The sequence below is a fragment of the Cololabis saira genome, chromosome 7, assembly GCF_033807715.1.
Source record: "Cololabis saira isolate AMF1-May2022 chromosome 7, fColSai1.1, whole genome shotgun sequence".
In the NCBI taxonomy this organism is placed as follows: Eukaryota; Metazoa; Chordata; class Actinopteri; order Beloniformes; family Belonidae; genus Cololabis; species Cololabis saira.
Genome location: NC_084593.1, coordinates 2827504 through 2899592, shown reverse-complemented (window position 1 = coordinate 2899592; position 72089 = coordinate 2827504). Strand labels below are relative to the sequence as shown.

At 37.4% G+C, this 72089-nt stretch overlaps 2 protein-coding genes across 2 annotated transcripts in view; one reads left to right on the top strand and one right to left on the bottom strand.

The window, feature by feature from the left end:
* slc49a3 (solute carrier family 49 member 3) overlaps window positions 1–21415 on the top strand; it is a 382878-nt gene extending 361463 nt beyond the window's left edge. Inside the window, exons 4-10 of the mRNA XM_061726482.1 lie at window positions 1–54; window positions 1812–1949; window positions 11501–11617; window positions 12351–12503; window positions 16895–17052; window positions 18204–18307; window positions 21183–21415. The exon at window positions 1–54 is cut by the window's left edge and continues 23 nt beyond it. Of these exons, the coding sequence (XP_061582466.1) occupies window positions 1–54; window positions 1812–1949; window positions 11501–11617; window positions 12351–12503; window positions 16895–17052; window positions 18204–18307; window positions 21183–21415 (957 nt within the window). The remainder of the gene's footprint in view (window positions 55–1811; window positions 1950–11500; window positions 11618–12350; window positions 12504–16894; window positions 17053–18203; window positions 18308–21182) is intronic.
* A 3461-nt stretch (window positions 21416–24876) lies between these two features.
* Window positions 24877–70741, bottom strand: LOC133446728 (nuclear cap-binding protein subunit 1). The gene is made up of 23 exons (XM_061724743.1): window positions 70556–70741; window positions 66264–66352; window positions 64353–64453; window positions 64105–64261; window positions 63915–64022; window positions 59905–60026; window positions 58883–58952; window positions 56698–56913; window positions 56452–56549; window positions 53624–53687; window positions 53430–53540; window positions 51208–51272; window positions 50006–50068; window positions 49845–49919; window positions 49034–49137; window positions 47107–47229; window positions 45975–46077; window positions 43007–43100; window positions 40474–40577; window positions 39457–39574; window positions 39219–39362; window positions 36523–36636; window positions 24877–25473 (listed from the first exon to the last, which is right to left on the bottom strand). Exons 1-23 carry the CDS (start codon window positions 70587–70589, stop codon window positions 25360–25362), a joined length of 2391 nt encoding a protein of 796 aa, XP_061580727.1. The 5' UTR covers window positions 70590–70741; the 3' UTR covers window positions 24877–25359.
* Between the last annotated feature and the right edge of the window lie 1348 nt (window positions 70742–72089).

Genomic DNA, 72089 nt, shown 5'->3' with positions numbered 1-72089 from the left:
GCCAACATCGTCTCTCCGGTGATCGCCCGATCCTCCGCCCAGATCCCAAACCTGGTGAGTCGACGGCGTTCCCGGTGTCAGGAGCTGGAACTTTACAGTTAAACTGGGATAAAAGTGAAGAAAAGATGAAATGTGGCTCAGTTTGCCGTTTTCTGATAATCTGGTGATGCAGCGGTCGCCACCAGTACTGGAGTTGTAAAAAAGAATCAGGGGGGATGGTGGATTTTATTATATGGGGACAGATAATTTGTGCTGATTAAAAATAATATAATATATTGCAAATAATAGCAATAATAGCACATGGATGTGTTATTTGTGTATACACATAGAGGATTTTGTTGTACGCGGATGATATTGCTCTCCTAGCTGAATCGGAGGATGACTTACAGAAAATGTTGAATTTACTTATGATATGGTGTCACAAATGGAGATTATTAACAAATCAAAGTAAAACACAGATTATCCATTTCAGGAAAAAAGTACTCCAAGAAGTAATAAGAATATTAGGTTTGGGGAGGTAAGATTGGAATACACATCTACATATAAATATTTAGGATTTACTTTTGATGAATTTATGACGATGGAAGCTGGAATTAAGTTGTTGGCAGATTCAGCTGGGAGGGCGTTAGGGTCTGTGGTCAGCAAGATTAAGATTTGTAAAACTCTTGGATACTCTACCTACTCACAACTGTATGATGCCTGTGTCTCCCCCGTATTAAATTATGCTTCAGGGGTCTGGGGATATAAGGAGTCCAAGATTACAGATTCTATACAGAACAGAGCTGCTCGCTGTTTCTTGGGCGTTCATAAATTTGCTCCGATTCTGGCCGTTCAAGGCGACATGGGTTCCTGGTTCCATAAGACGTAAATGTGAGATGATTAGATTGTGGAATCGTTTACTTAATATGCCGGAAGACAGGGTCAATAAGAAAAGTTTTTATTTGGAGTACCGTAAATTAAATGGCTCGCCATGGGCTAAAGAAATATGTGCATTATTTGAAGAGGTTGGATTACAGTATATGTATAGGAATAACTTAACCTGTTCAATAACTTCAATTAGTGATACGTTATTTGCGTTATTTGGGACAAAATGGTTAAATTATATTTTGTTTAAGCCCAAATTATGAACATACATCCAAATCAAGCACAATTATGGCCCTGAAACTTCTGTTAAATCAAACCTAACAAGAAATCAAAGGTCTTTAATGGCTCAGCTGAGAACAGGAATCCTTCCCTTGAATCTATAGTCCAGAAAATACGGTAATTGAGTTCTTCCTGGGTGATCAGCTGCCAAATAACTGAGTCTGGAAAAATGTCAAAGTTTGTGGGTAGCAGTGTGTGTTTGTAGGAAGGTCCTTTCATCATCACCCAAAATGTCAGGGGATCCCTGGAGTCGTGAAGATGATCTCGCTGCTCCTGCACACAAAATACGTTAATCAAATACAGTAATACACGTCTGTGGACACAAGCAGACATTTTATTAAATCAGGTGTCTTTGGTAAACTACAGACACCTAAATGATCCCCGGATGCTGCTGAGAGTCTTCCTGTAAACGCTCTCATCCTCCTCCCCCGTCTGCTGGATTAACTAAGAAATTAAAACATTCAAAAGAGAAAGAAAAACCGGGTTTACAATCGAGAGGATTCTCACTGGGAATTGTAGCAAACGCAGCTGGAAATGTCAAACTTTGGCTCCGATCAACTCGGCTGCTAATGATGATGCATTTCCTTGGTTTTTAAAGGCGCTAACATCCATCCATCACTTTATTCTGTGTGTTTCTCCTCCTCCTTCTCCTCCTTCTCCTCCTGTAGCTGCTGGCCTATGCAGTCCCGACGTGTGTCATCTGTTGCCTAGCAACCGTGGGGATACGGAGCAGCAAACCCCCCACGCCGCCGTCGGCCAGCGCCGAGGCCTCCGGATCAGAGCCGTTCCTGCAGGGAATCAAACTGGCAAGAACCACATTACACCCACTCCCCCTCTATTACACCCACACCCCCTCTATTACACCCTCACCCCCTCTATTACACCTCTATTACACCCTCACCCCCCTCTATTACACCCTCACCCCCTCTATTACACCTCTATTACACCCTCACCCCCTCTATTACACCCACACCCCCCCTCTATTACACCCACACCCTCCTCTATTACACCCACTCCCCCTCTATTACACCCACACCCCCTCTATTACACCCACACCCCCTCTATTACACCCACACCCCCTCTATTACACCCACACCCCCTCTATTACACCCACACCCCCTCTATTACACCCACTCCCCCTCTATTACACCCACACCCCCTCTATTACACCCACACCCCCTCTATTACACCCACACCCCCTCTATTACACCCACACCCCCTCTATTACACCCACACCCCCCTCTATTACACCCACTCCCCCTCTATTACACCCACACCCCCTCTATTACACCCACACCCCCCTCTATTACACCCACACCCCCTCTATTACACCCACACCCCCTCTATTACACCCACTCCCCCTCTATTACACCCACACCCCCTCTATTACACCCACACCCCCTCTATTACACCCCCCTCTATTACACCCACACCCCCCTCTATTACACCCACACCCCCCTCTATTACACCCACACCCCCCTCTATTACACCCACACCCCCTCTATTACACCCCCCCCTCTATTACACCCACACCCCCCTCTATTACACCCACACCCCCTCTATTACACCCCCTCTATTACACCCACACCCCCCTCTATTACACCCACACCCCCTCTATTACACCCACACCCCCCTCTATTACACCCACACCCCCTCTATTACACCCACACCCCCTCTATTACACCCACACCCCCTCTATTACACCCCCCTCTATTACACCCACACCCCCTCTATTACACCCCCCTCTATTACACCCACACCCCCTCTATTACACCCACACTCCCTCTATTACACCCACACCCCCCTCTATTACACCCACACCCCCTCTATTACACCCACACCCCCTCTATTACACCCACACCCCCCTCTATTACACCCACACCCCCCTCTATTACACCCACACCCCCTCTATTACACCCACACTCCCTCTATTACACCCACACCCCCTCTATTACACCCACACCCCCTCTATTACACCCACACCCCCTCTATTACACCCACACCCCCCTCTATTACACCCACACCCCCTCTATTACACCCCCCCCTCTATTACACCCACACCCCCCTCTATTACACCCCCCTCTATTACACCCCCCTCTATTACACCCACACCCCCTCTATTACACCCACACCCCCTCTATTACACCCACACCCCCCTCTATTACACCCACACCCCCCTCTATTACACCCACACCCCCTCTATTACACCCACACCCCCTCTATTACACCCACACCCCCCTCTATTACACCCACACCCCCCTCTATTACACCCACACCCCCTCTATTACACCCACACCCCCCACTATTACACCCACACCCCCCTCTATTACACCCACACCCCCTCTATTACACCCACACCCCCCCCTCTATTACACCCACACCCCCTCTATTACACCCACCCCCTCTATTACACCCCCCTCTATTACACCCACACCCCCTCTATTACACCCCCCTCTATTACACCCACACCCCCCTCTATTACACCCACACCCCCCTCTATTACACCCACACCCCCTCTATTACACCCACACCCCCTCTATTACACCACACCCCCCTCTATTACACCCACACCCCCCTCTATTACACCACACCCCCTCTATTACACCCCCTCTATTACACCCACACCCTCCTCTATTACACCCACACCCCCTCTATTACACCCACACCCCCTCTATTACACCCACACCCCCTCTATTACACCCACAGCCCCCCACTATTACACCCACGACCCCTCTATTACAACCCCCCTCTATTACACCCACACCCCCTCTATTACACCCCCCTCAATTACACCCACACCCCCTCTATTACACCCACACCCCCTCTATTACACCCACACCCCCCTCTATTACACCCACACCCCCCTCTATTACACCCAGCACCCCCCTCTATTACACCCACACCCCCTCTATTACACCCTCACCCCCTCTATTACACCCTCACCCCCTCTATTACACCCACACCCCCTCTATTACACCCCCCTCTATTACACCCCCCTCTATTACACCCCCCTCTATTACACCCCCCTCTATTACACCCACACCCCCCTCTATTACACCCACACCCCCCTCTATTACACCCTCACCCCCTCTATTACACCCTCACCCCCTCTATTACACCCACACCCCCTCTATTACACCCACACCCCCCTCTATTACACCCACACCCCCCTCTATTACACCCACACCCCCTCTATCACACCCACACCCCCTCTATTACACCCACACCCCCTCTATTACACCCACACCCCCTCTATTACATCCACACCCCCTCTATTACACCCACACCCCCTCTATTACACCCCCCCTCTATTACACCACACCCCCTCTATTACACCCACACCCCCCTCTATTACACCCCCTCTATTACACCCCCCTCTATTACACCCACACCCCCTCTATTACACCCACACCCCCTCTATACACCCACACCCCCTCTATTACACCCACTCCCCCTCTATTACACCCACACCACCCTCTATTACACCCACACCCCCTCTATTACACCCCACACCCCCTGTATTACACCCACACCCCCTCTATTACACCCACACCCCCTCTATTACACCACACCCCCCTCTATTACACCCACACCCCCTCTATTACACCACACCCCCCTCTATTACACCCAACCCCCCTCTATTACACCCACACCCCCTCTATTACACCCACACCCCCTCTATTACACCCACACCCCCTCTATTACATCCACACCCCCTCTATTACACCCACACCCCCCTCTATTACACCCAAACCCCCCTCTATTACACCCACACCCCCTCTATTACACCCACACCCCCCTCTATTACACCCACACCCCCTCTATTACACCCACACCCCCTCTATTACATCCACACCCCCTCTATTACACCCACACCCCCCTCTATTACACCCACACCCCCCTCTATTACACCCACACCCCCCTCTATTACACCCACACCCCTCTATTACACCCCCCCTCTATTACACCACACCCCCCTCTATTACACCCCCTCTATTACACCCACACCCCTCTATTACACCCACACCCCCTCTATTACACCCACACCCCCTCTATTACACCCACACCCCCTCTATTACACCCACACCCCCCTCTATTACACCCCACACCCCCCTCTATTACACCCACACCCCCCTCTATTACACCCACACCCCCTCTATTACACCCCCTCTATTACACCACACCCCCCTCTATTACACCCACACCCCCTCTATTACACCCACACCCCCTCTATTACACCCACACCCCCTCTATTACACCCACTCCCCCTCTATTACACCCACACCCCCTCTATTACACCCACACCCCCTCTATTACACCCACACCCCCTCTATTACACCCCCCTCTATTACACCCACACCCCCTCTATTACACCCACACCCCCTCTATTACACCCACACCCCCCTCTATTACACCCACACCCCCCTCTATTACACCCACACCCCCTCTATTACACCCCCCTCTATTACACCACACCCCCCTCTATTACACCCCCCTCTATTACACCCACACCCCCCTCTATTACACCCACACCCCCTCTATTACACCCCCTCTATTACACCCACACCCCCTCTATTACACCCCCCTCTATTACACCCACACCCCCCTCTAAGACAACCCACACCCCCTCAATACACCCCCTCTATTACACCCACAACCCCCTCTATTACACCACACCCCCTCTATTACACCCACTCCCCCCTCTATTACACCCACACCCCCTCTATTACACCCCCTCTATTACACCCACACCCCCTCTATTACACCCACACCCCCTCTATTACACCCACACCCCCCTCTATTACACCCCCCTCTATTACACCCACCACCCCCCTCTATTACACCCCACACCCCCTCTATTACACCCACACCCCCTCTATTACACCCCACACCCCCCCTCTATTACACCCACACCCCCCCTCTATTACACCCACCCCCCCTCTATTACACCCCCACAACCCCCTCTATTACACCCACACCCCCCTCTATTACACCCACACCCCCCTCTATTACACCCACACCCCCCTCTATTACACCCACAGCCCCCTCTATTACACCCACACCCCCTCTATTACACCCACACCCCCCTCTATTACACCCACACCCCCCTCTATTACACCCCACACCCCCTCTATTACACCCACACCCCCCTCTATTACACCCACACCCCCTCTATTACACCCACACCCCCCTCTATTACACCCACACCCCCCTCTATTACACCCACACCCCCCTCTATTACACCCACACCCCCCTCTATTACACCCCCCCTCTATTACACCCACACCCCCCTCTATTACACCCACACCCCTCTATTACACCCACACCCCCTCTATTACACCCACACCCCCCTCTATTACACCCACACCCCCCTCTATTACACCCACAACCCCCTCTATTACACCCACACCCCCTCCTATTACACCCCACACCCCCTCTATTACACCCACACCCCCCTCTATTACACCCACACCCCCCTCTATTACACCCACACCCCCTCTATTACACCCACACCCCCCTCTATTACACCCCCTCTATTACACCCACACCCCCTCTATTACACCCACACCCCCCTCTATTACACCCCCTCTATTACACCCACACCCCCTCTATTACACCCACACCCCCCTCTATTACACCCACACCCCCCTCTATTACACCCACACCCCCTCTATTACACCCACACCCCCCCCTCTATTACACCCACACCCCCCTCTATTACACCCACACCCCCCTCTATTACACCCACACCCCCCTCTATTACACCCACAGCCCCCTCTATTACACCCACACCCCCTCTATTACACCCACACCCCCTCTATTACACCCACACCCCCTCTATTACACCCACACCCCTCTCTATTACACCCACACCCCCTCTATTACACCCACACCCCCTCTATTACACCCACACCCCTCTCTATTACACCCACACCCCCCTCTATTACACCCACACCCCCTCTATTACACCCACACCCCCTCTATTACACCCACACCCCCTCTATTACACCCACACCCCCCTCTATTACACCCACACCCCCCTCTATTACACCCCCCTCTATTACACCCACACCCCCCTCTATTACACCCCCCTCTATTACACCCACTCCCCTCTATTACACCCACACCCCCCTCTATTACACCACAGCCCCCTCTATTACACCCACACCCCCTCTATTACACCCACACCCCCTCTATTACACCCACACCCCCTCTATTACACCCACACCCCCTCTCTATTACACCCACACCCCCTCTATTACACCCACACCCCCCTCTATTACACCCACACCCCCCTCTATTACACCCCCCTCTATTACACCCACTCCCCCTCTATTACACCCACAGCCCCCTCTATTACACCCACACCCCCTCTATTACACCCACACCCCCTCTATTACACCCACACCCCTCTAATACACCCACACCCCTCTCTATTACACCCACACCCCCTCTATTACACCCACACCCCCCTCTATTACACCCACACCCCCCTCTATTACACCCCCCTCTATTACACCCACACCCCCCTCTATTACACCCCCCCTCTATTACACCCACACCCCCTCTATTACACCCACACCCCCTCTATTACACCCCCCTCTATTACACCCACACCCCCTCTATTACACCCACACCCCCTCTATTACACCCCCCTCTATTACACCCACACCCCCTCTATTACACCCACACCCCCTCTATTACACCCACACCCCCCTCTATTACACCCCCTCTATTACACCCACACCCCCTCTATTACACCCACACCCCCTCTATTACACCCCCTCTATTACACCCACACCCCCTCTATTACACCCACACCCCCTCTATTACACCCACACCCCCCTCTATTACACCCACACCCCCTCTATTACACCCACACCCCCTCTATTACACCCACACCCCCTCTATTACACCCACACCCCCTCTATTACACCCACACCCCCTCTATTACACCCACACCCCCCTCTATTACACCCACACCCCCCTCTATTACACCCACACCCCCCTCTATTACACCCACACCCCCTCTATTACACCCACCCCACCCCCCCTCTATTACACCCACACCCCCCTCTATTACACCCACACCCCCTCTATTACACCCACACCCCCCTCTATTACACCCACACCCCCCTCTATTACACCCACAGCCCCCTCTATTACACCCCCCTCTATTACACCCACACCCCCTCTATTACACCCACACCCCCTCTATTACACCCACACCCCCTCTATTACACCCCCCTCTATTACACCCACACCCCCTCTATTACACCCACACCCCCCTCTATTACACCCACACCCCCTCTATTACACCCTAACCCCCCTCTATTACACCCACACCCCCCTCTATTACACCCACACCCCCTCTATTACACCCACACCCCCCTCTATTACACCCACACCCCCCTCTATTACACCCACACCCCCTCTATTACACCCACACCCCCTCTATCACACCCACACCCCCCTCTATTACACCCACACCCCCTCTATTACACCCACACCCCCTCTATTACACCCACACCCCCTCTATTACACCCCCCTCTATTACACCCACACCCCCTCTATTACACCCACACCCCCCTCTATTACACCCACACCCCCTCTATTACACCCACACCCCCTCTATTACACCCCCCTCTATTACACCCACACCCCCCTCTATTACACCCACACCCCCTCTATTACACCCCCCTCTATTACACCCACACCCCCTCTATTACACCCACACCCCCCTCTATTACACCCACACCCCCTCTATTACACCCACACCCCCCTCTATTACACCCACACCCCCTCTATTACACCCACACCCCCTCTATTACACCCACTCCCCCCTCTATTACACCCCCCTCTATTACACCCACACCCCCTCTATTACACCCACACCCCCTCTATTACACCCACTCCCCCTCTATTACACCCACACCCCCTCTATTACACCCTAACCCCCTCTATTACACCCACACCCCCTCTATTACACCCACACCCCCTCTATTACACCCACACCCCCTCTATTACACCCACACCCCCTCTATTACACCCACACCCCCTCTATTACACCCCCCCTCTATTACACCCACACCCCCCTCTATTACACCCACACCCCCTCTATTACACCCCCCTCTATTACACCCACACCCCCTCTATTACACCCACACCCCCCTCTATTACACCCACACCCCCTCTATTACACCCACACCCCCCTCTATTACACCCACACCCCCTCTATTACACCCACACCCCCTCTATTACACCCACTCCCCCCTCTATTACACCCCCCTCTATTACACCCACACCCCCTCTATTACACCCACACCCCCTCTATTACACCCACTCCCCCTCTATTACACCCACACCCCCTCTATTACACCCTAACCCCCTCTATTACACCCACACCCCCTCTATTACACCCACACCCCCTCTATTACACCCACACCCCCTCTATTACACCCCCCTCTATCACACAGCTTACAATCAGTATTTACTCAATATTATGGATTTGTCAAACCACGGCTCCATATTCATTTAATCCGTTTTTAAGTTTAGGTCTTTTATTTTATTTTTATTTTATTAGTTTGCACACAATAAAATTAACACTTGCAATCAAAATAGTAAAACAAATGTGACAGGAGAGGTCAAAAAGCCAACAGGCTTATGCAACGGACCTCCCCTCAATTTAGGAAGTAAAACAGTAATTACAAAAAATCAAAAAACAAAAACAACAAGACGAAGACTATAAACAAAAACAAAGAAGGTTTGACTACATAGTTACAGATCATCAACACACACAAAAAAAAAAAACAAACAAACAAAAAAAAAAACAAAAAAAAAACAAAGAAAACTTGACATTTTTTAAATGTGAATTAAAGGAGATAATACATTTCTTTTAAAAATCTCTAGAGAAGCAGAGCTTTTGATAATGTGAGATTTGGAGTTCCATATCTGTTACCACGATATCTGAGGGGAAACTGGCCGTGTTTAGTTTTATAAAAAGGAAAATGAAAATGATTGACCTGTCTATTATTCTATGAATGTATTTGAGAATTATAAGTTACTTGAAACAGGTTAAAATTGTCAAATAAGTTATTTATCTGACTCCCTGAAATAAAAACGGTCCAAATCATCCCCCCCTGAAATAAAAACGGTCCAAATCATCCCCCCTGAAATAAAAACGGTCCAAATCATCCCCCCCTGAAATAAAAATGGTCCAAATCATCCCCCCCTGAAATAAAAATGGTCCAAATCATCCCCCCCTGAAATAAAAACGGTCCAAATCATCCCCCCCTGAAATAAAAACGGTCCAAACCATCCCCCCCTGAAATAAAAACGGTCCAAATCATCCCCCCCTGAAATAAAAACGGTCCAAATCATCCCCCCTGTAAAACTGCCATCCCTCCTTTCCATCCCTTATGTCATTTCATCAATGAATGTGGTTTTACTGCTATTTCAACATTTAGAGTCATCACCAGAAAAATAACACCAGAAAAATAACTTATTTGACAATTTTCACCTGTTTCAAGTAAATTTTCACTTGAAATAAGTAGAAAAATCTGCCAGTGGGACAAGATTTATCTTCTTATTATAAGCAAAAAAATCTTGTTCCACTGGCAGATTTTTCTACTTATTTCAAGTGAAAATCTACTTGAAACAGGTGAAAATTGTTGTTTTTTCCAGTGATGAGTCTTGTTTTAAGTGTAATGAGATTTTTTTACTAAAATGAGACATTTTAACTAGAAATAAGACAAATATTCCTGGTAAGATTTTGAGTTTTTGCAGTGTACTATTACTACTACTGCTACTGCTACTGTCATCTAGCAGACGACTTTATCCAAAGCAACTTACATCTGAGAGAACACAAGCAAGAAATCACATAGGAGGTCCAGCTGGATCGGTGCAACCGTCCCTTTATACAAGAAAGCTACGTCTTAAAAAGACACCATCATGCGATCATCTTGTCATAAATGCAGCTTACTCAGTGCTGAGTCCTGCAAAGAGCTGGATCTTCTAACTCAGGGGTCGGCAACCCAAAATGTTTTAGAGCCATATTGGACCAAAAACACTTTTTCTTTTTCCTTTCCTTTTTAATCTCAACATTTCAACTTTTTTCTCGAAATTTTGATTTTTTTCTCAACATTTCGACTTTTTTCTCAACATTTCGACTTTTTTCTCGAAGTGCGTAATGTAAATAAAAATCTTCCCCACTTCTAACTAATATAGAAACATGCAGCATGTGTTTCTTCATTCTAAGGCTGATACAAGACATTTCATTGATACAATATGGATCTTTAACGTGTTGTGTTTCCGCCCCCTGGTGTGAGTTGAAGGTGACAGTTCTGTGTTTCTGCAGCTGCTGAGGAACAAGGCCTACCTGGTGCTGCTGCTTTGCTTCGGCTCCGGCATCGCCGTCTTCACCTGCTTCTCCTCTCTGCTGGAGCAGGTCCTGTGCGTGCAGGGATACACCGACGTAAGTCCTGCAGGGGCAGCGCTCCAGACTCCAGTCTGGATCAGGGGACGGCGGGACAGTGTTAGAAAATAAGAAGAGAAAATGGGGAATCATGCACTGCAAAAACTAGAAATCTTAACAAGAATATTTGTCTTATTTCTAGTTAAAATGTCTCATTTTTAGTCAAAAAATCTCATTACACTTAAAACAAGAGTCATTACCAGAAAAATATTTTATTTGACAATTTTCACCTGTTTCAAGTAAATTTTCACTTGAAATAAGTAGAAAAATCTGCCAGTGGGACAAGATTTATCTTCTTATTACAAGCAAAAAAATCTTGTTCCACTGGCAGATTTTTCTACTTATTTCAAGTGAAAATTTACTTGAAACAGGTGAAAATTGTTGGTGAAAATCTCATTACACTTAAAACAAGAATCAAAAACAACAATTTTCACCTGTTTCAAGTAGATTTTTACTTGAAATAAGTAGAAAAATCTGCCAGTGGAACAAGATTTTTTTTGCTTGTAATAAGAAGATAAATCTTGTTCCACTGGCAGATTTTTCTACTTATTTCAAGTGAAAATTTACTTGAAACAGATGAAAATTGACAAAAAAGTTATTGAGAGTGTAATGAGATTTTTTGACTAAAAATGAGACATTTTAACTAGAAAATAAGACAAATATTCCTGGTAAGATTGTGAGTTTTTGCAGAGTGGTCTCAGATCATTCTGGTAACACTTTCTCTCCACTGCAGGACTTCGCCGGCCTGTGCGGCGCGCTCTTCATCGTGTTCGGCATCATCGGCGCCGCCGCTCTGGGTCTCTACGTGGACAAGACGAAGAAGTTCACCGAGGCCACGAAGATCAACATGAGCTTCACTGCTCTGGCGTGCATCGCCTTCTCCGTGGTGAGAACCAGTACCCTGAAATAAAAACGGTCCAAATCATCCCCCCTGAAATAAAAACGGTCCAAATCATCCCCCCTGAAATAAAAACGGTCCAAATCATCCCCCCCTGAAATAAAAACGGTCCAAATCATCCCCCCCTGAAATAAAAACGGTCCAAATCATCCCCCCCTGATATAAAAACGGTCCAAATCATCCCCCCTGATATCAAAACGGTCCAAATCATCCCCCCCTGAAATAAAAATGGTCCAAATCATCCCCCCTGTAAAACTGCCATCCCTCCTTTCCATCCCTTATGTCATTTCATCAATGAATGTGGTTTTACTGCTATTTCAACATTTAGAGTCATCACCAGAAAAATAACACCAGAAAAATAACTTATTTGACAATTTTCACCTGTTTCAAGTAAATTTTCACTTGAAATAAGTAGAAAAATCTGACAGTGGAACAAGATTTATCTTCTCATTACAAGCAAAAAAATCTTGTTCCACTGGCAGATTTTTCTACTTATTTCAAGTGAAAATCTACTTGAAACAGGTGAAAATTGTTGTTTTTTCCAGTGATGAGTCTTGTTTTAAGTGTAATAAGATTTTTTTTACTAAAATGAGACATTTTAACTAGAAATAAGACAAATATTCTTGTTAAGATTGTGAGTTTTTGCAGTGATCCATTTCACTTATCCTGTGAAGGACAGAGTCATATTGATAAGTTCAGAAAACTTATTTTATTGTTGTGTTTTGATGTATTAGATTTAAGCCCAGATGCACATTAATCCTGCAAAGGAATCCCACAGTGTCATCTCATAAGTATCAGACTCAAGGAGGATATTTCAGCTCAAACCTCCCTCAACATGCATGACTCTGAAAGTGCAACATTTGAGTCGATTTTATGCCTCAAACCGATTAAACAGTAGTTTGATTGAAAAACATAAATCAGAGCTGTCTAATCAGAGTGTAGCGGCAATCTTTCTTCTCTGGCTACTCCACTTTACCTCTACTATTAAGCAGTCTTCTTGGCAATGAGCTTGACACTAGAAAAAGAATCTTCCAAGGCATTAACTCTGTTCAAAAATAATTTTACTTAAAGCAAAAAACGAAGTTACAAGATTCGCCCTGAGGTCAAAAAACTGTCTTGCTCAGAGCTGGTAGAGGAGCCAAAAACTGTACTCAAGTAAAAGTACTGTTACTTCAAGTAAAAAGTAGTCATTCAAATAATTACTTGAGTAAAAGTAAAAAAGTACTTGGTGAAAAAACTACTCAAGTACTGAGTAACTGTTGAGTAACGTCTGATTTATTTTTTTAACACAACCATTCAAACAGACAAAAGTACAAAATAATCATCTTCAGGTGAATTAAATCAATAAAATACATTTTAATAAAAAATAAAAAAATTGCTTAAATTAAAATAATCTTAAAGTAAATTCAAGTACTTTAATAAATAATAAAATAAATAAAATAATAACAGAATAAAAAAATAAATTAAGCACAAGTAGCACAAAATTTCCACCCTTTGTACTTTTCTTTTTTAACCAGCAGAACTAGAACAAACATGAACTCATAGAAACTCTGTGTGTGTTTGAGTCTGTGTAAATGTGACAAAACATGCAAAAACTAACATTTTTCCCAAAGAATCACCCAGTGATGTCATGAGATTGACGCGTACGCGGATAAAAGGGATAAAAGAAAAGTAACAGCTCAACGTAGCCTAATGTAGCGGAGTAAGAGGAACAGTTTCTTCTTCACAAATCTACTCAAGTAAAAGTAAAAAGTATAGTGATTCAAAACCACTCCTAAAAGTACAACATTTCCCAAAACTTACTCAAGTAAATGGAACGGAGTAAATGGAACCGAGTAAATGTAACTCATTACTACCCAACTCTGCTTAGGCTGCTTAACCTGGTCTGAGCTAAGCTGCTGTGATGTCATCAGCAGCATAATTAAAGGAGCAATTCCACGTTCTAAAGGAAAAATATGAACTATTATAAGCAATACAAATGTGGCTCTTACAGAGAGCAGATGGTTTTACTTCCTTCAGCCTCCACCAGGTCCTGAAGGAGACGTAGCTTCTGACGGACATGGAAGGGGAACATTTACCTCCTTTTTTCTTTTTACATACAGGACTGTCTCAGAAAATTAGAATATTGTGATAAAGTTCTTTATTTTCTGTAATGCAATTAAAAAAACAAAAATGTCATACATTCTGGATTCATTACAAATCAACTGAAATATTACAAGCCTTTTATTATTTTAATATTGCTGATTATGGTTTACAGTTTAAGATTAAGATTCCCAGAATATTCTAATTTTTTGAGATAGGATATTTGAGTTTTCTTAAGCTGTAAACCATGATCATCAATATTAAAATAATAAAAGGCTTGCAATATTTCAGTTGATTTGTAATGAATCCAGAATGTATGACATTTTTGCATTACAGAAAATAAAGAACTTTACCACAATATTCTAATTTTCTGAGACAGTCCTGTACACAAACTGGGCTTTCTCAGGTTAATATCATAGGGTGACAACGTTTCATCTCCAACTAGAAACTCTGGAGTCCTTTAGGAAACATTCACCTTCAAAAAGTCAAATCTTTAGTTCTCATAGGGACAAAATCGTTTAAGAAGAAAAAAGAAAGAAAACGCAGACTCGGAGGAGAAACAAAGATTAGGAGGCTGGAAGAGTCTGTCCTGATGTGTCTGTGATGTCACAGCAACCCTAAAAGATTTCAGCAGCTCATTAAACCACATTTTTTAAGATGTAGTTCGACCCAAAAGCAAAGTGACAGGGTGGTATTTAGTTTTACAGGCCGTGGTCTCCGCAGATACCCAGATATTTGCTTCACAAAACATCATCATTAATGCTCAGTGGTACGACTTTGTCTGCAGAAAAGCAACAACAAAATATATGTATATATATTTTTGTAACATGCAAACATTGTAAAATATCTGCAGTGTTCTGAAAAAGGTTTACAACTACACCGGTTAATTCTAGTTTAAGATGTTTCATGTAAAAATGTTCATATAACTGAAAATGTACTGGAACCAAAATGATGAAGATGTTCAGACTGCTCAGAAATAAATTATTGGACTTATTAAACCGAAAGTCACACTTACCATTGAGTGTGTCTGGATATAGTTTATATGAGGGAAGCAAAGTATTAAACACAGCTTTTATGCATACTTTTACTTTGGAAAGATGATTCCCCTCCAACTTTCAAGTTTTTTTTTTGATCAAATTTCAGTTTTTTTACCATTGGAAAAATTAACTTTGGAAAAATACAACCGTGGTCGTATCTTTCAAGAATTTTGGTCTCCATTATTTTCAAAACTGGAGAACTTTTCCAAGGGGGACCAATGAGTGTCTCTATTTTCAAACTTGTGCCTTATATGTATGTATGTTTGTATGTATGTATAGATATATATAGCTTGATATCGTTGTTGCTGCCATTTTTTATTTTTTTTTAATATTTATTTAATTTTGTTTCCCTTAATATATGATTTTTTTTTCCCCCCAGGGCAATTATAGGGAGGGTAGGAATGTGGGTAAAATAGAAATTGTGAATGTGAAAATGTGAATTTTCACATGAATTTTTTTTTACTGTTTTTTACCGTGCAATACTACGACGGAGTATTAGGGCCAAACTAAAACAAAAGAAAATTGGAAATTACGAGAATAAAGTCATAATAATATGAGAATAAAGTTGTAATATTACGAGAATAAAGTCGTAACATTGCAAGAATAAAGTGTTAATTTATGAGAATAAAGTCGTAATATTACGAGAATAAAGTGTTAATTTATGAGAACTCTAACAGGAAAAGCATCTTCTCCCTGTGTTAAAATGAGGAATATTGAGCATCTTGTGACATTATATTTATATATTTATAATATATTTAATATTACGACTTTATTCTCGTAATATTACGTCTTTATTCTGGTAATTTTACGACTTTATTCTCGTAATTTCCATTTTTTTTTTTGTCTTAGTTTGGCCCTAATACTACGTCGTACAATACTTCTCCCGGACTATCTGTGCAATATTCCACTACATGTGTATATACTATCATCTGTAAATAGAATCTCAGGTCTTCACCATTCAAATGCACCTTAACATTTTTTTTTTTTAATATTATTTATATTCTTATATTCCTTATTGTTTGCACTATTGTTCTTATTTGTCTTGCGCTGGAGAGGTGATGCTGCTTTCAATCTCACTGTACCCAGGTACACTGACAATAAAGTATTCTATTCTATTCTAAAAAGATATTTAAAAAAAAACCCCCACAGATTTTAGTGTTGAAGGCGTGAACGTCAGGGTTTTTATGGTTTTATGTTTTTCTGGTTTTCTGGTTTTGTTTGTTGGCTCACTTGTTCTTCTCCCTGCTCCTCGTCTCTCAGGTGTCTCTGCTGCCGCAGCAGAAAGCTGCCGTGGCCGCCGTCTGCTCTCTCTTCGGCTTCTTCGGCTTCTCCATCTACCCGGTGGCCATGGAGCTGTCGGTGGAGAGCTCGTACCCGGTGGGGGAGGCCACGTCGGCCGGACTCGTCTTCGTATCGGGGTATTTCTCCCTCAGTACACTGAGAAGTCTGAATAAAGCCTGAGAAATGTCTGGTGCAGGAGCTTTTAATGCTTTTAATGCAGAAAGTCAGTCCCAGGTACTGAGTACGCACTAGAGTGTGTTGTGGGTTCCGGCCGCAGAGATCTCTCTCTCAGATTTGAGTCTTGACTAGAAACCGTGATACAGAAACATCCAGGCTTATCTGAGACAGATAAGAGTTTTCACTAAGTTTTATTTATTACTATCTTCTTTTCTCCCAACATAATCGTACAGTTTCTCTGTAGATCCTTAAAGGTCCCTTGTGGAAAATATGCCCTAATCTTTCTTTAATTCACATAAATCCTACAATATTTGTGGACAAACCTAAAAACCTTTTTGAGGAGTCGCAGTTTTCATGAATCATTTTTGAGTTAATTAATCTGGTCAGCGATCTTGAAGGAGATTCATTTTTATAATTACCGTATTTTCTGGACTATAAGCTGCTACTTTTTTCATAGGTTTTCAACCGTGCAGCTTATACAAAGGTGCAGCTATTCTGTGGATTTTTCTTCCACCGCTCGGGGCGCTCTAACCGGAATTATAATCAAAACTAAGACAAAATAAATGCAAAGAAGAATACGCTACTTCTTCTTTAGCAGATAGAAGTAGAAGCAGATTTCAAACAGATAAATAGATAAATAAATAGTGGTTATTTTCTCTTGGTTCTGTCCCGTTTTAATCAGCAAAGTTGCTGCCGTGTTAAAAGACACTGTTAGGAAAGATCTATTTAGGTACAAACATGTACATCATTTACAGTTCAAAATCCTTCTGTACATGTAGTAAATATCTAATCTAACAACAGAAATATCTGCGGCTAAATATCTTTTTTTTTTTAACTAGAGCGGATGCGGCTTATAGTCCAGAAAATACGGGTAAAACAAATTATCTGTCCCCATATGATAAAATCCACCACCCCCGCTGATTTTTTTTTTAGAGTACTGGCTGTGCATCTGAAACCATCACCATCATCTGTCGTCTGTTGTTTCTTCAGATATCAAACTGAAGATTTTGAATAAAGGTGTTTGTTATTTAAAAAAAAAAAGAAAAAAGAATGAACCTCTGATGACGCGAGTCCCGTTACCTGATACCTGTCTCCCGTTTCCTGGTTCCAGGCAGGTGCAGTCCGTCCTCTACATCGTGGTCCTGCAGGCTCTGACGGAGCCACTGGCCGACTCCTCTCTGTCCACGTGTGGAGAGGCCGCCTGGAGCTGGAGAGGTGCGTCGCATTTTAGTTCAGTTTAGTTCGGTCATGACATCACAAAAAAAGAATAAAAATAAGAAAAACATCAAAATAGCTTTTGCAAAATTAAAAATAAAATAAAAATGACAACAAGGAAACGAATACACTGTTCAAAGAAAACATTACAAAAAAGTTTCCAATATACAAATAACATCTAGACCGAAAAAGGTGTAGCTGAAGCAAAACATATTCTACCCTCAAAAGAATTATTTAAATTAATGAAATAAAAGCAAGAAGTAAGAGAGAAGACTGCCAGTAAAACAAATTGCCTCCATGGGAATAACAAAGATTCCTCAAGAAATAAGAAAGAAAATAAAAGGTGCAGTCTACATGTTTCCTTCATCCTTGAATAATCAAATCAAATCAATTAAATCAATACCTAAATCAACATAGCAAGAATCACCGCTCATTACTTTGGTTTAGATCAGGAGTCACCAACCGAAAATGTTTTAGATCCATATTGGACCAAAACACAAAAAACAAATATGTCTGGAGCCACAAAAAATGAAAAGTCTTGTATCAGAATTAGAATAAAGAAACACATGCTGCATGTTTCTATATTAGTTAGAACTGGGGGAGATTTTTTTTTCATTATGCACTTCGAGAAAAAAGTCGAACTTGCTGAGATTAAAAAGGAAAGGAAAAAGGAAGAAAAAAAGAGAAAAAAAGGAAAAAAGAAGAAAAAAAGAAAAAAAGGAAAAAAAAGGTCAAACATTTTTAAAAAAGCTCCAGGAGCCACTAGGGCGGCGCTAAAGAGCCCCATGCAGGTTGAAGACCCCTGTTCTAGCGTTATAGCTACTAGAGTAATATTTTAATAAATTGGATATGTACAGCGGTAGTTTACCCAGTAATGCTTTTGCAATAAATATTAACATATGTGATTTTCTCCTTAGACTCAGTGAAGTCCATTCAACCATTTGATACAAACTACAATGACGTGTACGTGAAACTTGAACCAGTTACAGAACCAAGATGCATGTAAATGACATCACCATAGTTTAATACTGACAAAAAGGTACTTTGTACCAATCTCTTTCTAGCAGCAAAAGGAAAACATTTTTTTGCACGAAAATAAAAAAAAAAAGAAAACTAAATTTAAATACTTAAATGAACTGTTGAGTAAACACAGAGCAGAACTAGTGCACATGCAGGATCAGTTCCTCCTGCAGACTGAAGGTAGGTAGGGAGTCCTGCTCTCTGACCCACGACCAAATATAAAGAAATATACGACTGGTACGCGCCAAAAATATAATATCTATTCACCAGTGAGTGAAGCTGCAGAGGAGATGGAGAGCTGGTGGAGGTCGTTAGGAAAGGAGATGCAGGAGTGAAGCGTCAGTGGAGACCTCTGCTGGAGGGAAAAGGGGAAACAGACAAAATAAAACCAACTGGAAACTGATTATTTGATCATTTTTAAGGCCCGAGCACGAAGGCCCTGTTGTATCTGTAGGAATTCTTTTTCTCGTTTTTTTTTTTCCTCGTTTTTTTTTTTCATTGTTATTTTTTTCCTTCTTCCGACGAAATGAGGGCCTTTTTTCCCCCTAAACGTGCCCCAAAAGTCACCAAATTTTGCACCAAGCCAGGCCTGGTGATAAATTTGATATTTCATGGTTTGCATTAATGGGCGTGGCCTAACGACTCAACAGCGCCCCCTAGAAAACTTTGTGCCTCAAGCCCCACGATATGGTTTGACGTACATGCACGAAAATCTGTACACACCTGTATCATGTCACAACTTAAAGAAAAGTCTCTTGGCGCCATGACCCAAACCCAACAGGAAGTCTGCTATTTTGAATTAATTGGCACAATTTATGCCATTCCTTCGGCAGTTAATTCAGCCCGAACCGTAACGTGCACCCAGGTGTGTTATACATCAAAATGTGCGTCTACATCCTGCGATGACGCGAATTACTTTTCTCATTCAAAAGCGTTACTGTGGCGACGCTAGACGCCAAAAAGCGCGCCCACCCTTCATCTGATTGGTCCATATTTGATAGTTCCTACTTTCTGCCATAACTTTTGAATGGTTTGGTAAAGAACAGCGGTCGGCAACCCAAAATGTTTTAGATCCATATTGGATCAAAAACACAAAAAACAAATATTTCTGGAGCTGCAAAAAAATGAAGTCTTGTATCAGAAGTAGAATGAAGAAACACATGCTGCATGTTTCTATATTAGTTACTACTGGGGGAAGATTGTTTTTTTTCATTATGCACTTTGAGCAAAAAAGTGGAAATGTTGAGAAAAAAGTCGAAATGTCGAGATTAAAAAGGAAAGGAAAAAGGAAGAGAAAAAAAAAGAAAAAAATTTAAAAAAAAAGGAAAAAGAAAAAAAAGGAAAAATTGAAGGAAAAAAGGAGAAAAAAAGAAGAAAAAAAGAGAAAGAAAAGAAGAAAAAAGAGAAAGAAAAGAAGAAAAAAAGAGAAAAGGAAGAAGAAAAAAAGAGAAAAAAGAAGAGAAAAAAAGAAGAGAAAAAAAGAAGAAAAAAAGAGAAAAAGAAAGGAAAAAAGAGAAAAGACAAAAGAGAGAAAAAAAAGAAGAGAAAAAAGAAAAAGAGAAGAGAAAAAAAGAGGAAAAAAAGGTCAAACATTTTTGAAAAAGCTCCAGGAGCCACTAGGGCGACGCTAAAGGCTCTAGAGCCGCGGGTTGCCGACCCCTGGTATAGAGAGTCGTGGGTGTTTCATCCACTAAATGTCCAGCCTGAACGTGCACAAGGGTGGAGGGACTTTCATCTGTTCATCGCTGCTTGCAGCTTTGATTTTCTTCTAATTTTTGTATGAATGTGGATTTTTTTCTCCTCTAATATGAAGTGAAAACTGAATCCTCCTCCTCTGGTGTCTTGTCGTCTACAGTTCCCATGTTGGTGATGGCAGGACTGTGCACCTTCTTCACCTGCAGCTTCGTCATCTTCTTCCACACCCGGTACCGACGGCTGGAGGCCGAGGAGAAGGCCGGGGACCGGGCCGAGGATCGGGCCGAGGATCGGGCCGAGGAGAAGGCCGGGGATCGGGCCGTGTTGGGGACGGATGGAAGCGGCGACGCGGCCGGCAGCAGCAGCGAGCGAACTCCCATCCTGGAGACGTGAGGAAGCCGGACACCAGAACTGTTCTGGGTCTGAACCAGACATTGGTTTCCCACTAACAAGCCCATGAGACGGGTTTATGAAGACGTTTATGACGACGTCCTGAGCAGAAACGTCCCCCGAGGCCTCACAACTTTCACACCAACTAAACTTCAAAAGTTCCTGTTGAAAAGTTCACTTTTTTTCAATATTCTGCCACTTTTGTTTGCAATTGTTGCTCTCAAGTGGTGAGTTCTGGAACCGTGAGGGGGTTTGGCCAGTACTGGAGATGAGGAGGATGAGGGGGGATGAAATAAAAACGGTCCAAATCATCCCCCCTGAAATAAAAACGGTCCAAATCATCCCCCCCTGAAATAAAAACGGTCCAAATCATCCCCCCCTGAAATAAAAACGGTCCAAATCATCCCCCCCTGAAATAAAAACGGTCCAAATCATCCCCCCTGTAAAACTGCCATCCCTCCTTTCCATCCCTTATGTCATTTCATCAATGAATGTGGTTTTACTGCTATTTCAACATTTAGAGTCATCACCAGAAAAATAACACCAGAAAAATAACTTATTTGACAATTTTCACCTGTTTCAGGTAAATTTTCACTTGAAATAAGTAGAAAAATCTGCCAGTGGGACAAGATTTATCTTCTTATTACAAGCAATAAAATCTTGTTCCACTGGCAGATTTTTCTACTTATTTCAAGTGAAAATTTACTTGAAACAGGTGAAAATTGTTGTTTTTTCCAGTGATGAGTCTTGATTTAAGTGTAATGAGATTTTTTTTACTAAAATGAGACATTTTAACTAGAAATAAGACAAATATTCTTGTTAAGATTGTGAGTTTTTGCAGTGATCCATGTTACTTATCCTGTGAAGGACAGAGTCATATTGATAAGTTCAGAAAAGTGTTTTTTATTGTTGTGTTTTGAGGGGGGTTTGGTACATCAGTGGACGGGGTCTTATTTTAGTAAAAATTACACATTTCTCTGAATGAGGTAAACGCGTACGAATTTTACCAAAGGATTTTTTGTAATTCTTGAGTTTTTAGGAGCCAACTAACGGCTTTAAATCAAGACACTTCTGTGCACGTTGATTCTTTTACACGGTGCTTTGCCCCAATACTGTCGGTGCTGCTTTAACGAGGAGAATAATCACATTACAGTCATTTGTAGGAACTTCTGTTGGTGATTACTTTTGTAGGGACTTTGGCAAGTAACCACTTCATAATCCACTACGACTGTTTTCTGGTTCACGCTGTCAAGTGTCGTTCCCGCAGAGAAAAATAACTAACAATAAGGTCAAAAGGGCTGTTATCTTGATGACATTAAGATAATTATCAGAGGAAGTTAAGGAGCACCAGAGTCGATCCCGGACCAAGTCTCTTCTGTGTCTACACATCTACAGATTTCCTTTATTTCTGTTCGTTAGAATAGAAAGATAGGAAATCTTAAACATATTCCTTAGAGATAATTATTTCACTTCCAAGGTAAAATACCTGCGATTGTAAACACAGTTGTAAAAGCCAGATTAAGAAAGTTATCATGTTCTAATAAAACTACAAGATGCTGCTGATTTCCACATTTTTATAGAAGCATATGAGGGCCTATATTCAAATTAAAATGCATTTGCGGAAATGCTTTTTCATTTTAAGAATGTGGCTGCATTATTTGAGTCAAAAATATAATTATATAATCCGATTTGCATTTTAATTTCCTTTTTCAAGACTGCTCATTCTTGTACTTAATTCAAAATAAAAAGAAAGACGTTTAAGATTTAATTTTCAAATCATGCCTCAGCAAATAGTTCCCAATATTCAATTTTAAATCTAAAATTTGAAAATTTAAATGCATTTGCAGAAATGCTTTCATTTTAAGAATGTAGCTGCATTATTCTAGTCAAAAATCACATTAATAATATATAATCCGATTTGCATTTTAATTTTATTCTTTACGCTGCACACTTTATATCATAATCAGCAGCAGTCTTGAAAAAGGACATTTTGCGTGCGTTCGTGCGTTTTCGACATTTCCACTTTTTTCTCAAAATTTCACCTTTTTTCTCAAAATTTCGACTTTTTTCCTCATGTCCTCATGTCATACTGTTTGTTTAAAAGCAGTGATTCAGGTACGAAGTTGACGCAGGTATGAAACACTTGCAGATACAGGAACTATGTGGCGGTTGAGAGGAGAGAACACGTCACAGTAGAACTTATTTGTGACGACTTATGTCCAATTACAAATTCCTACCGTCGTGTTTTGTCCGACACCCTAAGCCCGGATACCTAAACCGGTTCCAGAGAGGAATAAAATCAGATTTAAATACATCCACATGTTGCTCTGTTGCACAAAAACTTTAGTTTATGGAAACGGAGATAAAACTAAATCCACCTTAAAAAAAAACACTTTTACATTAATAAATGTAATATTTAAAGACAAAGAATTAGGTAATTAATGCAAATTGTAAAACATATCTTACATTTGGGAATAAACTCAAACGTACTGTTCTCTAGTTTTACTTCTAAAAGTCATTTATGTCATTGTTTTACTCGTATAAACGCACTGTATTTGTAATAGTGAAGAGGAACAATGTAACAGGATTTATTCAACTGAAAGATGCTTTAAGCTCAAAAAGACATCTTTAAATATTTAATATTCTATTTTACACCTGAAATTAAAGATGTCAGCTTTAAAGATTTAAGTTTGATTTCATGCCTGAAGACATGGTTTATTTTTGTCTTTCTGTATCGTGTTATCGACTAAACTGAACTGGAGAATTAATTAAAAAGTGATAAAATACCAATAAAAATAACATTTCTATGTTTTTTTTCTTAATATCTGGTGTTGAATATCCTTCATATCAAAGCAGCTGTGATTAACGGTGACTTAATTAATAATTACTCTTCATTCTATTAACTAGTAACATCTGCTGATTAAAGCCTAAAAACCTGAGTAAAGAAAGAAATTTAAAGCAAAAAATGAAAGAAACTCCAGATTATTAATGTCCTCTTTCGTCCGGAGGAGCATTTACAGGAAATTAGAATATTGTGATAAAGTTTCTTATTTTCTGTAATGCAATTAAAAAAAACTAAAATGTCCTACATTCTGGATTCATTACAAATCAACTGAAATATTGAACGCCTTTTATTTTAATGTTGCTGATCATGGTTTACAGTTTAAGATTAAGATTCCCAGAATATTCTAACTTTTGAGATATTTTAGGATATTTGAGTTTTCTTAATCTTAAAGCCATAATCAGCAATATTAAAATAATAAAAGGCTTGCAATATTTCAGTTGATTTGTAATGAATCCAGAATGTATGACATTTTCATTTTCATTTTTTTTTTTTTTTTTTTTAAATTGCATTACAGAAAATAAAGAACTTTATCACAATATTCTGATTTTCTGAGAGAGTCCTGTATTTGTTGAACAGTTTACGGTGTCAAGAATAAAAAAACACAAACAAGCAAAAAGGATAAAGACTCTGAAGTTTTAATTACTTCCCAATTCCACATAAAACAAATATAAAAGTATGTGGGTGCTCTCTGGATGCGGGACCGGTCGGAGCTTCCTGAAGTTTCCAGCTCCGTGTCGACTCAGACAGTTCATACGTCCTTAAAAAGATCCATTCAGAACACGAGCTGGATGTAAAAATCAACTAAACTCAAAGCATTAAAATAAAAAACACAACGAAGAAAATAAAACAGAGCACTACAGTAAACTAACGAGGGATTCTCATTTGTATTCCTACTCTGAACGACGTCCTCAGTCACGGTGGCCCAAAGCATTACTGGCACCGACACAAAAAGGGTAAAAAAAAAAAAAAAGAAAAGTAATATTTATATATGTAAAGAGGAGATTCTTGATGCAAGAGCTGGTATTTTCTGATGTGTGGTGAATCACATGGGGCGCTGTAGCGTAAATGCTCCTCTAGGTGGCGCCGGCGCTGGCGCGGCGTCTCAGAGCTGCAGAGCGCAGAACTGCTGGTACACGGCCAGGATGTGCGGGTCCAGCTCGGCCGTGAACAGCAGGTTCTCCAGGGTCCCCATGTACTGCTGGATGGTCACGTGGTGCTGCAGAGAGGAGAGGAGACGTGAGACCAGAACAAGGATACAAGCACCAACCAACCTGTTATTTATACAGACAAATGAGCTTAAATTCAATGTACTGCTGGATGGTCACGTGGTGCTGGGGGGAGACGGGAGGAGACATGAGACACGGGACCGGAACAAGACTAGGGTTGCCACCCGTCCCGTAAAATACGGAATTGTCCTTTATTTGAGGAAAAAATGTTGCGTCCCGTATTGAACTAATACGGGACGCGATTTGTCCCGTATTTTCCATTAACTTTTACACCATATTCTAGTTGAATTATTGAAATAAATTAACTTTTACACCATATTCTAGTTGAATTATTGAAATAAATTAACTTTTACACCATATTCTAGTTGAATTATTGAAATAAATTAACTTTTACACCATATTCTAGTTGAATTATTGAAATAAGTAACTTGTACACCATATTCTAGTTGAATTATTGAAATAAATTAACTTTTACACCATATTCTAGTTGAATTATTGAAATAAATTAACTTTTACACCATATTCTAGTTGAATTATTGAAAATAAATTAACTTTTACACCATATTCTAGTTGAATTATTGAAATAAATTAACTTTTACACCATATTCTAGTTGAATTATTGAAAATAAATTAACTTTTACACCATATTCTAGTTGAATTATTGAAATAAATGAACTTTTACACCATATTCTAGTTGAATTATTGAAATAAATTAACTTTTATACCATATTCTAGTTGAATTATTGAAATAAATTAACTTTTACACCATATTCAAGTTGAATTATTGAAATAAATTAACTTTTACACCATATTCTAGTTGAATTATTGAAATAAGTTAACTTTTACACCATATTCTAGTTGAATTATTGAAATAAATTAACTTTTACACCATATTCTAGTTGAATTATTGAAATAAATTAACTTTTACACCATATTCTAGTTGAATTATTGAAATAAATTAACTTTTACACCATATTCTAGTTGAATTATTGAAATAAATTAACTTTTACACCATATTCTAGTTGAATTATTGAAATAAATTAACTTTTACACCATATTCTAGTTGAATTATTGAAATAAATGAACTTTTACACCATATTCTAGTTGAATTATTGAAATAAATTAACTTTTACACCATATTCTAGTTGAATTATTGAAATAAATTAACCTTTACACCATATTCTAGTTGAATTATTGAAATAAGTAACTTTTACACCATATTCTAGTTGAATTATTGAAATAAATTAACCTTTACACCATATTCTAGTTGAATTATTGAAATAAATTAACCTTTACACCATATTCTAGTTGAATTATTGAAATAAATTAACTTTTACACCATATTCTAGTTGAATTATTGAAATAAATTAATTTTTACACCATATTCTAGTTGAATTATTGAAATAAATTAACTTTTACACCATATTCTAGTTGAATTATTGAAATAAATTAACTTTTACACCATATTCTAGTGGAATTATTGAAATAAATTAACTTTTACACCATATTCTAGTTGAATTATTGAAATAAATGAACTTTTACACCATATTCTAGTTGAATTATTGAAATAAATTAACTTTTACACCATATTCTAGTTGAATTATTGAAATAAATTAACTTTTACACCATATTCTAGTTGAATTATTGAAATAAGTAACTTGTACACCATATTCTAGTTGAATTATTGAAATAAATTAACTTTTACACCATATTCTAGTTGAATTATTGAAATAAATTAACTTTTACACCATATTCTAGTTGAATTATTGAAATAAATTAACTTTTACACCATATTCTAGTTGAATTATTGAAATAAATTAACCTTTACACCATATTCTGGTTGAATTATTGAAATAAATTAACTTTTATACCATATTCTAGTTGAATTATTGAAATAAATTAACTTTTACACCATATTCTAGTTGAATTATTGAAATAAATTAACCTTTACACCATATTCTGGTTGAATTATTGAAATAAATTAACTTTTACACCATATTCTAGTTGAATTATTGAAATAAATTAACTTTTACACCATATTCTAGTGGAATTATTGAAATAAATTAACTTTTAAACCATATTCTAGTTGAATTATTGAAATAAATTAACCTTTACACCATATTCTAGTTGAAGTATTGAAATAAATTAACTTTTATACCATATTCTAGTTGAATTATTGAAATAAATTAACTTTTACACCATATTCTAGTGGAATTATTGAAATAAATTAACTTTTAAACCATATTCTAGTTGAATTATTGAAATAAATTAACCTTTACACCATATTCTAGTTGAATTATTGAAATAAATTAACTTTTACACCATATTCTAGTTTAATTATTGAAATAAATTAACTTTTATACCATATTCTAGTTGAATTATTGAAATAAATTAACTTTTAAACCATATTCTAGTTGAATTATTGAAATAAATTAACTTTTACACCATATTCTAGTTGAATTATTGAAATAAATTAACTTTTACACCATATTCTAGTTGAATTATTGAAATAAATTAACTTTTACACCATATTCTAGTTGAATTATTGAAATAAATTAACTTTTACACCATATTCTAGTTGAATTATTGAAATAAATTAACTTTTACACCATATTCTAGTTGAATTATTGAAATAAATTAACTTTTACACAATATTCTAGTTGAATTATTGAAATAAATTAACTTTTATACCATATTCTAGTTGAATTATTGAAATAAATTAACTTTTACACCATATTCTAGTTGAATTATTGAAATAAATTAACTTTTACACCATATTCTAGTTGAATTATTGAAATAAATTAACTTTTACACCATATTCTAGTTGAATTATTGAAATAAATTAGATTTTACACCATATTCTAGTTGAATTATTGAAATAAATTAACTTTTATACCATATTCTAGTTGAATTATTTAAATAAATTAACTTTTACACCATATTCTAGTTGAATTATTGAAATAAATTAACTTTTACACCATATTCTAGTTGAATTATTTAAATAAATTAACTTTTACACCATATTCTAGTTGAATTATTGAAATAAATTAACCTTTACACCATATTCTAGTTGAAATATTGAAATAAGTAACTTTTACACCATATTCTGGTTGAATTATTGAAATAAATTAACCTTTATACCATATTCTAGTTGAATTATTGAAATAAATTAACTTTTACACCATTTTCTAGTTGAATTATTGAAATAAATTAACCTTTATACCATATTCTAGTTGAATTATTGAAATAAATTAACCTTTACACCATATTCTAGTTGAATTATTGAAATAAATTAACTTTTACACCATATTCTAGTTGAATTATTGAAATAAATTAGATTTTACACCATATTCTAGTTGAATTATTGAAATAAATTAACTTTTATACCATATTCTAGTTGAATTATTTAAATAAATTAACTTTTACACCATATTCTAGTTGAATTATTGAAATAAATTAACTTTTACACCATATTCTAGTTGAATTATTTAAATAAATTAACTTTTACACCATATTCTAGTTGAATTATTGAAATAAATTAACCTTTACACCATATTCTAGTTGAAATATTGAAATAAGTAACTTTTACACCATATTCTGGTTGAATTATTGAAATAAATTAACCTTTATACCATATTCTAGTTGAATTATTGAAATAAATTAACTTTTACACCATTTTCTAGTTGAATTATTGAAATAAATTAACCTTTATACCATATTCTAGTTGAATTATTGAAATAAATTAACCTTTACACCATATTCTAGTTGAATTATTGAAATAAATTAACTTTTACACCATATTCTAGTTGAATTATTGAAATAAATTAGATTTTACACCATATTCTAGTTGAATTATTGAAATAAATTAACTTTTATACCATATTCTAGTTGAATTATTTAAATAAATTAACTTTTACACCATATTCTAGTTGAATTATTGAAATAAATTAACTTTTACACCATATTCTAGTTGAATTATTGAAATAAATTAACTTTTACACCATATTCTAGTTGAATTATTGAAATAAATTAACCTTTACACCATATTCTAGTTGAAATATTGAAATAAGTAACTTTTACACCATATTCTGGTTGAATTATTGAAATAAATTAACCTTTATACCATATTCTAGTTGAATTATTGAAATAAATTAACTTTTACACCATTTTCTAGTTGAATTATTGAAATAAATTAACCTTTATACCATATTCTAGTTGAATTATTGAAATAAATTAACCTTTACACCATATTCTAGTTGAATTATTGAAATAAATTAACTTTTACACCATATTCTAGTTGAATTATTGAAATAAATTAGATTTTACACCATATTCTAGTTGAATTATTGAAATAAATTAACTTTTATACCATATTCTAGTTGAATTATTTAAATAAATTAACTTTTACACCATATTCTAGTTGAATTATTGAAATAAATTAACTTTTACACCATATTCTAGTTGAATTCTTGAAATAAATTAACTTTTAAACCATATTCTAGTTGAATTATTGAAATAAATTAACTTTTACACCATATTCTAGTTGAATTATTGAAATAAATTAACTTTTACACCATATTCTAGTTGAATTGTTGAAATAAATTAACTTTTACACCATATTCTGGTTGAATTATTGAAATAAATTAACTTTTACACCATATTCTAGTTGAATTATTGAAATAAGTAACTTTTACACCATATTCTAGTTGAATTATTGAAATAAATGAACTTTTACACCATATTCTAGTTGAATTATTGAAATAAATGAACTTTTACACCATATTCTAGTTGAATTATTGAAATAAATTAACTTTTACACCATATTCTAGTTGAATTATTGAAATAAATTAACTTTTACACCATATTCTAGTTGAATTATTGAAATAAATTAACTTTTACACCATATTCTAGTTGAATTATTGAAATAAATTAACTTTTACACCATATTCTGGATGAATTATTGAAATAAATTAACTTTTACACCATATTCTAGTTGAATTATTGAAATAAATTAACCTTTACACCATATTCTAGTTGAATTATTGAAATAAATTAACTTTTATACCATATTCTAGTTGAATTATTGAAATAAATTAACTTTTACACCATATTCTAGTTGAATTATTGAAATAAATTAACTTTTATACCATATTCTAGTTGAATTATTGAAATAAATTAACTTTTACACCATTTTCTAGTTGAATTATTGAAATAAATTAACCTTTACACCATATTCTAGTTGAATTATTGAAATAAATTAACTTTTATACCATATTCTAGTTGAATTATTGAAATAAATTAACTTTTACACCATATTCTAGTTGAATTATTGAAATAAATTAACTTTTACACCATATTCTAGTTGAATTATTGAAATAAATTAACTTTTACACCATATTCTAGTTGAAATAAGTTAACTTTTACACCATATTCTAGTTGAATTATTGAAATAAATTAACTTTTATACCATATTCTACTTGAATTATTGAAATAAGTTAACTTTTACACCATATTCTAGTTGAATTATTGAAATAAATTAACTTTTATACCATATTCTAGTTGAATTATTGAAATAAATTAACTTTTACACCATTTTCTAGTTGAATTATTGAAATAAGTAACTTTTACACCATATTCTGGTTTAATTATTGAAATAAATTAACCTTTACACCATATTCTGGTTTAATTATTGAAATAAATTAACTTTTACACCATATTCTAGTTGAATTATTGAAATAAGTAACTTTTACACCATATTCTAGTTGAATTATTGAAATAAGTAACTTTTACACCATATTCTAGTTGAATTATTGAAATAAATTAACCTTTACACCATATTCTGGTTGAATTATTGAAATAAATTAACCTTTACACCATATTCTAGTTGAATTATTGAAATAAGTTAACTTTTACACCATATTCTAGTTGAATTATTGAAATAAATTAACTTTTACACCATATTCTAGTTGAATTATTGAAATAAATTAACCTTTACACCATATTCTGGTTGAATTATTGAAATAAATTAACTTTTACACCATATTCTAGTTGAATTATTGAAATAAATTAACTTTTACACCATATTCTAGTTGAATTATTGAAATAAATTAACCTTTACACCATATTCTGGTTGAATTATTGAAATAAATTAACCTTTATACCATATTCTAGTTGAATTATTGAAATAAGTAACTTTTACACCATATTCTAGTTGAATTATTGAAATAAGTTAACTTTTACACCATATTCTAGTTGAATTATTGAAATAAATTAACTTTTACACCATATTCTAGTTGAATTATTGAAATAAATTAACCTTTACACCATATTCTGGTTGAATTATTGAAATAAATTAACTTTTACACCATATTCTAGTTGAATTATTGAAATAAATTAACTTTTACACCATGTTCTAGTTGAATTATTGAAATAAATTAACTTTTACACCATGTTCTAGTTGAATTATTGAAATAAATTAACTTTTACACCATATTCTAGTTGAATTATTGAAATAAATTAACTTTTACACCATGTTCTAGTTGAATTATTGAAATAAATTAACTTTTACACCATATTCTAGTTGAATTATTGAAATAAATTAACTTTTACACCATATTCTAGTTGAATTATCGAAATAAATTAACTTTTACACCATATTCTAGTTGAATTATCGAAATAAATTAACTTTTACACCATATTCTAGTTGAATTATTGAAATAAATTAACTTTTACACCATTTTCTAGTTGAATTATTGAAATAAATTAACTTTTACACCATATTCTAGTTGAATTATCGAAATAAATTAACTTTTACACCATATTCTAGTTGAATTATTGAAATAAATTAACTTTTATACCATATTCTTCACCTGTAGGTTATTCTACATCTGGGCTGATGTGGACGTACATACATAGGAGGCTATTTCAGCCTCCTATGTATGTCCTATCCTATATGGTTGTCTGTCTGTACAGTCATGCAAGTTCAATGCTATTAAAGCACTTTAAACTTTTAATCAAAGCATTTAGTTTTTTCATATAAAATAAACACATTTTTATTCAGTTTAGAAGTTTTGGGGCTTTTTTTTTGCTCCTGCGCTGCTGAAATCAGGGCGTCCCTTATTTCTATTTCTGAAAGGTGGAAACCCTAAACAAGACTGATCCAAGACCCCAATCTTCTGCTTTTGTACGTTTTGGGATTTTTGTGATACATTTTAGAGCAAGAATTTGATCAAAACACAGAAAACTAAATTCTTACATTTAACCCTTGTACTGTCTTTGGGTCAAAATGAACCAATTCTTCTTTCCTTCTTTCCTCCTGCTCTCTCCTTCCTTCTTCCTTTCCTCTTTTCCTCCTTTTTTACCCTCCTTTACTCCTTTTTCTTCCTACCTCCCTTCCGTCATTCGTTCCTTTATTACCTTCTTTGCTTTTCCTTCCTTCTTTACTTACAGGACTGTCTCAGAAAATAAGAATATTGTGATAAAGTTCTTTATTTTCTGTAATGCAATTAAAAAAACAAAAATGTCATACATTCTGGATTCATTACAAATCAACTGAAATATTGCAAGCCTTTTATTATTTTAATATTGCTGATTATGGTTTACAGTTTAAGATTAAGATTCCCAGAATATTCTAATTTTTTGAGATAGGATATTTGAGTTTTCTTAAGCTGTAAACCATGATCAGCAATATTAAAATAATAAAAGGCTTGCAATATTTCAGTTGATTTGTAATGAATCCAGAATGTATGACATTTTTTTTTTTTTTTTTTTTTTTAATAATTGCATTGCAGAAAATAAAGGACTTTATCACAATGTTCTAATTTTCTGAGACAGTCCTGTATTTTATCCATTCCTTCCTTCTTTTCTCCCTTCACCCTCCCTTGACCCAAAAACAGCACAAGGATTAAACCAAACCGCATCAATCTAACTGCAGTTTTTGAAGTACGGCGACTTCTTTAATGACTGTGTTCAGATTCCAATCTGGTTTTCAGGCAAATCGGATCTTCAACGATCAGATCCAATCCACACGGTTGCTATGGCAACCCTTAGAACTGTTGTACAACCAAAATGTGGTTTCTACCGTCACAGACGGTTGTAAGGAGTTGTGGTGCAAATTTTCTTCAAGTTACAACATCAAAAGAAATGACGCGAACTAGGAATGGGTGATATTTTACCGTTCATGATTTACCGTCAAAAAAATTCCCCACGGTAAGAATTTGTATCTCACGGTAAAAATGATAAATTCCCGTTGATGTGTTTTTGTGTAAAGCCTGATTTATGGTTCTGCGTTAAATCGACGCGTAACCTACGCCGTAGGCTCTGCGTAGATTTAACGCAGAACCATAAATCAGCGTTAACAAACATGGCGAAGGAGGATCTGAGAGCGAGGAGCTCGTTGTTAAACGAGGCTCCAGCTCCGTTATCTGGAACTGGTTTGGATTTAAAAAGAGAGACGAGGAGCAAACGTCATCTATTATGTGCAGAGTCTGCAAAAAAACAGTGAGTGCAAAGGATGGAAATACAAGTAATTTATTATTATTTTACATTATATATAACATATTATTATTATTATAACAGCTGCTGCTGAGGTCTCCACCAGAGTGGTGTAATATTTGGTGTAGTTTAGTATTTAGTATCTTTTACAGCAGTGATTTGGCTCCAAAGACTGAATGTGGTGATAGATTTATAGTTACAAATATGGAGTTGAATTGTTTTTTTTTTTGTTTTGTTTTTTTAAATCGTCATCTTTATCGTTATAAGGATAAATGCCAGAAATTATCGTGATACATTTTTTAGTCCATACTAGGAATGGGTGATATTTTACCGTTCACGATAAACCGTCAAAAAAATTCCCCACGATAAGAATTTGTATCTCACGGTAAAAATGATAAATTCCTGTTGATGATGTTTTTGTGTAAAACTGATTTATGGTTCTGCGTTAAATCCACGCACAACGTACAGGAAGGAAGGAAGGAAGGAAATGAGCAAGAAAGAAGGAAGGAAGGAAGGAAGGAAGGAAGGAAAGAAATGAGCAAGAAAGAGGGAAGGAAGGAAGGAAGGAAGGAAATGAGCAAGAAAGAAGGAAGGAAGGAAGGAAGGAAATGAGCAAGAAAGAAGGAAGGAAGGAAGGAAGGAAGGAAGGAAGGAAGGAAATGAGCAAGAAAGAAGGAAGGAAGGAAGGAAATGAGCAAGAAAGAAGGAAGGAAGGAAGGAAGGAAGGAAGGAAGGAAATGAGCAAGAAAGAAGGAAGGAAGGAAATGAGCAAGATAGATAGATAAATAGATAAATTCCCGTTGATGAGGTTTTTGTGTAACAAACATGGTGGATCTGAGAGCGAGATAGATTTATAGTTACAAAGGTGGAGTTGAATTGGTATTTTTTTTTATCGTCATTTTTATTGTTATCGCGATAAATGCCAGAAATTATCGTGATACATTTTTTAGTCCATACCGCCCATCCCTAACGCGAACAGCGTCCGACCACAGGTGGTTGCTGTTGTCACGACAACCATCCACCCTGAGAACAGCACGGGTCAAAACGGAGCCACCAAAGTTGTTTTCGTACTCTGAGCACATCACTTACATCACTTACATCACTACGGCAGCTCCTTTTACGCTGCAAATCCTACTTGAGTGACAGACGGTCCACACAGATGGAGTGACAGCTGTAAAAGTAGCTGTAACATCTGTATGTAGTCTGAAACATCTGTATTAGTCAGGGGGCAAACCCTAAGATTGGTAACTCTGCTCACGCTTCTGGGTAAAGTTTGACAACCTTATTTTTTTGTTAGAAGGAACCCCTAGGAGGAATAATAGGCTGTTTCATCTTGGATTGTTTTGCTGGTGACCACTGGAGGCGCTGTAACATTCAAATACTCAATTCATGCATATGGTAACAATAATGGTCCAAATGTACAGTTTATATGCAAAATCTTCAATGTTCAAGATTTTATATTTAGGGAAATGGATAAAACATCAATTGAAAAACTTTTTTTTTTTTTTTTTTTTTTTTTTTTTAAATTGTATTTCTATATTTTGTCAAATATTGGTTAAAAAATATGACTTTTTTTATAGACGTTTTTAACACACATTATAAGCATCTTTTTTTTGCAGTGAAACACATTTTCTATTAAAGGTCAAAAACATCTATAAAAAATGATATTTTGTATCAAATATTGGCTAAAATATTACAATATGATTCATAAAGGCTTTTTTTTACTATTGTTTTATCTATTTCCTTAGATATACAATGTTTTAATTTGACAATTATGCATACAAATTGTACACGTTGACCAAAACTGACCATATGCCTGAATTGAGAACTTGAATATTCTAGCGCCTCTAGTGGTCACCAGCTAAAACATTCAAGATGACAACAGCCCTAAAATTCCTTCTATAGATTTGTTCCAACAAAATAAAATAGGTTGTCAAACTTTACCCAGACATGTGAGAAAAAGTCTTAACGGAGGCTTTTTATAAAGTTGCCCCTTGACTTTATTCTGGGTCTGAAACATCTGTCCTTCTCTCAAGCATCGTCGCCTCCAGGGTTAAATATATACAATAAAATACAGGGAAAACTTTTTTATGAGGGCATTTATACACTTTAGTGCATAAAACCCCCTAAAAACAGCCACGTTTAGAAAAACCATCATGTTTACCATGAGGAAGACCTGCTGCAGCCGCTCGATGCAGACTTTTTTCTCGACAATTCGACTTTTTTCTCAAAATTGTACTTTAAGATAATCTTAACATTTTGCCTTTTTTCGATATTTCGACATTAATCTCGACAATTCGACTTTTTTCCTCGAAATTTTGACTTTTTTCCTCGACATTTCAACTTTTTTTCGACATTTCGACTTTTTTCAACATTTTTCTTGAAATTTCGACTTTTTTCTCGACATTTCGACTTTTTTCTCGAAGTGCATAATGAAAAAAAAAATCTTCCCCCAGTTATAACTAATATAGAAACATGCATTAATACACTTTAGTGCATAAAACCCCCTAAAAACAACCACGTTTATAAAAACCATGCATGTTTACCATGAGGAAGACCTGCTGCAGCCGCTCGATACAGTTCTTGTACCAGGGAGTGCTGATGTCCACGCTGCCCGTCTCACAGCGGACCAGGTGCTCCGTCAGCAGCATGATGAACCGCTGGGGAATTAAAACACCACTTAGACCCTCACAAACACACGCCTCTCACAAACACACGCCTCTCACAAACACACGCCTCTCACAAACACACGCCTCTTACAAACACACGCCTCTTACAAACACACGCCTCTCACAAACACACGCCTCTCACAAACACACGCCTCTCACAAACACACGCCTCTCACAAACACACGCCTCTTACAAACACACGCCTCTTACAAACACACGCCTCTTACAAACACACGCCTCTTACATTCAGGCAGAACAGTCGTCCCATCTTTTATTAAAGAAGAAAAAAACAAAAAAACACTGATAACTGCAGCAGAGGCTGCTGGGACATTTTAATTACTTTTATTTTACTTTTTAATTAATTAATAACTAGGGAAATCAACCAGCTTTCTGAGTCGTATTTGTCTAATGGGGCTCGGCAACCCGCGGTTCTAGCTCTTTAGCGCCGCCCTAGTGGCTCCTGGAGCTTTTTCAAAAATGTATGACCTTTTTTTTTCCTTTTTAATCTCGACATTGACTTTTTTCTCGACATTTTGACTTTTTTCTCGACATTTCGACATTAATCTCGACAATTCGACTTTTTTCCACGAAATTCTTACTTTTTTCCTGGACATTTCGACTTTTTTTCAACATTTTTCTTGACATTTCGACTTTTTTCCTCGAAATTTTGACTTTTTTCCTCGACATTTCGACTTTTTTCTCAACATTTCGACTTTTTTCTCAAGATTGTACTTCAAGATTAATCTTGACATTTCGACTTTTTCCTCGACATTTCGACATTCACTTTTTTCTCAAGATTGTACTTCAAGATAATCTTAACATTTTGACTTTTTTCTCGACATTTCGACATTAATCTCGACAATTCGACTTTTTTCCTCGAAATTCTGACTTTTTTCCTCGACATTTCGACTTTTTTTCGACATTTCGACTTTTTTTCAACATTTTTCTTGACATTTTGAATTTTTTTCCTCGAAATTTTGACTTTTTTCCTCGACATTTTGACTTTTTTCTCAACATTTCGACTTTTTTCTCGAAGTGCATAATAAAAAAAAAATCTTCCCCCAGTTATAACTAATATAGAAACATGCAGCATGTGCTGCATTCATGCTTCAGGCTTATACAAAACTTTTTTTTGTGTTTTTGGTCCAATACGGCTCTAAAACATTTTGGGTTGCCGACCCCTGGACTAATGTAACTAATAACTGTTACTGGACACGTGACCCAAGCATCTCCGCGTAAAGACCACGGCCATCTGAGAGTTTCATGGCGTCAGTGCAGACGGGTGTTTGGGTCAGTTTTGCTCCAGTCCGGAAAAGATACATCCCATCTAAATGTGGGGGATCTACTTCGCCACCAGGGCGGCTGCTAATCAGCTTAAGATGAGGAGCTTCACTCCTAGGGGTCTAACGATGCACTAATCTCACAATACGATACACGATATTGAGGTCACGATAACGATACGATATTATAGCAGTATTTTTTTAACAACCTTGCATGAGAAACATATGACTGGAAAAAAATTATTTTATTTGAAAGACACTAAATACAAAACAATACTGTGCGTTTGCTCTATTGTTACAGCTTGTAATGCTTTATAAGTGTTTAAGTTTTAAAGAGAAAGCCAGGCCAACCATTTTCCACAAACTGAACTAAAAGTAAATGCCAGGTTTGCATTATGATCTTCAGTTTCATACAAGTACAAATATTTAGACACAAACTGAATCGTTTCTCTCATGTATGATTTAACTTTTTCTTTTCCAGAAATGTAACAACTAAAATTAAATAAATAAATAAAAGTAAATAAATACATACAATTTTACATCATGAAAAGATTGATTCATGCTCACCTTATAAGTGTAAGAGGAGATTTATTTTTGTTAAGGTTATTTTATTATTTTATAACTATATTCTTTATATTCTGATGTAAATCAGGGACTAGTTTATCTGTAGTGATTAGTCTGTTTTAGATTGGGCGGAGTGATACGCCACAGTACGGCACTAGGTGTTGTGTTGATGTTCTAAAATCCTACACTGTTGAGGGACATTAAAGTAACTGGAACTCAGCAGAAGTTTCCCTGTGTTTATCCTACTCACCACCCCAAAAAGGTTTAATTTAATAAGGTAAGGCTTAACTCTACACCAGCCTTACATCAGTAAAAGGTTTAATTTAATAAGGTAAGGCTTAACTCTACACCAGCCTTACATCAGTAAAAGGTTTAATTTAATAAGGTAAGGCTTAACTCTACACCAGCCTTACATCAGTAAAAGGTTTAATTTAATAAGGTAAGGCTTAACTCTACACCAGCCTTACATCAGTAAAAGTTCAGAGATCAAAACGGGACTAGTTTCTTCTGAGCGGAGGAAGATTTTGGTCCGCGGGTCGAGGTGCGGTCGTTACTAGAACACAATATATTAATATTAATAACCCATTATCAGATACACTTTGTCACCTCCACGACACGTATCGTGGTGTTTTTGTATCGTGAAATTTCGTAGCATGATATATTGTTACACCCGTATTCCTTCCTGCACGTGCAGGTTCCAGGTTCCTGCTTCCCCTCAGTCCCACGTACCTGGAAGATGACGAGGAAGAGGTTCTTCTGTTCGCTCTGAGCCGACTCCACCTTCTCCTGCAGCCTCTCGATCTGTTCCTCCAGCTGCCCGTCCTCGTCCTCGCTGTTCTTCTCCATGTCCTCGTCGTCGCCGCTGTCCTTCTGCTGGTTCACGCGCAGCGACAGTTATAAGTTATACCCGAGAGCCACGTGTCCTACCGTTCCATCGTGATGTGATAACGCGGCGCGGCGTCGTTACCCTCTTGTGCTGCTGTTTCTCCAGCTTCTCCTTGGCCTCCTCCAGCTCCTTCTGGATCTTCTGCACGTGTTTGTTCATCTTCCGGATGGTCGAGTGCAGGATCTCCCAGATGAAAAGTCTAAGGAGGTAAAGACTCTTGAGTTCTGCAGGTTCTGGCAGAAATAATGCTGTTTATTTCCAGAGGTGGGTAGTAACGAGTTACATTTACTCTGTTACATTTACTTGAGTAAGTTTTGGGAAATGTTGTACTTTTAGGAGTAGTTTTGAATCACTATACTTTTTACTTTTACTTGAGTAGATTTGTGAAGAAGAAACTGTTCCTCTTACTCCGCTACATTAGGCTACGTTGAGCTGTTACTTTTCTTTTATCCCTTTTATCCGCGTACGTGTCAATCTCATGACATCACTGGGTGATTCTTTGGGAAAAATGTTAGTTTTTGCATGTTTTGTCACATTTACACAGACTCAAACACACACAGAGTTTCTATGAGTTCATGTTTGTTCTAGTTCTGCCTGGTTAAAAAAGAAAAGTACAAAGGCTGGAAATTTTGTGCTACTTGTGCTTCATTTATTTTTCTATTCTATTATTATTTTATTATGTATTAAAGTACTTGAATTTACTTTAAGATTATCTTAATTTAAGCTATTTTTTTTAATTAATCTTAATTTATTTTATTATTTTATTGATTTAATTTACCTGAAGATGATTATTTTGTACTTTTGTCTGTTTGAATGGTTGTGTTAAAAAAATAAATCAGACGTTACTCAACAGTTACTCAGTACTTGAGTAGTTTTTTCACCAAGTACTTTTTTACTTTCACTCAAGTAATTATTTGGATGAGTACTTTTTACTTCTACTTGAGTCATATTATTCTGAAGTAACAGTACTTCTACTTGAGTAAATTTTTTGGCTCCTCTACCAGCTCTGTTTATTTCAGACAACATGCATCGTGTCATGGAGAATAATATCGTCTGTAAAAGCTTTATCTCTGTGAAGTGGAGCAGCTCTCTCCTCACCTGGTGAACTCGTGAGCCATGTCCTGAGAGAAGAGCCAGTTAGCCACCGCCGCGCAGTCCACGATCTGAGTCCGGACCAACTTATCCACCAGAACCGCAATCATCTGGAAGGAAGGAGTTAAATCCACTGAATATTCAAGTCTTCAACATCCAAGTAGAACATTGACTACATTTACATGCAGTCACAATTCAGGTTATTGCTAATATTCCGGTTACTGAAACATTAATATTCCGTTTACATGGTAATTAATCATTCAGGATATCTGGATCAAACCAGCGACGCACGGAGAACGTCATGACGCAATTCCCGTCATTTCTGCTTCTTCTTCCTGTATCCAAATTCAAAACAAATGCTGCTTCAGCAACTTTTCCCTCACCTTCTTGTAAATCTTCTATCCCGGTACTTTCTACCGTCTACAAATGCAGAAATGTTCATATCCTAGGGTAGGGCTGGGCGATATGGCAAAAAAAGTGATCACGATTTTTTTTCCCATATTGAACGATCTCGATTTTTAATCACGATTTTTTAAATCAGAAGATCCCCCCTCCCTTCTGGAATAAAATAGAAAGAAACCAGAGATTAGTTTTTTTTTTATTAACAAATAAAGCAAATAGCATGTTTTAACAAGAATCCAGAATGCTACCAGTGGTACCCACCGAAAAAACTAGGGATGCACCAAAATGAAAATTTGAGGCCGAAACTGAAGCGGAATAAAATTTAAAGACTTGGCTGAATACTGAGTACTGAATAGCCTACGGAATGCGGTTGTTCAGTTTTTCATTTATTTTGCCATTTTTTTCACAATTGCATAGATAAAATTGCAATGACATTATTAACAACAAAAACAGTAAACTAGTTGAGCCACTGTCAGGCAGCTGGCGATGCGGTTGCTTAAATTGACCAACAGGTGGCGCTCTAACATCACAGTTTGTGTACTGTGCGTGACTCTGACGCTGGTTGGTAATTAAGGAGTTAAAACTCACTCGCCACTTACAGGACTCAGTAGCCAGCAGAAACAGCATTTTTATTACATTTATTAACTGTAGTACCGCTATTATGAGAGGTTATTTCTCACAGTATTAACCTAAAGGGACTTAAGGCTGATTTATGGTCCCGCGTTACACCAACGCAGAGCCTACGGCGTCATCATGCTGAGCTCTGCTTGTTGCCTCCGCGCTCCGACACATTCACTCCGCTGAGCGCGCACACACGCACGCACGCACACACACACCCATGTCGGGGCCGCGGAGTTTCTGAAGTCGGCGGTGATCAGAGTAATTTGTGGTACAAGCAGAGCGAATCACAACTTTAATGAGTGCGGTTCGAATACACAATACATCCATCACGAAGGGCATTTTGTGAATCCATCACACCCTCCTCCTGTACGCTCGGAAGAAGTTGTCCGGCGAAATAAATAAATAAATAAATAACTGCTAACCGTGAGTCCCGGTCGGCTCGAAGCTAAGCTAACGCTAGCCTGCGGTTGTTGTCTTGTAGTTTTATTCTCTCTGGTCACGCTTGCTCCCACCAGTGCAGGGGAGGCAGATGTGACTAGTTTACTGCCTATGGTCATGCAACTTGCCGCGACATGTCATGCATGATCAATTAATGCAGACAGCGCGGTGCCAGGAAAGCGGGTTGTGATTGGTTGTCGTGCACTTTGCTGCAGCATGTTTTGCACGTGATCGAGAAAGTAGACCCACAGCTGATCACCGTGATCGAACTTAATTTGATCGCGATCACAAATCGAGATCGTATAATCGCCCAGCCCTATCCTAGGGCTGTGCGATTAATCGATTTTAAATCTAAATCGGATTTATTAATCAAGACGATGTTAAAAAAAGGAAAATCGTAAAATCGATTTTCCTCTCGCATCTAGTCTAGTCATCTTTTTTTGGTCAAGAAAATTTTAAATGTTGTCCCGTTACTAAACTCAAGGAGGATTTACAGTATCTTTCAGTTGCACTTCATTCCCAATAGGGAAATTCGTTTGCTATTTTGCTTTAAAAATAAATATAAAATATTTGAAACAATTTATTCCATTGTCTTTTGTAGTTTTACCAAAAAAAAAATCTAAAATCGGGTTTTCAGAGAAGAAGAAGAAAAAAAAAAAAATTATATATATTATTATTATTTTTGCTCAAAATCGCCCAGCCCTATCATATCCTTTATAAAAATGTATGAAGTGATTAGTCTCCTCCTGGTCTTGGTTTCTCCGTGTTTATAAGAACTTCCTGGACTCAAAAGACCAGGATTCCTTGTGAACAGAACATGAGCAGAAAACTAATTCCTGTTCCGTTTGATGGGGATATTCTGTTTGGTGTTTACATGACCCAATATTCAGGTTTAAAAGGAGTAACCCAGGGGTCATATTCAGGTTTTTAAAAACCAGAATATGAGCAAATTCTGGTTATTCAAAGGGGTTATTGGTGTTTACATGGCCGTGCAAATTCAGGTTATTGCTAATATTCGGGTTTTAAAAGGGTTATTGATGCTGGAAACACAGTCATTCTCCTGCGCTGCCGTCCGTACCTGCGGGTGGTTCCTCCACACGTCGTACACCACCTTCAGGATGTGCAGCTTCCCCTCGTCACTTTCTGTCAGAGCTTTCAGGATCTCGTGGAACCTGGAAACATCAGATGTAGGTGAGCTCGGCCAGACTGGAATCATTCACTCACGATAACCTGTAGAAGCCCTGTATACGTGTGTGACGTCCACATACGTGGACGCCAAGTCTTAGGAGGTTAGGAGTTCTCTAGTGGCACTTTTCCACTAGTACCTGCTCAGCCCGGCTCGCCTCCACTCGGTTTGGTTCTTTCCTTTCTGTAGTGTGATGTCATCACACTACAGGCCACCGATTGGTCGGGGGGTTGGAGTCAGACGTTTGAATTAGTGATGCAACGATTGTTCGGTAACCGAAATTGTTCGGCTGAAAATGGCAAAAAAATACTTTCAGTGTTCGGTGGAATTAGTGGGAAAAAAAACGAACAATTAATGACGGCGTTGTAATATAAGGAAATAGACTGGCCGCTACACATTCACCAGGAGGTGGAGCCAAAACAACATAATGTTGGGAAATTAAAATTTTTTCAGTTTTTTATGTTCAATAAATATTTTCTACCTTGTAATTTTGTAAAATATGTTTTTCTTTGAAAAGCATGCCTAAATCAAATTTATTTGATTTATGCAGTGGTGAAAAAATTGGCAAAATAAATGAAATACTGAAGAACCATGTTCGGTATTGGGCCAAGTGTTTATTATTATTTTCGGTTTCGGCTAGGGCTGCAACGATTCGTCGACGTTGTCGTCAAAAATCGATAATCAAAATTGTCGACAATGATTTCCATTGTCGACAATTGTCGCCAGACGTGTTTTTCCAACGGAGTGAGGCGTCTCACTTCAATACGTTCTCTGCAGAGAGTCGCGCATGCGCGATAGCGTCTCTGCCGAGCGGTAGCGGGTAAACAAATGACGGCGTCCCGTCCTGTAGAGCCGCTGCATGTAACAAAACTTCTAAAGTTTTGGAGCCTTTTAGCCTCGATACGGTAAATAAAAAGATGACTTGCAAGGTTTGCAAAGCCGACCTTGCTTATCACGGGAGCACGTTGGTAATGCACGAGCACTTGAAGAGAAAGCACGTCGGGTCTGGGTGACGAGTTTCAACAATACACCAGTTTTAAATAGGACATTTTATTAACTTTTTGTATGAACAGCGGCAAAGTTGAATAAAATATCTACAGGACTGTCTCAGAAAATTAGTTAAAAAAATAAGAATATTGTGTTCTTTATTTCTTTATTTTCTGTAATGCAATTAAAACAACAAAAATGTCACACATTCTGGATTCATTACAAATCAACTGAAATATTGCAAGCCTTTTATTATTTTCATATTGCTGATTATGGCTTACAGCTTAAGATTCCCAGAATATTTTAATTTTTTGAGATAGGATATTTGAGTTTTTGATTTGTAATGAATCCAGAATGTATGACATTTTTGCATTACAGAAAATAAAAGGACTTTATCACAATATTCTAATTTTCTGACAGTCCTGTATTTTTCATTGAAGTTCCATCTTTCTCGTGTTTATTATCATTTGCCACATAATTAAAGCGACATACTAAATTTAAGAAAAAATTACTAATTATCCGATTAGTCGACTAATCGTTTCAATAGTCGGTGACTAATCGACTATTAAAATAGTCGTTAGTTGCAGCCCTAGTTTCGGCCACAAATTTTAATTTCGCTAGTTTGAGTCAGGATGTGACGTCAGCGACTCTGACGGCTTCTTGTTGATTTTATTCCACCAGCAACGGCAGCAGAAGTCTGTTTCATGATCCAACTCTGAGGGTCAGACGTTCATAAACCTGGTGCTGAGGAGAGAATTAAAAAGATCTAGACGGAGATAAGGAACGACCAGATCTACCAGGAGCTCTGTCACTTCATAGCTGCTGCTACCAACTGACTTTTCAGCAGCGCAGAGACAAACTAACAACATTAAAAAGCGTTGCCGCTTGAAGCTTCTCTCACTCTCATTTTTTAACTTGGTATCCAACACAAGCCACAGATCCAGCAGCACATCTATCATCTCCTCCAGGTTCTACATCTTTAGTGGTTTTGTCTTCTTCCTTTAGAGACACAATCAAATACGTCACAGCAGCTTCACTACTTCTGCTCCAGGTGTTGAATTGTTCTGGAAAAGAAACCAGGCCGAGTTGAGTCGAGCCGAGCAGGTACTAGTGGAAAAGTGCCATTAGTGAGGATATTTAGAATTAACTACGCATAAAGTTTAGAATTAGTTGCATAAAGTTCATCCTCAAATCATTAAAACTCTTGTCAGCCGGATGTAAGTGAGTGTAGTAAGAGAGAAATACAGGACTGTCTCAGAAAATTAGAATATTGTGATAAAGTCCTTTATTTTCTGTAATGCAATTAATAAAAACATGTGTCATCCATTCTGGATTCATTACAAATCAACTGAAATATTGCAAGCCTTTTATTATTTTAATATTTCTGATCATGGCTTACAGCTTAAGAAAACTCAAATATCCTATCTCAAAAAATTAGAATATTCTGAGAATCTTAATCTTAAACTGTAAGCCGTAATCAGCAATATTAAAATAATAAAAGGCTTGTAATATTTCAGTGGATTTGTAATGAATCCAGAATGTATGATTTTTTTTTTTTTTTTTTTTTTTTTAAATTGGATTACAGAAAATAAAGAACTTTATCACAATATTCTAATTTTCTGAGACAGTCCTGTATGAGGAACCAGAATGAGGATGTGAGGACTTGAAGTTGCTCTAAAGTCCAGAATATTTCTTCTACTTAGGGTTGTTTAATAAACTACAAGAAGTCTTTTTGTCACGGGAAAGCTGCTGAAACTCGTCCGGTTCCTAGTGAACATTTTGGGGAATTATTATCTTGAGGAAGGACTTCATAAATATGGTGTTAACTAAGAATAAAAAGGAGCAGCAGAGCGTATATATCGCTGGGACTTACTTGCCGAGGGCGCTGAAGGAGTGGCTGAAGGACTTGGCTGCCAGATGCAGCAGCGTCTGCAGGAACACGTCGATCTTCAGGGGGTTGAACGTCTCGCCCTCGTCTGCAGGGACGGAAAAAACGAGCAAAAATCAGGAGACGGAAACGGACACCGATGCTCTTTTTGGACGGTTTCCTCCAAGTGCTGTTGCCAGAGGTGTCAAGTAGCAAAGTACAAATACTTTGTTACCTTACTTAAGTAGAAATTTTGGTTATCTATACTTCACTGGAGTAATTATTTTTCAGACGACTTTTTACTTTTACTCCTTACATTTTCACGCAATTATCTGTACTTTTTACTCCTTACATTTTAAAAACAGCCTCGTTACTCTATTTCATTTCGGCCTTTAATAAAAACTATCCAGTTAAATTGCTCCATCCGGATAGAGTGAATTTGGTTGTGGTTGTTTCAGATGTTCTTGTCCAGTTTTGTTCTTACATCCGTTCCCTCAGATTCCTGCAACTAAACTTGGATGTACATTCCAATAAAGGTTAGGATAAATGATAACATGAACATGAAGTTTGACTTTTTGCACCATTACAATACTAATAGGCAACTAGTCATCATATCTGCTGCTCTCTGAAACACATGTTAATGCTCAATAGTACACATATATGCTTCTTTAATATATTTATATTAACACATGTTAATGCTCAATAGTACACATATATGCTTCTTTAATATATTTATATTAACACATGTTAATGCTCAATAGTACACATATATGCTTCTTTAATATATTTATATTAACACATGTTAATGCTCAATAGTACACATATATGCTTCTTTAGTATATTTACATTATACTAAGATACATTCATTTTCAATGGCTTTTGTCCTTAATGGCTTTTTCCCCCTTAAATTACTTTTACTTTTATACTTTAAGTAGTTTTGAAACCAGTACTTTTATACTTTTACTTGAGTAAAAAACTTGAGTTGATACTTCAACTTCTACAGGAGTATTTTTAAACTCTGGTATCTATACTTCTACCTGAGTAATGAATATGAATACTGAAGACACCTCTGGCTGTTGCAGAACAAACAGAAAACGATGACGACAGAATAAATGCAGAGATAAAGTGGAGAACTCGCCGTCGTCGTCCTCCTGGTTGGGGTTGGGGACGTCTTTGAGGATTGTGAGGATTTCCTCGTTAGACGCTCGGTTCTTGATGGCGTTGGAGACGGTGATGGAGACGGGGTAACCTGGCAACGAAGCTGGAGGATGGAGGAGACGTTACTTTACAGAACGGAGTTGCTTCATCTCTCAATTAGTGATGCACCGATTGTTCAGTAACCGAAATTGTTCGGCCGAAAATGGCAAAAAAAACACTTTCGGTGTTCGGTGGAATAAGTGGGAAAAAAACCGAACAATTAATAACGGCGTTGTAAAATAAGGAAATAGACGGGCCGCTCCCGTAACTGTTGCACCACAAACATAAATCGAAAAGAATTTGACCTAACATTCACCAGGAGGTGGAACCAAAACAACATAATGCTGGTAAATTAAAAAATGTTCAGTTTTGATATATTGTTTCATATTATTATATTAAGTTATGAAATCTCATGGGATGTTAAACTATAGTATTATATATAATAGTATGGTGATATAATTTGGTTATATGTTATAATATTTTATACAAATTATGTTATATTAGGATATTACTATATTTATTATGCTATATTTATATGATATCATGCTACACCATTCCATTCTATGATGTGAAATGTCAATTTTATATTTTGTCTTACTTATTTTTTTTTTCTTCTTTATGTATTGTTTGTTTTCACTGAGTAAAAGCTAATGTCTCATATTTTTGCTGATCATAAGAAAAAAGGGTAGGCACTATAACAGGGGTCGGCAACCCAAAATGTTTTAGAGCCATATTGGACCAAAAACACAAAAAACTAATATGTCTGGAGCCGCAAAAAATGAAAAGTCTCGTATAAGTCTTATAATGCAGGCAAATGGCGAAAGGCAAAATGTCGAGAAAAAAGTCGAAATGTCGAGGAAAAAGTTGAAATGATGAGGAAAAAGACAAAATTTTGAGAAAAAAGTCAAAATGTCGAGATGAATGTTGAAGTACAATCTCGAGAAAAAAATCAAAATTTCGAGAAAAAAGTCAAAATTTCGAGAAAAAAAGTTGAAATGTCGAGAAAAAAGTCAAAATGTCGAGGAAAAAGTCAAAATTTCGAGAAAAAAGTCAAAATTTCGAGATAAATGTTGAAATGTACGAGAAAAAAGTTGAAATGTCGAGATTAAAAAGGAAAAGAAAAAGGAAGAAAAAAAAGGAAAAAAGAATAAAAAAAAGAATAAACAAAGAAAAAAGGAAAAAAAAATAGAAAAAAAAATGAAAAAATGGAAAAAAAAGGTTAAACATTTTTGAAAAAGCTCCAGGAGCCACTAGGGCGGCGCTAAAGAGCCACATGTGGCTCTAGAGCCGCGGGTTGCCGACCCCTGCACTATAAGCTACGGCTTCAGCCTACACCTTTTCGGCAAAAGAAATGTTTTTTTTTCTTCTTCCTTTTCATCTTGTTCTGTACAAGCCGAAATAAAGATTCATAACATAACATATGATAATTATTTATTTGTTTACTCTCAAATTAATATTCTCAATTTATGTATCTATTTTCATCATCTTATTTACACTCAAACACGGCACGCACACACATGTTGTCTTTTGTCGTTGTTTGCACTGTATGTTAATAAATAAATAAAAAAAAAAAAGTTCAGTTTTTTAGGTTCAATAAATATTTTCTACCTTGTAATTTTGTAAAAGATTTTTTTCTTTGAAAAGCCTAAATCAAATGTATTTGATTTATGCAATGGTGAAAAAATTGGCAAAATAAATGAAAAACTGCGAAGAACCATGTTCGGTATTATTCGGTATTCGGCCAAGTGTTTATTATTATTTTCGGTTTCGGCCACAAATTTCCATTTCGGTGCATCACTACTGTCAATCAATGGTTTAAGAGTCCTTCATAAACATGTTAATGAAGACAAACGTGTGGACTTTCTTACATGCACTCTCGTCTTCGTATTTAAAGGAAAAGAGGGGCTCGGCGGGGATGAGGGCGGAGAAGGTCGGGGGGACGATGTCCACTATCCGCTGATGGTAAGAAAGTCTATAAGAGAAGCAGCAAACCAAAAAACGTAATATTCAAACAAGATCTCGACCACGTTCAGAAGCCCCGGCTTCACAGAAAGCTCTCGCTTGAACTCCTGCGGTCCGTGGACTTCACGGCCATCCGTTTTTTGTTTTGAAATGACAAAATAAAAATAGAGAAATAATCCAAAATAATCAGTTTACCATCTTTTGTTTTGATAATAAAAAACAGAAAACGGATCGTTATCCATTATCCGTTATCTGATTTTATTGATGTGTTTGAAAATCTAAATTGGGAATTAAAACAGCGAGTGGAAAACTCTTTTCTCTATTTCCTATTCGTTTCCAAGGAAACTGAAAACAAGGATTGGACAAATAGGGGGATTGCACATGCGCAGTAATAAATGAAGAAAGTTGTTTCTGGTTGTTTTGTTGATCAGATTGAAAATTAACAGTTTTAGATTTTTTTTTAATGTTGAAACAGAAAATAAATCAAATATGAAACATGGGAGTGAAACATGAGTTTAATCTGTAATCTGTCTTCACTTCATGAAATCGGATAACGGATAATGGATAACGATCCGTTTTCCGTTTTTTATTATCAAAACAAAAGACGGGGAACGGATTATATCTCTATTTTTATTTTGTCATTTCAAAACAAAAAACGGATGGCCGCGAAGTCCACGGACTTCCTGCAGTCCTGCACGACGAGCAACGCGTCATTACCTCATAGACTTCTCCAGAACCTCCTTCACAAACTTGGGCTTGGGCTTCTCTAGATCCACGGTCAGGCAGTCGGCCCTGAGCAGAAAAGAGACACGCGTTCAGTTCTGTGATGTTTATGGTGAATAACGTGGTGGAACTCTCTCCAGCAGCCAGTCACCCACCAGTCATCCCAGCTCCATCGAAACTGGAAGTTACTCAAATGATGCGCAAACCAGTTGATAAATCTGTGAAGGGAAAAAAAGATGAGGTTAATTTTTTTTACATTAGTGGCAACAAACTAGGGATGTAACAATATTTTGTGTCAAAAAATGTTGCGATACAAAAACGTCACAAAACGTGCCGTGGAGGTGACAAACTGTATCTGATATTGGGTTATTAATATTAATCTATTGTGTTGACTAGTAACGACCGCGCCTCGACCCACGGACCTAAATCTTCCTCCGCTCAGAAGAAACTAGTCCCGTTTTGGTCCCGATCACGGGACTCTTGCAGGTTTTGAGCTCTGAACTTTTACTGATGTAAGTCTGGTGTAGAGTTAAGCCTTACCTTATTAAATTAAACCTTTTACTGATGTAAGGCTGGTGTAGAGTTAAGCCTTACCTTATTTAATTAAACCTTTTTGGGGTGGTGAGTAGGATAAACACGGGGAAACTTCTGCTGAGTTCCAGTGTACTTTAATGTCCCTCAACAGTGTAGGATTTTAGAACATCAACACAGCACCTAGTGCCGTACTGTGGCGTATCACTCCGCCCAATCTAAAACAGCCTAATCACTACAGATAAACTAGTCCCTGATTTACATCAGAATATAAAGAATATATTTATAAAATAATGAAATAACCTTCTTAACAAAAATAAATCTCCTCTTACACTTATAAGGTGAGCATGAATCAATCTGTTTTATTATGTAAAATTGTATGTATTTATTTACTTTTATTTATTTATTTAATTTTAGTTGTTAAATTTCTGGAAAAGAAAAAAGTCAAATCATACATGAGAGAAACTATTCAGTTTGTGGCTAAATATTTGTACTTGTCTGAAACTGAAGATCATAATGCAAACCTGACATTTACTTTTAGTTCAGTTTGTGGAAAATGGTTGGCCTGGCTTTCTCTTTAAAACTTAAACAGTTATAAAGCATTACAAACTGTAACAATAGGGCAAACGCACATCATTGTTTTGTATTTTGTGTCTTTCAAATAAAAGACCATTTTTTCCAGTCATATGTTCCTCATTCAAGGTTGTTAAAAAAATACTGTTATAATATTGTATCGTTATCGTGACCTCAATATTGTGTATCGTACCGTATCGTGACATTAGTGTTTCGTTACACCCCTACAACAAACCTTGAAGCCGTAACTCACCGGTCTATGCAGCTGCTGTTCATCGTGTCCAGTCTCATGTACAGCATCTCTGTGGCTTGAGCCAGCTAGCAGCCAGGTTAAGGTTCACACATTTATAGATAAATCCCAATAACACAAGGACTGACAACTTCAGCTGGGTTTCCAGAACAACATACTGCCAATTTTGATGGAAATGTCTAAAAAGCAGCTTGACAAAAATGTTACATGATACAGGTTTCCATAAATTACTGATGTCAGATATTAAAACACGGCTCTGTTAACAGGAACATTCCACCAAGTCCTTACCTTTAAGGTGCACAGGACACTTCAACGGACTTGTGGGAACATATTGTCCAACTGTGCACCTGAAGTAGAGTAATCCATCAGACAGAATACATCTAGTGGTAGTGGTGCGTTTAAGGCAGGGGTCGGCAACCCAACATGTTTTACAGCCGTATTAGGCCAAAAACAAACAACAAATATGTCTGGAGCCGCAAAAAATGAAAAGTCTTGTATCAGCCTTAGAGTGAAGAAACACATGCTGCATGTTTCTATATTAGTATTTGATTATGCACTTAAGTGGAAAGGTCGAGAATAAAGTCGAAATGTCAAGATTAAAAAGGAAAGGATGCAAAAAAGAGAAAAAAAGGAAAAAAGAGAAAAGAAAAAAGGAAAAAAGGAAAAAAAGAAAAAAAAAAAAGAAAAAGAAAAAGGAAAAAAAAAGGAAAAAAGAAGAAAAAAAAGGTCAAACATTTTTGAAAAAGCTCCAGGAGCCACTAGGGCGGCGCTAAAGAGCTGCATGCGGCTCGCCGACGCCTGGGTTAAGGGTATTAGTGACGGTGGGTGACACTTTTGCCGCTTTTCTTTCTCTTTCTCTCTTTCTCTCTTTCTTTCTTTCAAGGAGACTCATTTTCACATCGTGAGAGTTTAATTTGACCATTTGTAAGCTGATTGAGGTCTTTATAAAAGTGCTTGTGTTCTGTATAAGTATATACACTCACTGGCCACTTCACTGGGTAAACCAGGTCTAGCTGGGTCGGCATTTAAATCTAATTAGGGTCATTTTGCATTGTTAAAAATAATCAATTGAATGTTTAATCAAGATAAATGATTGATGAAGCCATTTCTCCACCCAGAGTTGCAGAGGAAGACGGTGCGTACACAGAAACTAGACTAAACGGGAGCAGAGGGATTTCTCAGGCGGCCTGTCCCGTTTCTGGTTTTTGATTAAAAGTTTAAAATTAATCTAGATCAGGGGTCGGCAACACAAAATGTTTTAGAACCATGTTGCACCAAAAACACAAAAAACAAACATGTCTGGAGCCGCAAAAAAATGAAAAGTCTTGTATCAGCCTTAGAATGAAGAAACACATGCTGTATGTTTCTATATTAGTAAGAACTGGGGGAGATTTTTTCATTATGCACTTCGAGAAAAAAGTCGAAATGTCGAGATTAATGTTGAAGTACAATCTTGAGAAAAAAGTCAAAATTTCGAGATTAAAAAGGAAAAATTAAGAAAAAAAAGGAAAAAGAAAAAGGGGGAAAAAAGAGAAAAAAGGGAAAGGGAGAAAAAAGAGAAAAAAGGGAGGAAAAAAAGAGAAAAAAGGGAGAGAAAAAAGAGAGAAAAAAGAGAAAAAGGGGAGAGAAAAAAAGAGAAGTGAAAGAGAAAAAGAGAAAAAGGGGGAAAAAAAGAGAAAAAAGGGGGGGAAAGAGAAAAAAGGGGGAAAAAGGAGAAAAAAAGAGAAAAAAAAGGGAGAAAAAAGAGAAAAAAAAGGGAAAAAAAGGAGAAAAAAAAAGAAAAAAAAGGAGAAAAAAAGAAAAAAAAAAAGAAAAAAAAAGGAATAAAAGAAAAGAAAAAAAAGGAAAAGAGGTCAAACATTTTTGAAAAAGCTAAATGTGGCTCTAGAGCCGCGGGTTGCCGAGCCCTGATCTAGATGTAGAAGGAACTATAAAAAGCAGCTGAAGTTGTTGTGAAGAACAAACTTAATGAGCTACACAAAAAATCCACATTATCATCTACAAAGGTCACAGTTTCACACATCCGATCTGCAACATTTCTAGACATGTTAGCACAAGAGAAGCTGTTGTTGCACTATCACGTCACAGTTGCATTGAGAGAAAGAAACCAAATGTTTTCCTACATTTTAAAAGAGAGAATAAAGCCTGAAGTTGGAATCCCCTCTACCTTTGAGCATTTGCACCCATCCATTTCTTCACTTGAACGTATAATCGATAAAGGATACGACTTGCGGCAGAGAGCCCGGCTGCAGTTTGCAGAGTTCGATAAGCAGCGCCGTGTACATGACGTCGATGTGTGGAGGCACGGGCAGCTGGAACAGCTGTCCAAATATCACCTGAAGCAAAGAAAAACAGTCCCCTCCATTAAAACGTCTTCAATTTTACTGAATAGAGCAAAAACAAATGAAAGACCATTTACCTCCACGATGTGATAGTTGAGCGGGATCTTATTTTTCCCCGGATAGCTGAGTAACTGGGCAGCACTAAGAGATAAAAGAATAAATAAACCAAGATAAAATACAACACCGGAGTAAGAGTTCTGGTACTGGTTCATTATTTACAGGACTGTCTCAGAAAATTAGAATATTGTGATAAAGTTCTTTATTTTCTGTAATGCAATTAAAAAGAGAAAAATGTCATACATTCTGGATTCTAGGGCTAATAGTCGACTAGTCACAGACTATTGAAACGATTAGTCGACTAATCGGATAATTAGTAATTTTTTTTTAATTTAGTATGAGGTTGCTTTAATTATGTGGCAAATGATAATAAACACAAGAAAGATGGTATATAGCGATGATATAGAGATGATATAGCGGGACTGTTATTACCATTACCGCCCGCAACGTGTGTTACACTCTCGCCCCTCCCGCAAAACTCATGAATTCCTGCCCGCACGGCGCACAATAGTAGAGATGCATTGTTTTAGTTTTATATATGCTCCCTCTGGGCTCTGTTCTCCGAAAGCATGACGTTTCTTTTCATTGTTTTGCCGATGATGTCCAAATCTACCTTCCTTTAAAGTTAAAGTGTAAGGACTCTCTGCAGCCTCTACTAGCTTGCCTTAAAGACATTAAGGTTTGGATGGAACAACATTTCTTGAATCTAAATGAAAATAAAACTGAGGTTATTGTGTTTGGGCATCCGGCTGTTTTTAACGACTCTGTTGATGCTCTGGGCCCCCTTGGTTCCAAAATGAATTCTTTTATTAAAAGCCTTGGTGTCATTTTTGATAGTGATTTTAAATTCGATAGACAGATTGGGTCTGTAGTTAAAGGTGCTTTTTTTCAGCTAAGGCTCCTGGCCAAAGTAAAGCCCTACTTATCTCCAAAAGACTTGGAGAGGGTCATTCACGCTTTTATTACATCACGGCTAGACTATTGCAACTCCTTGTACGTGGGCTTAGACCAGCGTTCTGTGCGACGCCTGCAGCTGGTGCAGAAGCTGCTGCACGACTCCTGACTGGAAGTAGAAAGCGTGACCACATTACCGGTTCTGGCCTCCCTGCACGGCTTCCTGTTCACTACAGAATTGATTTTAAGATTCTGCTGCTTGTTTTTAAATCACTGAATGGCTTGGCTCCCCAATACCTTAATGAACTTCTCCACTCTCACACACCAGCCAGAGCTCTGACGTCGTCAAGTCAGTTACTTTTAGACGTCCCGAAATCCAGGCTCAAAACTAGAGGTGACCGAGCTTTTGCGGTGGCTAAGCTAAGCTGTGGAATAGTTTGCCACTAAATGTTAGATCTGCCCAGACCCTAGTGGTTTTTAAGTCTTCTTTGAAAACTTATTTATTTTCTTTGGCTTTTAGTGTGTGACAAATTAGTTCCCCACATCTGTGTGAAGTGATTGTGCACTTTATGTGTCTGTTCTTTGTCGTCTATTCTTCTATTTTTTATTACTATTTTATTGATCATTTTAGTATGTTAGTGATTTTATTGTTTCTACACTGTTTACTGTGTTTTTCTTTTGGTATCGTTTTATTTTCTTGTATGCTATACAGCACTTTGGTCGACCTCTGTCGTTTTTAAATGTGCTTTATAAATAAAATTGACATTGACATTGTGTCTTCTCCCGTCCCGCAATAGAAATGCCCAGACAAATGTATCTGATTTAATGTTAACATGATCATTGTGGAGTTTGATGGATAATTGACAGTTCATAGTCACCTGACTGAAAGTTAGATGCAAATCCATCATTGTCATGTTCGCACAAGCCTTTTTTCGCTTTTCGCGCTGCATCAATTATGATTGAGGTTATAACGAGAGTAGCTGTGAGTGGCTCAAATAATACTAATAAATGACATAAAATAAACAAAGTTAAGAATTAAACGAATTAATTTAATAAATGAATGGCTTGGCCATTACATTGCTGTGGAGGGAGAGAAGCTGCTGACCGACTCCGTCCCAAATCCCGCGTTTCTCATCCAAGTTACACTAAACGCAGTTTCTCCAGATATCTGACTTAATTTAAATTACTTTTGTCAGGCACAGTCAGGCATAACGTTAAAGCTCTCTTTTAAAGCCAAAATACGCTTAATATCTTACCAAGGCGGGTCCGTTTCATTCAACAGTCTGACGTGCATTCTCAAATGCATCACCGGCGTGCTCCGTGATGAGGAAGGTCGGCTTTGCAAACCTTGCAAGTAATCTTTTTATTCGCCGTATCGAGGCTAAAATGCTCCCAAACTTTTGAAGTTTTATTACCCGCAGCTGCTGAGACGCCATCGTGCACGCGCGACTCTCGGCAGAGATTGTATTGAAGTGAGACGCCGCACTCCGTTGGAAAAACACGTCTGGCGACAATTGTCGACAATGGAATTAATTGTCGACAAATTTGATTATCGTTTTTTGTCGACGTCGACGAATCGTTGCAGCCCTGCTGGATTCATTACAAATCAACTGAAATATTGCAAGCCTTTTATTATTTTAATATTACTGATTATGGCTTACAGTTTAAGATTAAGATTCCCAGAATATTCAAATTTTTTGAGATAGGATATTTGAGTTTTCTTAAGCTGTAAGCCATGATCAGCAATATTAAAATAATAAAAGGCTTGCAATATTTCAGTTGATTTGTAATGAATCCAGAATGTATGACATTTTTGTTTTTGTAACTGCATTACAGAAAATCACAAAATTCAAATTTTCTGAGACAGTCCTGTATGTACATTCAGTGAGTGAATATTATGAAAGTAAAATATATATTGTATAAAAGTAAGAAAGCGACAGGGCTCAGCACCCACCAGGTCTTCCTCTCTTTCCAGTGAGTTTTGATAATACAGTGCAGGTTTTCTTCTATGACAAATCTCTCCACAGAATGGCTGCCGGGCATGACGGGTCCCTGCAGACGGAGAACAAAGACGATAGGGGGTTAGCTGAGGCGCTGGCGCTATGAGTTCCACATTCACAAGTCAGTTTGATGAGGAAAATGTTGCACTCTTCTCCTCTCTTTGTTCTCTCCCCGTGATCACGAGGAGCGGCTAACGAACCTCTGGGGCGTCGGTGTAGTCGAACATGCGGAAGACGACCCGGGGCATGGGGTACTGGGCGTCGGGCATGTGTCCCGGCGGGGTGAAGGGCGGCAGGTTGTGCTGCAGCGCCTCGCACAGGACGCTGTCGAAGGCGATGTACGGACGCAGGACGTGGCGCTCCTGCCAGCGGTCTTTCTTCAGCTTCTGAATCTGAGCCCACAGGCAGTCCAAGTACTGGAACAAACACGGAGAGAGAGAGAGAACAGCTCAATATTTGGCTATAGTCAATTTTCATTTCATTTTATTCCTTTATTTAATTCAAAAAATAAAAAAAAACATTACAAATACAAACACAAATGTTCATAAATAGTGAATGAAAAGGGAGCAGAAAGAAGAAGAATCTTATCTAATCTGCCCCTTTTTCCAAGAAATAAATTCACAAATAAATTAAAAATTTTAAAAACAACAACTAAGTAAATAAAAAACTAAAATAAAATAAAATGACCTCCGTCTATGGGGATGTCAATCAAACGTAACTAACATATTTCATTATATTTACTTAACATACAGGCTTTAATTGTTCTTTTGAATGTAATGTTTGATTTGGATTCTTTGTTTTCTTTATTCAGATTGTTCCATAAACTGATTCCTTTCACAGAAACACAACGTTCCATTAATTTAGTCCTGAATCTTGTTTTTTAAAATCTCTGTTCCTTTTAAGTTATACTTGCTTTCTCTTTTTTCAAATCTTTTCTGAATGTTGATTGGTAAAGTTTTTTTATGAGCTTCAAACATAATTTGCAGAATACTATAATCTACTAATTCATGAAATTTCAACAATTTTAACTGAAGGAATAATGGATTTGTTGGATCTCTATATCGTTTTATACTGATTGTTCTTATGGCTCTTTTTTTGCAAAATGAATGATAAAGCAAGAAAAAACCTGTTTTTCATAATAGGTCCCCTTTAAGATATAAATTTGGGTTTGTATATTGTTAATATTCAAGAGGCCAAATCAGATGAAGGTTCTCATGTAAACAGCCTATCTGTTTTTTTTTTTTAGTTTGAAATACACATTTATTCTTTGGGGGTTAAAAAAATATAGGCAAGAAAATAATAAAATAAAAATCGGCAATCCGGACTCCAGAAGGAATCTGTAGTTTAGTTACAACACCGTATCTTCTTTACAACAGTCCGTCTCAATTATATGATGTTGTGGAAACATTTCATGTAGCACTGATTAAAAACAAGATTAATCTCGGGGCACTTTACTGTTGTATTAAATAATTAAATTAAATTAAATCCAGTTCTCAGCTGAATGCGAACCAATTCAGTATAATAGGATTTACAGTCAAACGTTAGTTTTAATCTTCTGCTTGATGTTTATTTTATAGAGTAAAATCAACTGTAAAGGAGTTCAGTGCATTTGTGCATTTGTTTTGGGAATGTGATCTTTTAATAAGTTTCTGGAAATCAATTCATTCCGTCACACAATCAGTTTTCGAAATGAATTTTGAGTTAAGCTCCAATTTGTATTTATTAAATGATACACTGGATCTTCAGTTAGACCGGAAATAAAGCAGGATATTAATTATGATCACATACTTCGCTAAGAAATGCACTTTTACTTTGGAAAGATGATTCCCCTCCAAATTTCAAGTTTTTTTTGGATCAAATTTCATTTTTTTTTACCATTGGAAAAATTAACTTTGGAAAAATACAACTGTTTTCAAATCTTTCAAGAATTTTGGTCTCTATTATTTTCAAAACTGGAGAATTTTTCCAAGGGGAACAATGAGTATCTCTATTTTTGAACTGGTGCCTTATATGTATGTATGTTTGTATAGATATATATATATATAGTTTGATATCGCTGTTGCTGCCATTTTTTATATATATATATATTTATTTAATTTTGTTTCCCTTAATGTATGATTTTATTTATTTTTTATTAAAGATAAATAAAAATATGTATCTTTTTTCTTTCCCCTGGGCAATTATGGGGAGGGTAGGAATGTGGGTAAAATAGAAATCGTGAATGTGAAAATGTGAATTGTGAAAATTATTGTGAAAGTAAAGGAGTTCAGTATCATTTAGGATTTTTTTCCTCTTTCATAATTAACATCATGGATTTAATTTTTAATTTTTTAGACTAGCTGGTTTTAAACACCGTGGACCTTAAACCAACCCCCAGTTTCTCACCTCTTCCTGGGGATGAGGCTTCTCAGCCGTCCACACCTGCAGCATGGGGACGTGGGTCTTCACTCTCCCCCTGGAAAGTGATGACGGCAGAGAAAATTAGGGGATAGAAGTAAAGAATTGAAGATAAGACCAGTACTGGAGTTGAGGGGGGATTAAGGGGGATGGCATCCCCCCCCTGAAATAAAAACGGTCCAAATCATCCCCCCTGAAATAAAAACGGTCCAAATCATCCCCCCCCTGAAATAAAAACGGTCCAAATCATCCCCCCTGTAAAACTGCCATCCCTCCTTTCCATCCCTTATGTCATTTCATCAATGAATGTGGTTTTACTGCTATTTCAACATTTAGAGTCATCACCAGAAAAATAACACCAGAAAAATAACTTATTTGACAATTTTCACCTGTTTCAAGTAAATTTTCACTTGAAATAAGTAGAAAAATCTGCCAGTGGAACAAGATTTATCTTCTCATTACAAGCAAAAAAATCTTGTTCCACTGGCAGATTTTTCTACTTATTTTAAGTGAAAATCTACTTGAAACAGGTGAAAATTGTTGTTTTTTCCAGTGATGAGTCTTGTTTTAAGTGTAATGAGATTTTTTTACTAAAATGAGACATTTTAACTAGAAATAAGACAAATATTCTTGTTAAGATTGTGAGTTTTTGCAGTGATCCATTTTACTTATCCTGTGAAGGACAGAGTCATATTGATAAGTTCAGAAAGTGTTTTTTATTGTTGTGTTTTGATGTATTTGATGTAAGCCCAGTGGATATTTAAAGCTTACAGAAGGCTGCATTTAACTGCTGCTATGTCATTCCTGCAGTATTTCTGCAGCTGTTTTGGTCACTGCTATTATTTGTAATATATTATATTATTTGTAATCAGCACAAATTATCTGTCCCCATATGATAAAATCCACCATCCCCCCTGATTTTATTTTACAACTCCAGTACTGGATAAGACCACAGATCACGGGCAACGACACAAACGAGAGATTGTGCAGAAACAAGACAAACGTCTCACTTGAGGTATCCTTCGATCTGGCTCAGCAGTCGGTCCATTTCAACATCCTTCTTCTCGTAAAGCTCCTTACCGACCCAGGGCAGACACGACAGGACGACGTACACGAACCAGTCGGACCGAACCTGAGGAAGCAGAGGAGCCGCGGTTACAACACCTCGTAACGCAAACGGGTTCCTCAGGAGCTGACGGGGTCTTAGTTCTCGTTAAAGCTCAGGATTTTCCTTGTGTGTGCATTAGGGATGGGCAATATTTTACCGTTCACGATAAACCGTCAAAAAAATTCCCCACGGTAAGAATTTGTATCTCGCGGTAAAAACTATAAATTCCCGTTGATGACGTTTTTGTGTAAAACTGATTTATGGTTCTGTGTTAAATCCACGCACAACGTACGTGAAGGAAGGAAGGAAGGAAGGAAGGAAGGAAGGAAGGAAGGAAGGAAGGAAGGAAGGAAGGAAGGAAGGAAGGAAGGAAGGAAGGAAGGAAGGAAGGAAGGAAGGAAGGAAGGAAGGAAGGAAGGAAATGAGTCAGAAAGAAAGAAAGAAAGAAAGAAAGAAAGAAAGAAAGAAAGATAAATTCCCGTTGATGAGGTTTTTGTGTAACAAACATGGTGGATCTGAGAGAGAGATAGATTTAAAGTTACAAAGGTGGAGTTGAATTGGTATTTTTTTTATTGTAATTTTCATCGTTATCGGGATAAATGCCAGAAATTATCGTGATACATTTTTTAGTCCATACCGCCCATCCCTAGTGTGCATTGGGACAAAGTTCTGTTGTAATAGACGCTATATAAATAAAATTGAATTGGGACCAATTAATTACGTGAATAGAAAAAGATGAAACATATTCATCTTTGTTACAATTTAAACAGAAACGTCAGCAAAAGGTAAAAAAAAAACAACTGTCTGCTCAATGATTTCATTCAAGGGGTGTTTTCTGACATAATTACTATATTTTAACATTAAATTATCATCCAATACCTGACAAGAGGCTCAAAATAGGCATAAATGTTAAGGCAAAGCTTCCTTAAAGGATCCACATTTAACAGGATTATCTATGGTGAGATCACTGACTCTGTCCTTAGTACAAGATGCACATTCCTGCAGGAATCCAACTAAGTAAAAAGACACTTAAACGGGACCTACTATGGCATCTAATCCCTATTTTAAACAGGCCTTGAATGTCTTAAAAACAAGTTTTTGATTGTTTTTGCTAAATAAATTAGAAATTCAGCCTCTGATCCATGTCTTTATCTTCCCATTCTCTAACCTCATTATCTATGCAGGATTCTGAGTGGGCGGGGCTATGATAATGAGGCTCTGTGCTGATTGGCTGCCTGAATGACGCGATACACCGCTACGAAAAAATGGCGGAAGCTCCGGCCGGTGGAGTTAAGCCGGGCAGACACTGTGCGATTATCGGCTTGTTTTGATCCGATTTTCCAGTCGTGCGACTATTTTTTGGATCGGGACTGATTTTGACCCAATCGTTGCTCGTGCCTCGTGCAGTAAACGTGGGGTAACGACGAGAGATTAACACCTCACGACGAGAGATTAACACCTCACGACGAGCTCCCGATCACAAATCGTGAGGTCGCAAGAAAATCAAGCGTGTTTGAAATCCTGGTCGCTCCTCGTGAAGGAATCACAGTTGAAGCAGCTACGACCCGATTTACCTCATCCTTTCGCAGAGAGCATGCGCAATCTCTGATGTCACGTCAAAAACTATTATTTGTAGTTTAAGTGTTGCAAATTCACATTACAAATCATGTATTAATAGCAAAAAAAGAGCGCATTTCCACGTACGGGGCGCGTCGCCGCGTACCCTACGCCGTAGGCTCTGCGTTGGTGTAACGCGGAACCATAAATCAGCCTTTAGTGTGTGCACTGTCTGCTGTTCGGCTGCTGCTCTTTTTTCTCTTCTCACTTTGCTGGGACGTCGGGTCCCTCCGCCGAGACACAACTTTTGCTGTATGCGTTCTTTGTTGTGTCAAAAAATGATGTGCAGTGCACACACCCAATCAGAAACGGTACAGATATTTGGGGATTTTTGTATATATATGTATATATATATATATATATATATATATATAAAATTATAAAAAAATAAAGGATCCGATAACCTTTGATCGGGTGGGCAGGACGCACGTTTGGGTTGGAACAGCCCACCCCTGCCCCAAAACCGGCCTCTAGTTCCAGTACACAGAGGTCCGACGGGAGGATTATGAACGTATAGTGTGAGCAGACGGAGCATCAGAGCATCGGCTCGTACAGTGTGAGAACATAAATCGTGGGCTCTGAACTTTTGAACTCCGCAATCTAGTCGTGCAGTTTGAGATGGGGCTGAATCAAACGATTTAAAATATCGCACAGTGTATGCCCGGCTTTAGTTGTGGCCGTGGTTTCACGCATCAGAGGCCAACCGACGTAAATCGCATTTTGGTTCCGTAACTTTGTGGAGCAGAATCTTATTGGCTCGTAGATCCACATCACACTGGACGATCATCCGGGCGGCTGTACAGACTCTGCAGAATCTGGTTGTTTCCTCCTTCTCTGAGTTGGCAGTAGGAATGGGTGATATTTTACCGTTCACGATTTACTGTCAAAAAAATTCCCCACGGAAAGAATTTGTCATCTCGCGGTAAAAACGATAAATTCCCGTTGATGACGTTTTTGTGTAAAGCCGCGTAACCTACGCCGTAGGCTCTGTGTCGATTTAACGCAGAACCATAAATCAGCCCTAACAAACATGGCGAAGGCGGATCTGAGAGCGAGGAGCTCGTTGTTAAACGAGGCTCCAGCTCCGTTATCTGGAACTGGTTTGGATTTAAAAACAGTGACGAGGAGCAAACATCATCTATTATATGCAGAGTCTGCAAAAAACAGCGAGTGCAAAGGATGGCAATATATTTTGGTCTTCATCATGTTGTCTTTTGCACTATTTTGTTACCCAACAGAAGGAAATGGTTGTTACATTTTTATATAACGTTTGACTATTACGAAAAAAAAATGTCAATAGTATCTAATTTGTGGTATGTTCCAACCACAGGTTAATTTGCACATTTTGTTTATATTAAAAGAGGTCATCACTGATAGGGTTTTATTTTCAGTGAACTTTTATTTATTTGTCCTGTTTCTTTATTTATCTGGTTGTATTTTTTTATACTTTGTGATTTTATAAGCTAAGAAAACTTGAACGACAATGGTACTAGTCGCCTCTGTACATTCTGATAGGTGCAGAGCTTCTCTAATGGTACTAGGGCTGGGCGATATATCGAGATTTTAATATATATCGATATATTTTCAAACGCGATATGGTACGAGACAATATCGTTTATATCGATTTAAAAAAAAAAAAAACTTTTTTTTTTTTTTATGATTTTGATATAGCTTATTTTGTGACAAATTGACTTGAATGTTTTATTTGAGATTTGTACAAATGTTTTGTTATTTGCACAACTGTCAACCTCAGTGGAAAGTCTGCCTGTTACTGTCTACATTGTATTAATTGTACAGTGTATTTTAATTTAATTGTTATGCAGGAAAGGGATATTTGTTTTATTTTATTCAAGAAGCATTTTTATTTTATATATGCAGGCAGTTTATTTTTATTTAATTTGTTTTATACATGTTGATATTGTGCAGACCTCTGTTAATAAAGGAACCTGTGTGACATTTGGCACGAGGCTTTGTATTAAAACTCACTGTTTTTTTAAGGGTTTGCCTCAGAAAAAAATGAAGCTAACAGAGATGCTAACAGAGATGCTAACAGAGATGCTAACAGAGATGCTAACAGAGATGCTAACAGAGATGCTATGCTATAATGCTTTGGGGGAAACCCCAATTATGGCACAGAAAAAATATCGAGATATATATCGAGTATCAACATTCAGCTAGAAAATATCGAGATATGACTTTTGGTCCATATCGCCCAGCCCTAAATGGTACCAATGACTACAACAATTTGGCTACTTTAATTACATTAATACCACTTCACATGTAACATTAACCTACCTGAGGAACATCTTCCTCTTGAATAACACTGACAAAATTTTCAAACATGGCCACCATGGAAGGAGCAGCAATCACGTGGCAGTTAACCAAGTCTGACAGGAAACGCACCTGAAAGGAAAAGTAAATCATAATAATAATTCAATCATAGTAAAACACAAGCTGGAATGAGATTTAGTGTAAACTAACATACCAGGTAAAGCGCTTCGTTGTACAAGTTATTTTTCAGGGTCTCCTTCAGCTGCCTTATCATGGCCTCCACAAACTCGCCCCCAAAGTTATAGTTCCTGGCGTTTAGGAGGCCGACTAGCGTCGTGTAGACGGTCAGCTTCTCGGGCAGGATCCGGGCGCTGTCGACACAGGACACTTGAGTGAGAACTGAGCTGTGAGAGGCGTTTTCTCTGGGTTTACCCGTCAGTGCGGGGAAACTGAAGAACTTACACCGAACATAAAATACGCAGGATCTTGTTTTTGTAGTTGGGAAGGTCGGCCTCTAAGACGCCCGCCAGGCCCTCCAGGTTGCTCTCCAGGGACGATGTGCTCTGTAACAATAAATACAATCAAAATGGAAACAATTCAGCTGTTTTAATATTACAGAACTAACTCAGGAGGAAATAGACCAAACAAGAACTACAGGACTATCTCAGGAAATTTGAATATTGTGATTTTCTGTAATGCAATTAAAAAAAACAAAAATGTCATACATTCTGGATTCATTACAAATCAACTGAAATATTGCAAGCCTTTTATTATTTTAATATTGCTGATTATGGATTACAGCTTAAGAAAACTAAAATATCCTATTTAAAAAAAATTAGAATATTGAATGAATGAATGAATGAATGAATGTTTATTTCGTTCAGCAGCAACATCATAAAAAAAGAACAAACATGAACAAAACAGAAAAAATAAATTAAACTATGGCTGAACGAAAAGGGTTTGGCAGAAGCATAGCTTTTAGGCGCCAAACCCTTGTTTACTATTCAAAATTTGACAAACAAACAAAACATATTCTAGTAATACAGTACTTTATAGTACTACAACAATGTATATTAACATATATCCCAAACTTTACCAAAATTACACAAGAATACACTACTATGATTGCACACATAATTATATAAATATATCTACACATGCATACCTTCTTGCATGCATACATACATACACACCCTACAGATATACCCGAATACACACCCACATACATACCCATGCATGCACATGTAGCCATAAACACAAGGATTATGTACCCAAATAATCCAAACTACTATTAACTTAACGAGAAAAAAAATAAAGTAATAAACTATAACATTTTATACTTTTCAAAAGTGCACCATTTAAACTTTTTTTTCAACTGGACAACACTTTTACTATCTTTTATTTCGTCTGGTAAACTATTCCACATTTTTACTCCATAGACTGAAATACACATTGTTTTTAGCGTGGTACGAGCACTTGGTTGTTTAAATTTCCCCTTCCCTCTGAGGTTATACTTTCCGTCCCTTTCCGCAAACATTTTTTGAAGATTTCCTGGAAGTACGTTATTCCATATTCTGGGAATCTTAATCTTAAACCATAATCAGCAATATTAAAATAATAAAAGGCTTGCAATATTTCAGTTGATTTGTAATGAACGCAGAATGTATGACATTTTAGTTTTTTTTTTAATTGCATTACAGAAAATAAAGAACTTTATCACAATATTCTAATTTTCTGAGACAGTCCTGTAAGTGCCTTTAGGAAATAGCATGCAACTAAAAAAAATAATTAAAAAAATGCAGCATTTATCCAATGAGGTAACGTGTTGTTTAAAACAGTGTCTCCCAACCTGGGCATGTTAAATAAATAAAAAAAATCATAATAACACACCTAATGGAATACTGTAATCCAAGTCTGTATAAACCCACTTAGTATTTTATTTATTCATACTACTACTCTGACAGGTTTTTGAAGGAAAAATGTTGAAAAATCTTGCTCTCATATTAAAAAGACACATTTTTCAGAAATTATTTTATGTTTTTGTTTGTATTTTATACATTGGTGACACAAAATGAAGGCGAAAAAAAAAAGAAGTCATATCTGTACAGGGTAAACCAAAGAGAAATGTATCAAAAAAACATAATTAAATGTTCATTTTTTCAATTAAAGATTCGTAACGAATCGCTTTACTCTATTGGTGCTAGTACGTACGGGTCGGGGGGCCGGCTGGTCTTAGACACAAGTAGGGAAACAAGGAAAAAAGGTTGGGAACCAGGGGTTTAAAAGATGCAAGGTCAAGCAGAAAGCGTTCAAATGAAATATATCCTGAAGCTTCTCATACTGAAAGTATTTCTCGTTCTGTAATGTTCTTACTTTTTCTCCCACACGACATATCAGTGATTCCAGACGGTCCTCGATCTCAATGGGCTCCGATGTTCTCCTCCTTTTATGGGCTTGACCCCCTGGAAAGGACCAACAAAGCAATTACAAATCAAACAACTCCACCCCATCTCACCATAATAAAGAACATGTGAAAAACACTGAACTGCAACACAAATAAAAGGTGTTGTCCATTAATCGAATAAAAGAAACCAGGGTCTTAATGTGAGAGGGACAAATTAAAACCAAAGAAACCCTCAGTGACATTCTCTGACTGGCCGTGGACATGAAACACGCTACTTTTGATAAGGATGCAACATTTCATTGCTTATAGGGCTGAAACGATTCCTCGAATAATTTGAGTAATTCGATTACAAAAAATGGTCGAGGAATTTTCTCTGCCTCGAGGAATCGTTTAGTTTTGCAGCTCAAAGTATTGGTATTTCGCCCGGACTAAGTTTAATGCGGCACAGCGCGCTGACGCCGCCCACGTAAAGGAAGAAGAAAGAGGAGGATGTGTTTGGTTTTTGGAACGTCGTGCTCAGGCGGAGACACATGTAACTCAGTGCTTAACTTTTATTTTTAATCCACTCTATATTCTTCTGGTCCGTTCTCCTATATGTTCCCCCTCTAACCCGGTACATACATAGGTTCCTCTAAACATCTGTTCCCGCTACAGTTTTAACTAAAAGAAAAGGCAGAAAATGTCAGAAAAATAAAAACGTAATAAAGCTAACTGGGTAGTTTTCAGTTTTATCTCTGTAGTCATTCATGGATAAAACAAGCAGCACTGGTGCCTAATGTGCTCCAATAGAGCAGGAATCAGAAGTTTATTTTGAACACTGCCAAAACTCAAAATCTTATACTTTAACTTAAAACTTAACTAGAACTTAAAATTTGCTTGACACAAATGAAAGTTCAATTGAAACACGTGGGAAAAACACCTAACCTTTTAAGTGATGTGTGTTATCAGGTGTAATGGCATTTTTAGGTTAGAAATAAGAACATTTCTTGGTAAGATCCTTAGTTTTTTGAGTGAAGGCAGTGAATTTGGTCGACTGGTGTAAGTTGAGGGTTTTTAAATGCACAGCCATGAACCTACTGGATTATATAATTTAGTCTTAGTGATGTCAATTACTGTAATTGTCAATATCACTCCAAGACTGATTAGATTTTAACTTTATTTCACTCTCCATCGAATTGTGTACACAATATCTGGCTGCTCGGCAGTAAGGGTTTAACTGCATTTCTGTTTGATCCAGAGCAATTATTATTTTGCTGCTGTTTATTTAATGAAAATGACCAGAGGAGAGAGTGGTGCAGCTCTTCAGCAGGTAGTCAGTTATCCCTGAAACAGACCTTTGACCTTTGACGAAGACCAACATAAGTTGTCCTTAAAGTGCAGTTCTGTAACCAAGTACGCGTGTCCTTCCTTGGCATCAAAAGCAGAGACGTTTCTGGGTGACAGTAACTTCTGTTTTGAGTCTTATCTTATCCAGAAACAGTGGTATCACCAGACCCTCAGAAGCAGCTTGTGTGTGTGTGATCATGTCAACGCAGCGTGATATCCTGTCCTAATCCAAAATCCTCCCTTGTGTTTATATAAAAAGGTACGAGTAGGAGTAATGGGAACAATGCTTCTAAGTGAGATACCTGCAGCCTCAAATATTAAGAACAGACTTGTGGATCTTATTTCCAAATTCAACACACCACAAAATAAAAGCTTACGTTTCACAAGGCTGCTGTGATTTAAATGATTTGGGCAGATTTGGCGACCCTGCAAGTTTCTGGTTGCCTTGAGCATTTTGAAAAGAGTGAACTGTCATGCACAAAGCTGAAGGAGAGGCAGCGGTAAAAGTGCACAAAACACAAGCTGGTTCAGAACACAAATACTGGCTGGAATTGGACTTGTCACATGCAGTCTAGGCTTCTGGTACAAAGATGACCTGGGATTTCTACACTTCCTGACCAAGCAGTGGATCCACATTTGTATCTCAATCTCAATCCTGGACAGTGTAAGCTGGGTGAAGAACTGAGTCGGCCTCTAGAGTAGGATTGGGCGATATTTTACCGTTCACGATATACCGTCAAAAAAATTCCCTGCGGTACGAATTTGTAAATTCACGGTAAAAAGGATAAATTCACGTTTGACGTTTTTGTGTAACAAACATGGCGGAAGGCGGATCTGAGAGCTCCGTTATCTGGAACTGGTTTGGATTTATAAAGAGAGACGAGGAGCAAACATCATCTATTATCTTCAGAGTCTGCAAAAACAGAAGGAAATGGTTGTTACATTTTCATATAACGTTTGACTATTAGGAAAAAAAATTGCAATAGTATCTAATTTGTGGCATGTTCCAACCACAGGTTAATTTGCACATTTTATTTATATTAGAAGAGGTCATCACTGATAGGATTTTATTGTCAGTGAACTTTTATTTATTTGTCCTGTTTCTTTAGCAAGTTGTATTTTTTTCCTACTTTGTGATTTTATAAGCTAAGAAAACGTGTTTTGGGAGCTCCAAAGACTGAATGTGGTGATAGATTTATCGTTACAAAGGTGGAGTTGAATTGGTATTTTTTTTTTTTTTTTTTTTAAATCGTAATTTTTATCGTTATCGGGATAAATGCCAGAAATTATCGTGATAATTTTTTTGTCCATACCGCCCATCCCTACTCTAGAGGCAGAGAAAGAGGCTACAGAGTTCCAGAATGGATACTGTGCTTCCACAACTACTTCCATGATCCTCTACCTAAACAGATCACAGCGAGATGACAGAGACTATTTATCCACCTACTTTAATATCCAAACAGTCTCACTTGCTGCAACTATTCACTCACAAAAATAAAGCAAGGCAGTCCAGTGAAAGTGAAAGTTGGGCCTTGAGAAAAGCACAACAACCCAGGAAGCAACATTTACTGGGAGCATCATCAGACTCCTGCTCCAGTCATGAAGATGATGAGGAGCACCAGATTAATCAAATGGCCGAAATTGAAGTCTAAATTTATTGTGGAGAACATCCTCAGTCCAAGAAATAATCTGCTGTCTTAATGTAAAATGAATGCAACCCAACCCTGACAAAGGCCTTGATGTGTTTGGTTTCTAAAGCATCAAAAGCACAAAACAGGATGTTTAACTGAGGTAGGAGATAAAAATCTTATTGTTTTTTTTGTAAGGGTTTTTGTTTCGGTAGTCACGGCAGATACAGAGATAAGGTCTCAACCACCAAAAAAATAAAATAAACGAATTATTATTAATGCTGGTACACATTAATTGAGGGGGGATGAAGAATCCTATGCTTAAGAGTCAGCCAGCCTGATGTAACTGTGGTTTTTTTTAAATGTTTTTGCTGTTGTTTTGTTTCTCTGATGCTGATGTTTTATATTATGATAGGTGACATCTGATCACTTTTATCACTGATGCTGATCTTTGTCTGATACATTATTTTATGTGTTATACCCAGTACTGGAGTTGAGTGGGGATGGCATCTCTCCTGAAATAAAAACGGTCCAAATCATCCCCCCTGAAATAAAAACGGTCCAAATAACCCCCCCCTGAAATAAAAACGGTCCAAATCATCCCCCCTGTAAAACTGCCATCCCTCCTTTCCATCCCTTATGTCATTTCATCAATGAATGTGGTTTTACTGCTATTTCAACATTTAGAGTCATCACCAGAAAAATAACACCAGAAAAATAACTTATTTGACAATTTTCACCTGTTTCAAGTAAATTTTCACTTGAAATAAGTAGGAAAATCTGCCAGTGGGACAAGATTTATCTTCTTATTACAAGCAAAAAAATCTTGTTCCACTTGCAGATTTTTCTACTTATTTCAAGTGAAAATCTACTTGAAACAGGTGAAAATTGTTGTTTTTTCCAGTGATGAGTCTTGTTTTAAGTGTAATGAGATTTTTTTTACTAAAATGAGACATTTTAACTAGAAATAAGACAAATATTCTTGTTAAGATTGTGAGTTTTTGCAGTGATCCATTTTACTTATCCTGTGAAGGACAGAGTCATATTGATAAGTTCAGAAAAGTGTTTTTTATTGTTGTGTTTTGATGTATTTGATGTAAGCCCAGTGGATATTTAAAGCTTACAAATATAAAGCTATAAACCTCGTCTTATCGCGCAGAAAACAGTGCAAAGCGGTTTGTTTGGTATTTCATTTGTAATATTTCTGTTTTTCTTTAGATAAAGCATAAATAAGAAACGTGAACGTAAAGAACCAACGTGCGTGTGAGCGCTAGCGTTAGCCTAGCCGCCGCTAGCTGTTTTCTCACCGTCGTTCTCGTCGCTGTGTCGTCTCCTGGACATCTTAACCCCTGCTCGGTGCACACGCGCGGTAGTCCAAACACCAATATATATATATATATGTAAATATATATATATGTATTTACGGGGTAAAAGGAAGAAAGAAACAGAAAAGCTTGAGCGGGCTCTGCAGATCACGCCGCTATGAAATAACAGCGTCTCATTCAACTGAAGCACTTCCGGGTCACGCGGGGTCAGCGGAAATGCAACGTTTTATTTTTATTTTATTTATTTATTTATGATTTTTTTTTTCCTTTTTACTGTTTGTTGTCGATTTATTTTGAAAGAGATAATAGAATGTTTTTTTAAATTACTTAATTTAACAAGAAGAATGACAAAACGTGTTCTTAATTTTTTTAACCCTTTGTTTATTGTCGATTTATTTTGAAAGAGATAATAGGATGTACTTTAAAAAAAATGAATTACCTTATTTAACAAGACACATTACAAACTCATGGTGCAACGTTTTCTTTTTTTGCCCTTTTAACTGTTTATTGTCGATTTATTTTGAAAGAGATAATAGGATGTATTTTTTTAATTCATTTTTTCTTGTTATTAATCAATTGTATCGTCTCAAAATACATTTTGAAATCAACTTTAAAATAAATAAATCGGCTTTTGTAGAACAACATCCGGTCAGCTCCTGACGTCTTGCTTGCTCTTTTATTTTATTTATTTATTTATGATTTTTTTTCTCCTTTTTACTGTTTGTTGTCGATTTATTTTGAAAGAGATAATAGGATGTATTTTTTTTATTTTTTTTTAATTACTTAATTTAACAAGAAGAGCACCTCTCACTTTTGTATTTCTTTTGTATAATTTTTTTCTTGTATTTTTTGTATTTTTTGTCTGTTAAAATTGTAAACAGGTTATACTTATTCTTATTTTTATTCAGAATTGTCCTCTCACTACCTCAAACTGCTGCACCTTTAAAATGTTTATACTGTACATAGAAATACCACATTTGTTTATTGTTTATTTGTTTATTGTTTATTTAATACCAATGAGCGAAATTACCGGAGTCAAATTATTAATTGTAACAGTGGTGTCGCTTTCATTTTTTCTAACATTATTAGCTGATTATATGTGTAGTGGGCTGGCATCAGTATTTGATTTTAGAATGAATTTTGAGTGTATTTCCCACAGACTATGAGCTGAGGAATATTGAAAATTGTGAGTGTATTTCTCCCAAACTATAAGTTGTGGAATATTACTTTTTTAAAGATAATATTAAGATAATTTAAGGCAACTGTAAGTGTAATTTTTATTTTATACAAACTTAAAACATTTAAAAATATCACTAAAATATTTTGAGTTCTGTGAACTTATTAGGGTTTACAGTGATGGAGGGAGAAGGTTACTCAAATAAATCAGGGATTCTGCTGCAAAACGGTAGCGCTCTCGCAAATACTCATCGGGGAAAGCCAAAATGTCATATCGTGGTCTTATCACCCTCTCACGGTGAATTGAACGGACAATTTGGGCTTCTGTGTGTAACAAGTT

Excerpts from the sequence above, each read along its gene's own strand:
- LOC133446728 (XM_061724743.1), bottom strand. The coding sequence starts at position 70,589 with ATGTCCAGGAGACGACACAGCGACGAGAACGACG. Across the intron at positions 64,262-64,352 it reads CTGCGTATTTTATGTTCGGT|CGCCCGGATCCTGCCCGAGA; the intron begins GTAAGTTCTTCA and ends CTGTGTCGACAG. Across the intron at positions 53,541-53,623 it reads TCAACTATCACATCGTGGAG|GTGATATTTGGACAGCTGTT; the intron begins GTAAATGGTCTT and ends TCTTTGCTTCAG.